A 68,127-nucleotide genomic window follows, 5' to 3' on the forward strand; every position below is an offset into this window, starting at 1 on the left:
AAAAACAACAATGTTAAATAAAGAAGGACTGTAAAACATCACAATATGAGAAATATGTGTAACATCTGTAAAGATCATGTTTGCTGAATTCATTCTGTCATAAATGTTCTAATGAGAGTGTAGGAGCCATTTATGTTGATTGTTGGCATGTCATTTGTTTAGTTATAACTTGCAGTATTATTTTGGACACTGGGTGGCGGTCATGAGATGCACAGGGTTGTATATCTAGGGGCATAGGTGACAGGAAACGGCAGGCACAGGCAGGTGGGGCACATACAGTTCTTAACAGATCGGGAACAGACGCACACTACAGCTGGCAGGATAGAAACCCGGTATGTTCATGACATGTACAAAGACTTCAATAAAACAACAAACTAAACGGCAGCCAACGGACTGGAAAATCTGTTCTTGAATCTGCGTAAGATCACTCCTAACTTAACCTACCTGTGTAGTAATGGTAAACTGGAAAAACAGGAAAAGAAAGGACATCAAAAAATGAAAATTGCCATTACACCTAAGTAAGAACTCGCTCTTCGAGTGAAATTGGAGCTCGTGATTCATTCAGACGGACTGAGCATTGTCTCGCGGAACAACAAAGAGGACGCCGCCATTACCAAACCAGGTGGACATCTTCGTCACCTGCGCTTACCTGACGGTGATTGAAAACCGCAAACTGAGTGAGTACATGCAAGCATTAAGCTTTATTGGAGAAGCTATATGCAAAGCTGTATTGGAAGACGGCTATTATAATGGAGTTGGTTGACTGAAGACTGAAAGCTACGATCGCACATCGATCAGCTGTTTGAAACATTGTGCCGGCAGCATACGGCTTTCGTCAACAAGTCTTAAAGAGACAGTGAACAAATATGTCTGATGCTCAGTCACAAGATGACGATGTTGAAAAGGAAAAAAGAGTTATCAAACACACTGCCAAAGGCTTGGAATTGTTCATTGCAAATTGTCAGAAGACAAGAAACAGGAAATGTAAACAAGCTAACAAGTTGATGGAAATGCTGAAAGAGCTCATGAAATCAAAGGAAAATGCAAGAGAAGTACAATCTAATTTGTTTCAATTAATCAAGCTCTGTGATGAAGCCAAGGAAAACCATGAATCACTGGTGAATTCACCACTGCCTGAAGATGAACTTGAAAAGCAAAATCAGTGGTTTCAACGAAAAATGGAAATCTTTAAAGGGTTTATACAAGATGTAAAGGTGTGGTTACCTGAGGCTGGACAGCAAATTGCACACTCCATTGCTGAAAGTGTCATACTACGAAGTGTAAATTCAGATGACATTGGACCTGGTGACAGCGTTTCAAATGCCTCAAAACCTAAATCAAAGCACAAATCCAGTTCTTCATCACGTGCATCTTCAACATCCTCTGCTCGCATTAAAGCTCAGGCAGAAAAGGGTGCTCTCATGGAACGTGTTGCTGCCCTGAAGAAAAAACATGAGCTTGAGGCACAAGAAGAACAATTAAAAAGAAAGAAAAAGCAACTGGAACTAGAAACTGAACTGGCAGCAACCAATGCAAAAATCAACATACTTGAGGCTCTGGGATCAAGAAGCAGCTCTAGAGTTTCTGATGGGATGAACTCTTATTTGAGAAAAGGAACTGCTCAAAATGAAACATCAGCTATTTAAATCCACACACAAATGAATATTTACCAGAGCAAGTGCAGCAAAGACAGAATGTGTTGATTGAAACTAACTCTTCTTCCCAGCAACAGGTTGTTAGACCAAAAGAAACAGCTCATGGACCATCTGTTCGACCTCATGATACAACCCATCTAATACAATATTCTCCTCAAAGGCAAAATGTACAGAGTCGCATGCAGGGGCATGTTCGCACTACACCCCCTGTATTGAATGATGGCAATCAAGGTGATATGTGTAACCTAATACAGAGGCAAAATGACATCACTGCTCTCCTGGCTCAACAAAGTCTCTCTTCTACTTTACCACCAAGAGTCATTCCTGTTTATGATGGTGATCCTTTACAGTACGAAGTTTTCCGCAGGGCATTTGAGAGAGGAGTGGAAAAAAAGTGTGATGACTACAGTGACTGCTTGCATTTCCTAGAGCAATATACAAGAGGGCATCCAAAGACTTAGTCCGCAGCTGTCAACATCTGCCCCCAGCCCAGGGCTATCAAAGAGCAAAAGATCTGCTCAAAGAACATTTTGGTAATGAACAAAGGATTTCCACTGCATATATGGACAAAGCATTTGCCTGGTCAGTGATCAAATCAGAGGATGTGGAAGCATTGCAAGCATTCTCACTGTTCCTTAGAGGTTGTTGCACTGCAATGGAACATCTCACCTATATGGAGGAAATGAATGTTGCTTCCAGTATGAAGACCATCCTTCTGAAACTGCCTTACAGGCTCAGAGACAAGTGGAGAAGTAGAGCATGTCAGTTACAGGAGCAGCGTGGACATCGAGCTAGATTTTCCGACCTGGTAGACTTCATAGAGAGACAAGTGAAGATACTATCAGATCCACTTTTTGGAAACATTCAGGATGCTAAGCCAGCTGCAACTGTCAAAAGCTCTACTAAAACAAGAGAAAAGTCAAGACCTAGAGGAAGCAATTTTGCAACAGCTGTAACACCTGTAAAAACATCAGTACAAGAAAATTTGACAACAAATGGAATGAAAGGAAATGTACCTACTACCAATTCTCAAAGTTCTTGTTTGTTCTGCAACAAGAGTGGTCACACATTGGGGTGGTGTCCACAGATCAGGAAGAAGATGCACAGAGAAAAAATAGACTTCTTAAAGGAGAAGGGAGTCTGTTTTGGATGTTTAAAAATAGGACACATGAGCAAAGACTGCAAGAGTCGTTTGACTTGTGATGTGTGCAACCAAAATCATCCTGAAATACTTCACATTGAACAAAAGGACAAATGAAAAAAAACTGAACATACAGAACAGAGTGAAAAAGCAACTGGGAGTAATGCTGTTCTCTCACCTCATACATGTGGGCATATTGGGGCCGGTGATGAAAACTGTACCTTTTCCATTGTACCAGTACAAGTAAAGAGCCAAAAGGGGGACACAGTGTTGCAAACATATGCATTTTTGGATCATGGAAGTACATCTACCTTTTGCACAGAAAGCTTGATGAGAAGGCTGAACATAACAGGGCAAAGGACCAATTTTCTTTTACGTACCATGAACCAAGTGAAGCCTGTGACCAGTCATCATATCTCAGGTTTGGAAATATCTAGTCTGGACAAAGACTATTTCATTCAAATATCTGATGTGTTCACACATAAAACCATGCCTGTTTCCCAGCTCAACATTCCCAGACAAGAAGATCTGACACAATGGCCTTACTTGAAGGATATCAAGATTCATGAAATAGACTCTGGCATTGACCTACTCATCGGGACAAATGCTTCAAAGGTATTGGAACCTTGGGAGCTGGTCAACAGCCAAGGGGATGGACCATATGCTGTGAGGACCCTACTGGGGTGGGTCATCTATGGTCCCCTGAGAGGAGACAAAAGCATAAGGGATGAAAATGGCTGCCCTGCTGCTGTCAATCGAATATCCATTGTAAACTTGGAGGAGCTACTGGTCAAACAGTACAATCATGACTTCAGTGAAGGAACCAGCAAGGAAACAGAGGAAATGTCTAGGGAAGATGTAAAATTCTTGGACATTGTGAATCGCTCAGCAAAAGTGACAGATGGACACTACTGCCTAGACTTACCTTTCACACAAGAAAAGCCCAGCATGCCAAATAACCGTTGCATTGCAGTGCAGCGCATCCAGAGCCTGAAACGCAAGTTTGCCAAGAATAAGAAATTTCATGATGAATATACATCTTTCCTCACAGAAATGATTGTCAATGGTTATGCTGAGGTGGTACCAGTCGACCAGCTTAATCGAAGCGATGGAGAACTCTGGTACATCCCACATCACGGAGTGTATCACTCAAAGAAAGGAACCTTAAGGGTAGTGTTTGACCGTGGTGCAGTCTTTAAAGGAACATCACTTAACTGCCAATTGCTGCAGGGTCCAGACCTTACCAACTCACTCATTGGAGTTCTCATCAGATTCAGACAAGAGCCGGTTGCTTTGATGGCTGACATCAAAGCAATGTTTCATCAAGTCAGAGTATCAGAAAAGCATGTTGACTATCTGCGATTCCTGTGGTGGCCCGATGGTGATGTGCAGCAAGATCTTGTTGAATACCGGATGAAAGTACATCTCTTTGGAGCCGTGTCGTCACCAAGTTGTGCAAACTTTGCATTAAGGAAGACTGCTGATGACAACAAAGGTCACTTTCCATCAGAGGTAACAAACACAGTAAAGAACAACTTCTATGTAGATGATTGTTTGAAATCCCTGCCTTCGGAACAGGAAGCAGTTCAAATGGTAAGAGACCTGACTGCTCTCTGCAAAATGGGAGGATTCATGCTGTCAAAGTGGATCAGCAACAGCCGTGCTGTATTGGCATCCATTCCCCAAGAAAACCAAACCAAAGAGACTAAGGAGTTGGACTTGGACAAAGACAATCTGCCAATGGAAAGAGCCCTGGGATTGCACTGGTGCGTTGAAACAGATGTCTTCAAGTTCAAAATTGCTGCACAGGAACGACCATACACCAGACGTGGCATCTTGTCCGTAGTCGGCTCTATATACGACCCTTTAGGATTTGTAGCACCATTTACTCTGCCAGCCAAACTGATTATGCAGGAGCTCTGTAAGAAAAAACTTGGATGGGATGAAAACATACCCCAAACCTTCTTGCATCGGTGGACAGGATGGCTAGCAGACCTTAACAAGATGGCAGAGTTTAAAGTAGACCGGTGCATGAAGCCCACAAGCTTTGGTCAAATCAGATTTGCACAGCTACACCACTTTTCAGACGCCAGTGAAAGTGGCTATGGTACTGCCTCATATATAAGACTGGAAAACTATAACAGAGAAGCGCATGTTGCATTCATAATAGGAAAATCCAGAGTGGCACCATTGAAACAAATAACGAATCCCCGAATGGAGCTCACAGCTGCAGTCCTAGCTGTCAAAGTTGACACAATGCTGCGAAAGGAATTACAGCTTCAATTGGACAAATCCATCTTCTGGACCGATAGCACAACGGTGCTTAAATACATCAACAACGAAACCAAACGCTTCCAAACATTTGTAGCAAACAGGACCTCTTTTATAAGGGATGCTACTGATGTATCACAATGGAGATATGTTAACACAAAGGAAAATCCTGCAGATGAAGCCTCTAGAGGACTAACAGCAGACCGCTTCTTGAGCTGCAAAAGATGGATCCAGGGACCAGATTTTCTCTGTAAGCCAGACAGAGAATGGCCAAAACCTCACTTGGAATCTGCAATCTCTGCTAATGATCCAATGGATCTGGAAGCACTCACACCAAACCATCTTCTTCTGTTGAAGCCTAAGCCAATACTACCACCTGGACTCTTTGTAAAAGAAGACTTGTACATCAAACGCAGATGGAGACAAGTGCAATACATGGCAGATCTCTTTTGGAAACGGTGGACACAGGAATACTTACCTCTTATCCAAGAACGACAACGGTGGTCAAAGGTGAAAAGAAGCTTTGCTCCAGGTGACATTGTTGTGGTGGTTGATTCTACTGCACCACGAGGCTCATGGCTAATGGGCAGAATACTGGAAACTAAACCAGATGCACAAGGACTTGTGCGCACAGTTCGACTCCAGACGAAGAGCAGCATCTTGGAAAGACCAATAACAAAGATATGTCTGCTCCAAGAAGCCGAGACCTAAACGGCAAGAAAAAAAAGAAAAAAAAAAGGAAGATTGAAGAATAAGTAAAGAAGATTAATGCCAACACATAGTACATGCCTTTTTTGAAAATTGTATATGTAATGTATAATGGATATGGCACCTTTTTTATTTATTGGTAATTGTTTGTTATATACTTAAAACAATTAGGGGCCGGTATGTAGGAGCCATTTATGTTGATTGTTGGCATGTCATTTGTTTAGTTATAACTTGCAGTATTATTTTGGACACTGGGTGGCGGTCATGAGATGCACAGGGTTGTATATCTAGGGGCATAGGTGACAGGAAACGGCAGGCACAGGCAGGTGGGGCACATACAGTTCTTAACAGATCGGGAACAGACGCACACTACAGCTGGCAGGATAGAAACCCGGTATGTTCATGACATGTACAAAGACTTCAATAAAACAACAAACTAAACGGCAGCCAACGGACTGGAAAATCTGTTCTTGAATCTGCGTAAGATCACTCCTAACTTAACCTACCTGTGTAGTAATGGTAAACTGGAAAAACAGGAAAAGAAAGGACATCAAAAAATGAAAATTGCCATTACAGAGAGAAAAACACAAGTAGCGTAGTAGAAGTAGAAGTAGTATAACATTACACATCCATGTAAAAAACAAGTGATGTTCTCTGAATAAGTAGTGAATGAATATTTTTATTCAAGTGTAAAACACCCAAAGCTGCCCAGCAAACATGAGCTTACAAGACAATATTTACATCACCTGCAGAGGCAAGAAAAACTAAAGGAAAGCAACCCATACATGTTATTATATACATACATGTCAGACACATTACATCAGATAGAAACATACGTTGATGTTCATGATTTAACACAAACTGAGCTGATGTCAAACAGACTGGGATGTCTGCTGGACATTTTCAGGAAAAACTTCACTTTAAGATCCTGATAAAATGGAATAACTAACAGCCACTAACAGCTACTAGATGCTGCTCCAAGAAAACTTTACTGAAGTCAATCAGAGTCAACACAGTTTTTACACATCAATTCAGCCCAGAGGAGATCATTTCACTACTTCTAATAGAAACAATATTCTGACATTAAAGCACAGTCAGTGATCCAAATGAAACCAGAGTGAAACCTCGTCCACCATCAACATTTAAACACAGGAAGCTGCTGTCACTTCCAGTTTCTGTTGTTCACTGGTGAACAGAGTGAACAGTGATTTCAGCAGCTGTCTTCAGTCAGCAGTGTGACTGTTTGTCTACACAGGAGGAGACTCTTCCTCAGACAGACGACACAGAGACACTGAGGAACCAGGCCCAAACCCAAACCCAGGATACAGAAGCTGAGTGAATGTGGTGTTGAAGGTGTGGAGGTGGATCAGTGTGTCAGAGGAGACTCTGTAGAAGGACAGAGTGCCAGCAGGACAGTCCACATACACTGCTACTCTGTTAGAGACAGAGGAGGAGGAGGAAGAGGAGGAGGAGGAGGAGGAGGAGGAGGAGGAGAAAGAGGAGGGGATGGATGTCTCTCTGCTATTGTGCCAGACAGAGTAACCACCATCATCAGAGCAGCTCAGACTCCAGGACTGATCATTAAATCCAAACCAACAGTCATCACTGTTTCCTTTCCTGTTGATTCCTCTGTAAGTCACTGATATATCAACTCCTCCTCTCCACTCGACCTCCCAGTAACAGCGACCAGTCAGACCATTTCTACACAGCAGCTGACAGTAGTAGTCAAATCTGTCTGGATGATCAGGATATGACTGATACTCCTCCACACGTGTCACCTTCCTGTTGTTGTCAGACAGTTTGAGTTTTCTGTTTACTGTGTTTGTGTCCAGTGTGAGTTCACAGAAATCTGATGAAGAGAAGAAGAAACAACACAGCAGCAGTTTATCATCTGACACACCTGATGGATTTATTCTCTGTTTAAGTTCTGATCTGTTGTTCATTTCTATAAAGTTTAATGACACATTTTGTCAGTAATGTTTTAATGAATAAAAACCACAAAGACCAACTTTGTATTTAAAGAGAAACTGACTGTGTGCTGTTTAGTTGTCATGAATCAAATTAAATCCACACTTACACTTCTTCACACCAGGTTTTAACCACTGCTCTCCACCAGGGTCCAACCTGGAGGAAGAAACACAGTCAGAATGATTTTCTATCCAACATGAGTCCTAACTGCTGTTCAACATGAAGCAGTGTTCCTCAGTTTGTCAGAGTGACACAGAAACAGGCTGCAACTCATCTGTCTCAACTGTCTGCTGGATTCTTTCACTGAAGTCTGAGAGGAAAAGACGTGAAGAAGAAGATGTGATGTACAAATATGTCCTCAGACATGATGAATCAGAATATTAAATATTGACCTCTGCATGTTGTGCTGAGGATAGAGCCTGTCATGACTTCAATATTAAAGGAGACTTTACTTCAAGGTGAAAATTAAGTTATCAGAGAATAAATGCAGCTATAAGACAGCAAAACATTTTAATGCAATTATACAAAATATAATAATAATAATAACAATAATAATAATAATAATATCTAAATAAAACATCAATGACAAGTAATAATAACTACAGTAACCTCTTAACAGATCAGTCAAACTACAAAATTCAACTTGTAATGTGTCATTTAATCCAACTTGAGGCTCTGAGGGAGTCAAACAGGAAATCTGTGATTTAGGGCTGAATAAATAAAACTGACTTGACTTCAATAATTCAATATCAAGATTTCAGAGTCAGAGAATAAATGAACCTTTAAGGCTGTTCATTTATTTGGTTTGAATATATAATAATTATAATAATAATAATAGTTGAAAGACACAATAAGAAACAACAACAACAAGTTAGAAAGTTCTAAATGATACAAGTGAACTTCTTTAGAATGAACAATAAATACATGTTTAATAAAATAATAGATGGACTCTCCTCTGATGAGTTCAGGGACACTGTAGGAGGACAACCGCTTGTTCTTTAATTCTGGTAACCAATCTTTGATTCTTAAGGAAAATAAGAGACAGTGGCGCGGGGAAAACTTTTGAGGAAACCAAGTGAGACAAGAGAGACAGGAAAGACTACGTTGCTGCTTTAACAGCCAGTGTAATGTAACCAGATGAGCTATTAGCACGCCGCTGTCATTTTACACAAAACTGTATCAAATTGTATCACCGACACACACACACACACACACTCTCTCTCTCTCTCACACACACACACACACACACACACACACACACACGCACACTCTCTCTCTCTCTCTCTCACACACACACACACACTCTCTCTCTCTCTCACACACACACACACACACTCACACACACACTCTCTCTCTCTCTCTCTCTCTCTCTCACACACACACACACACACACACACACACACACTCTCTCTCTCTCTGTCTCTCTCTCAAACACACAGTCCTAAACATCTTATCAATTTATGCATGTTCTTATTAATTTATGCCCCCCCCCCCACACCCAAATGCATAACCGGCCGCTTAATGCACAGTACAGATCTGATAATGGATAAAAGAAGCATTCATTCACAAATTAAATCAGGAGACGTTTAAAGTTTTATTTTTCGGCTACATCATAAAGTATCAGTAGTCTACATGTATCAAACACATGACTTATAAGCCCCGTTGTATGTGCTTGAAATACACAAATACTCTCCATACTTCCTTATTGTTTAAAACTAGACCAAATGTTCATTATACAACATGACCTAAAACACATAACAACCCAGTAACAGACCTGCAGAGGCCATAAACAATCAAAACAAATAGCATCTATTCAGGTAACCTGGCCCTATGAGTGCTGTCCATGGTGCTGATTTTATATGCGTTAACAACCACAATAAAACTTCAGTCTGTTTCCACGGACTGACTAACACATTCAGCTAAACCCAGGCAAGCATGGCACATTAAGCAATATGACCACATCAAAAACTGCACACATAGCTACATGGGCAGTTCAGTCAACAGTAAAGCCATAGAGGGAGAAGGGGGTGTGCATTTCACTCACCCCATTTGAAGAGGAAGGCGATCCCAAGTGCTCTGAAAGTGTAGTGTCAAACTCTGCAAATGTATGTACCAGCTCCACAAAATTGCCCCCGTTTGAGCTGCCAGCGGCCTCATTGACCTGAATACTTGTTCTTGGCGCGCAAGGTACAAGGCTGCAACAATGAGTCTCCTCAGAATATCCCGGTTCTTCTTCACCTGTTCATTGTGCTTCTTTGTGCTAATGGTTCTCACCGAGTCCAGAGCCTCGTCAATCCTGACGCCCAAAAAGCTTCAATTTCACAGCACAATCTATGTGACTCTTTGATTTACCGTGCCTCTCAATTGCCCGTGACAGGTTGGCAAGGTCCATGAATCCTGTAGTGGCCCATGGATTATTCAGTGAGCACGAATCCTTGTCGAAAAGACACGGCCAGCAAAAGCTAGCCACTCCTTGCAAACATAATTTTCCTCATTGAATGTCTGAATCCCTCCTTTTTTCCTCTCCATACGCAGCTCTAGTTTGGGTGTTGGCCTGCCGTCAGATATAATTTTGAGTTGCTGCTGTAGTGGTAGTTTAGTAAAATTGTTTTTTACTAAAAACTCCAAATCTCCACCCTCCATAACTACACTTGCTAATGTTGCTAACGGTGATATCAAATGGCTAACAGTTATCAATGACGTTGATAACATGCTATGATTTGATTGGTGAGAGGCCAAAGGTTGGCTGGCTTCCCTTGGTATAGTCCTGACTAATCACAGATTGGCAGTGGCATGAGGGTAGCCTCATCTGATTGGCTAATCCTTCAATTTTTTTTCACCAAGGGATGCCAATTTAAGTCTGGCCTCCCCACGGACTGACATTAGTCTACAGTAGAAGTGCAATGTAGTGTTTCACCACACATTCACCACATAACATTTAGAGGGGCGCTGTTTCACTCATTGTAAAATACTCAATGAGAAATGGGGAAGAGATGACAACAACAGCACAGAATAACCGAAACTGTTAAACGAAGTGTTTTTATTGAAATGACAACTGCAGTCTAAAAAAGCAGGGGAAGCCTGGCTTCCTTTGGCTTCTTGAGAAAACACCACTGATAAGAGACAGACTCTCTGGATTCCTAAGTTTGTAAGAGCGGACCCTCGGCCTGCAGAACCGACCTTTGTAACCCTCCAAGTGGGGGTTTGATCAGTGAAGCTCAACAGGCTCAGGAAGACCTCCTTGAAACCATTTGGATATGTTGAATTACGACACGAACTAAAAGCATGAAATGAGGAAAACAACAACTCCCACCTTATAGATGGAAGACAGACTCTTATCAACAAAGCCATAAACTAATCCACATTCCTGAGGACTTTGTGAAACCCCCTTTGCAAATCTGAGGCAAACCTGAAATTCATGTAAATTAAATGTCTAATCATTATGCAACTTATATCATGTTATTTGTCGTGTAAATACAAGAAGAATGGTATAACTTTCATATATGTATGACTATCTACTAAAGAGATATAAGACTTGAGGTAAGACTACAGGTAACAATACTGCCCTCTATTGACAAGAGTTAAATTTCCTTATGTGAAGAGTTAATGAATGTTTAATAACCATGTATTTGTACTTTAAGTGTTTAACTTGTGATCTATTAACCTCATAGACAATCATATTTTAATAGTTAAATTAGACGAGTAGTTTGGCTCAAAGATTGAAGTTTCTAAAATAATAGGAATGTAAAGATAATATTTGAAGGATTTGAGTTTAAAGTTTTCTTTTATTGTTAAACAATAGTCACATTGAATGCTTTTATATTATGAAGTAAGTTATGTCAACTTATATTTAAATATGTTTCTGAAAGTAATCTAATCACATAAGTGTTGCAGAACTTTATTTCCTTTCACTTTAGTATTAAACTTTATTTCAGTAGATGGTTTAAGATGTGTAGATAGTTTGAGAAAGTTGAACTAATGAAGGTTGTATGCTTAGACATCGTGAAGTGTTAATATGAAGGTTAATGTTTGTTATTAGAGGAACTGACTTATCATGAATTGCGTAAACTGCTCAGCTGTTTCTTTAATGGTTTTACAAATATGATACAAGCTGACAGGGCCATTATTAATCAGAAATATCATGAATGCTTGGACATTATGACAGGAATGTGTTTACAGCTTAATGTGAAATAATAGGCAACAGTGACTTGAAGTGTAAGTTTTTGCGTGTAAAAACTCAGAATTAGATTTTCCCAAATTCCTTTACTTCAGGAGACGCAGGCTGCAGACCACCGGCCACACCTAAAGCCCCTAGTACAAAGAAATTGAATATTCATCAATAATTCGGCGCAAACCCCTTTAGAACATCCCTAAAACTCCTCCCATCTTATTCTAACTTATAAAAACAGCCTCAAAGAGATTCCTCTTTGAGCTGGCCTCCAAGAACTCAAGAAAATTCTTAAGACATCTCTTTTATTTGTTTTTCAATCAAATGTATCCGAATTTAATCTTTTATCGCAAGAAGTTAATTTGTTTTGATTTATTAGTGACATTAAGTCTCGTATTTCCAGGTACAGTAATTTAATTTGAAGTAAACACGTACAGTATTTTATTTTGAAGTAGACACCGCTGAAGACTTGAGCGTAGTCAGACTAAACTTTATTTGACACTTAACTCAAGTTACTACAAGCCAAATAAAGCCTGAACGTAAGCTCACAAAGAAGAAGAAGAAGAAGAAGAAGAAGAAGAGGAAGAAGAAGAAGAAGAACGCTTGAAACTGAACCTGCTCTCTGAGAGCAATATTGAAAACCAGAAGTGAAGCCGGCCTAAAGACTCTTTCAGAGCAGCCTGAAACAGCCTGATTCTTTACCGGCATTCAACACCTCTGCATCCACTGAGATGCGCCACAGCCCACAGCTGATCCGGGCTCTTCCACTGCAACACCGCTGGTGATGCTGCACCAACAACGCTGGACCTGCCAAGATGACGCCTCTACCACGACGACACACCTCAACAGTAAGGCATAACATGGCTTTGTGATCAAGGGTTGATGTTGAATAACGTTAAAATGAAAGAATTTATTTAGAGAAGTTGAATTAGCTTTTCCCCTCAGCATTCCCCGGTACAACACGTTAAGCCTCGAGTCACTCTAACTGAATAATTTTCTTTATTAATTTTTATCATTCTTAGGCCTTATTTATTTTACTTTCTTTTTATTTATAATGTTCTGTATATTATCTGTATATGTTATATTATCTATGCTTTATCATGTATCCTCAAGACGTTTAGCTATTAATAAATGTCTTCATTTATCCTAAAAGTGTTTGGTTGTTTCTTTGAGCTGCAGTAAACAGAGGTCACTGTTTGGGACAAGAACTTACGACTGTAAGACTGATTCACTGATTAAACTGAACAAGGGTTAGTGCTTCCTCCTGGCACTAATAAATCCTAACCAAAAAGGAGGTGGTGCCCTAATGATGAGGTAATTCATTAATAAAGTATTAACGCTCCTACAACACCATGAGAACATGAAAGTTTAACAAAAGAATAACTTTATGTCGACTTACTAGCTTTTTCCAGAGGTTTCACTCACATTACATGACCTTCAAACTATTACATCCATGATCAAGAATGAACTTTTATGTTCAGCATAAAAGTTCTTACCTGAGAGTGTCCACCTATCTGTCCATACCTGAGAGTGTCCACCCGTCTGTCCATACCTGAGAGTGTCCAGTCTCCAGTGTGGATTCTTCAGTCCAGCAGACAGAAGTTTCTCTCCTGACTTTCCTGGATGATTGTAGCTCACGTCAAGCTCTCTCAGATGGGAGGGGTTGGAGTTTAGAGCTGAGACCAGAGAAGCACAGCCTTCCTCTGTGACCAGACATCCTGACAGACTTGAAATATAAAAAGATTGATAACACAATGTTTTTTAATGATAAGTACCAGAGTCCTACAGATGTTGTGCAGAATAATTGACATTGATCTGAATATAAAGCAGCATGCAAATAATCAACTGTTAAAATCTCTCTCCGAGTCAGCTTTATTCTCATTGTTCAAGATAACAAAATCATAGATGCTGTATCCTGACCTGAGAGTTTCCAGTGTACAGTGTGGACTCTCCAGTCCAGCAGACAACAGCTGGACTCCTGAATTTTGCAAGTTGTTGTTACTCAGGTCAAGCTCTCTCAGATGGGAGGGGTTGGAGTTCAGAGCTGAGGCCAGAGAAGCACAGCCTTCCTCTGTGACCAGACATCCTGACAGACTTGAAATATAAAAAGATTGATAACACAATGTTTTTTAATCATAAGTACCAGAGTCCTACAGATGTTGTGCAGAATAATTGACATTGATCTGAATATAAAGCAGCATGCAAATAATCAACTGTTAAAATCTCTCTCCGAGTCAGCTTTATTCTCATTGTTCAAGATAACAAAATTATAGATGCTGTATCCTGACCTGAGAGTTTCCAGTCTGCAGTGTGGACTCTCCAGTCCAGCAGACAACAGCTGGACTCCTGAATTTTGCAAGTTGTTGTTACTCAAGTCCAGCTCTCTCAGACTAGAGGACTGGGAGCTGAGAACTGAGGACAGAGCTGCACAGCTTCTCTCTGAGAGGTTACAGCCACTCAGCCTGAAGAGGAATTAGTGATTAAAATAATAAAGAAATGTTATTTCCCTTCCATAAAATATTAAAGGTTTGTTGATATTTTTGGCTGGGCCTGCCATGGACCAGCCCTATAACCCAGAATGTCGATCACTGACTCACTGACTGACTGATGAAGTAGCAGTCACATGTCACTCTCAGCGCAGCCCCAAAATAAGTTTTAAAAACACACATTTACCAAGCACCTCACATGGAGGCTCTGACACTGACAGGAGCACAAACCCGTGGATACAAACAAATGCAGTAGATCCATTTTACCAGCCTGCACTGCAGCTAGCAGCTAATTAGCATGCCTAGCATTGTTAGCATAGCTGTGTCGTGCTGTGTGTGTGTGTGTAGCCTATAGACTGTATAAAAATAAGTTGTTGCAGTGGTGTTTATAGTTTGACAGCACTGTGCTTGGTAGGTAACAGGTGTGTTTACAGTGTTTTTGTGCTCTGAAAGACGTCACAGCTTAGCATGCTAATCCTACATTAACATATGAATAAGACCATATGTTTACAGACATCCGAAGATTGAAACAGATGAAAGAGAAAATAAAAATAATTAGAATACTTACAATTGATGTTAAAGTAAGTTATCTTTCAAATGAAACATCCCAAGATATGAGTGGAAAGTAATGTTCTTACAACTGCATTTATACCTTTTTTTTTACTCAAATGTAGCTTAACCATGTCATGTGATATGCTACTTCAGTACCCTTTAACAACAAATATTACTGGGACCACTACAGAAAATTGCAGATGGACATTTAATATCCAGGAATTCACATTATAGACACTACCACTGACTATGCCTGTAAAAAAAATTGGCCACAGTTTCACACATTGACCATACACAGTCCATCCATATACCAGTACTAGTCTTGTTTATAATCAAATAGTGTATAAGTACTTTTCTAGTCATCCATCCACTTACAGAGCTTTATTTGAAGCTTTGACCACTGGCAGCAGCCTCAGAAGAGCCTCCTCTGAAGCAGAGTATTTCTTCAGGTCAAACACATCCAGATCTTTTTCTGAGGACAGTAAGATGAAGACCAGAGCTGACCACTGAGCAGGAGACAGTTTATCTGTGGAGAGACTTCCTGATCTCAGGTACTGTTGGATCTCCTCCACTAGAGAACGATCATTCAGTTCATTCAGACAGTGGAACAGATTGATGCTTCTCTCTGCAGACAGATTTTCACTGATCTTCTTCTTGATGTACTCGACTGTTTTCTGATTGGTCTGTGAGCTACTTCCTGTCTGTGTCAGCAGACCTTGTAGGAGAGTCTGATTGGTCTGCAGTGAAAGACCCAGGAGGAAGCGAAGGAACAAGTCCAAGTGTCCGTTTGGACTCTTTAAGGCCTCATTCACAGCACTCTGGTAGAGATGTTTTAGTTTAGGTTTGTTTTTAAAGACTTTAGAAAACTGGGATGTTGTTTGTTCTTCTGCCAGCAGATTGACTCCAGAGTTGATGAATGTCAGATGGACATGAAGAGCAGCCAGAAACTCCTGAACACTCAGATGGATGAAGCAGAACACCTTGTTCTGGTACAGCCCTCTCTCCTCTTTAAAGACCTGTGTGAACACTCCTGAGCACACTGAGGCTGCTCTGATATGGATGCCACACTCTGTCAGGTCTGATTCATAGAAGATCAGGTTGCCTTTCTGCAGATGCTCAAAAGCCAGTTTTCCCAGAGACTCAATCATCTTCTTGCTCTCTGGATTCCAGTGTGGATCTGTCTCAGCTCCTCCATCATACTTGACGTTCTTCAGTTTCAACTGAACCACCAGGAAGTGGATGTACATCTCAGTCAGGGTCTTGGGCAGCTTTCCTCCCTCTCTGATTTTCAACAAATGTTCCAGAACTGTAGCAGTGATCCAGCAGAAGACTGGGATGTGGCACATGATGTGGAGGCTTCGTGATGTCTTGATGTGGGAGATGATGGTACTGGCCTGCTTCTTATCACTGAATCTCTTCCTGAAGTACTCCTCCTTCTGTGGGTCAGTGAACCCTCTGACCTCTGTCACCATGCCGACACACTCAGGAGGGATCTGATTGGCTGCTGCAGGTCGTGTGGTTATCCAGAGGCGAGCAGAGGGAAGCAGCTTCCCCCTGATGAGGTTTGTCAACAGCACATCCACTGAGGTGGACTCTGTAACATCAGTCAGGATCTCATTGTTGTGGAAGTCCAGAGGAAGTCGACACTCATCCAGACCGTCAAAGATGAACACAACCTGGAACTCTTCAAACCTGCAGATTCCTGCTTCTTTGGTTTCAGTAAAGAAGTGATGAACAAGTTCCACCAAGCTGTACTTTTTCTCTTTCAGCACATTCAGCTCTCTGAAAGTGAATGGAAATGTGAACTGTATGTCCTGGTTGGCTTTGTCTTCAGCCCAGTCCAGAGTGAACTTCTGTGTTAAGACTGTTTTCCCAATGCCAGCCACTCCCTTTGTCATCACTGTTCTGATTGGTTCATCTCTTCCAGGTGAGGCTTTAAAGATGTCTTCTTGTCTGATTGTTGTTTCTGGTCTGTCTGGTTTCCTGGATGCTGTTTCAATCTGTCTGACCTCATGTTCATCATTGACCTCTGCAGTCCCTCCCTCTGTGATGTAGAGCTCTGTGTAGATCTGATTCAGGAGGGTTGGGTTTCCTGCTTTAGCAATCCCCTCAAACACACACTGGAACTTCTCCTTCAGGTTAGACTTGAGTTTATATCGACACTCTGCAGCACGAGTTCCTGAATGAACAAACAAATGAAATCAATCAGATGATTCTACAGTAAATTGGTAGAATGTAAACATTAAACTGCAGATGTTTATATTTTCCTCCACTATGAAATCTATTCAGCTCATCAGTTTTGGACAAACAGTTTCTGACTGTTTTCAGCTCAGAAGAATTCATTGATCTGATGAAGATGTGTGCATCATATTAACAGCAGAGTTTGAAATATAAACCTCTCCCATGTTGCCTCCATTTCCTCTCCATCATGTTAAATCTGTTAAAATCCTCTTACTGCTCTGCAGACAGTCAGCCAGCTCCTCCTGCTTCATTCTCCTCAGGAAGTGCAGTATGATCTTCAGAAATGCCTCTCTGCTGCTCCTCCTCTGCTCTTCATCCTCACCGTCCAACACCTCTTCATCCTCACTCTGACTCTCTAAGCATTCTGGGTAATCTGGACTCAGAACCTTCTGCATCTTCTTCACCTCGTTCTTCACAAATTTGATGATGTTCTCTTCCAGCAGCTGGAACAGAATAAAATGTAAATTTAACTGGTAGAAGTCAACATCAGATTATCTGTGACAGACTGAAAAGCTGCTGGTCTACAGAGTGCAGCATGGAGACTGTTAGGACCAGAATGGTAGTTTAGTATTTAGTCTGTGGCTGTTGTAGTTAGCAGTAGTAGCTGTGCTTTACATTTACACACCATAAATATGGAGTCCAGGTGTGTTTGATGCTGCTGGACAGACTGACCACTGAGAACCTCTGAGCTCTGCTGATGAACTCTGTGAAGAAAAGATGAAGTCTTAGAATAAATAATGACATCAGTGTTAAAGGTGTTGTGTTCTATCACAGTGGATCCAGTTAAAACACTCAGCTGCTCTGTCTTACCTCTGATCATTTGTCTCTGTAAAGACTTTGTTCCTCTGTTTTAAAAAGTGTTATACAGATAAAGTTTGTGTTTTTTAGGAAAGTGTCTGTAGGAGGAGTGTGTGTGTTTGTAGTTATGAGAACCTTGTGTGTAAAAACAGTATTAGTCACTGAGGTCAAGAATTAATTTTTACATCCATGATATGTCTTCTTATGAGAGTTGGATAATAACAGACACAAACATTTTACAGTCTGACCTCTGATCAGCAGACTGATGTCCATGTTTGAAGGTATCAGGTCGATCGATAGACCAGTCACTCTTCATGGACACACAGCTGGGTTCAGGAGAATCTGGTCTCTGCTGATGGATCCTGATGGAAACAGAGAAATGATAAAAACAAGTGTAACTTACAGTGGTGATCCTGAAGATTGTTGTGTTGGTGTGTAGTTTTGTGTCTGTGAACTTGAGCTTCCTGCTCAGATTCACATACAGCTGCTAGTTTAGTTGCTTCCTGCTGCTGCAGACTCACCATCCTGGTGGTGTGAGGCTCATTGATGCCTGTCTGCAGCTTCTCCTGGACTATTTGGCATCTGTCCTGATCTGAGCCTTGTCATAGTAAATGGTGTCTGATCCTGCTTCAACTATCACTACTGTCCCCATAAACCTCAATCAAGATTCAGAGTCTTCCACAGCTACCTTCCTAACTGAAGAGTTAAACAATTCAAATTGTCAGATTATTTACAAGAAGCTGTACTTTTGATCGTCTTTTACTGTTTTATTTATCTTAATAACATACTGTTGCACGTCAGTATTGACTCAGTGTGTTTCTGTAAAAAGATCACATGTCTTGTATTAACTCAGATACTTAATGTGTTTGCTGTGTGTTTGCTTATATATCATTTATAATCAAGATTATCTTGAAAGTGACATGTTTTTAAAACGTATAACAGACGTCCGGGTCAGACAGGACGTCAGCTGGACCATTTTAGAAAGTAGATCATATTAAGTTGTTAATCTCAGCATATAGCAGAATGTACACTGTATACAGAAACATTAGCAGAATAGTTAAATAGTCCCGTTGATGATGGTAAAGACATATTTTGACGTTGCTGGAACATCCAGGTAACATCACGGATAGCAGCACAACTTTCATTGTGGAACTATTTTTGAGTCATTACTTCTTGATTAAGTTTTACTGGGATAATATAATCAAACTGCAATAGAATTTCATTCTCTACAACAGAAACATGCAAATATGTTGCACATATGCAGATGAGAACAACTTTATCGTGAGTTCAGCTTCGTTTAAACACAGTTGAGGTGATCACAGAGAGCAGGACGGTCAGAACAGGTTTAACATCAAACAGGAACAGTTTGCCAGTCTGTTCCCTCGGTTCAGTCTGTTAGTGCAGATTTCCACATCAATATTCTTTTTCTACCAACTGACCCCTGGGGGCCTCTGTAGTTTGTGCATTGAGGATAACTCTAGTTTATTACAAGTTTGGTCTGTGGTGCTGGATCCTTGTGGTATTTTGACCAAAGCATACAGCATACATTTTATTATTATTTGTGTTAACTTGTGGAAAAGGGTATAATATGGCCCCTTTAAAATCAAAAAAAAAAAAAGACCCTTAGATAAAATAACGCTGAAAAGAATTTTACATTTTAATGCTGATAACAGCTGCGTTAGGAAGAGAAAATCAATGACTGCTCTATTCTTACCATCGATCAGCTGAGGGGTGTCAACACAACACACACAGAGCTTTGAGTGTGAATAATGATGGTGCAGTGATGTGAGTGGAGAACAGTGATGGACAGTTAGAGATCCTCATCTCACCTCTGAGCTTTGGTCTGGCTGTCATGTTCCCCACACAGAGAGCTTTTAGAGGGAGGGACTCCCTCCTCTCTGTCCTCACACTGATCCATAGCAGAGAAACACCTTCACACAAACACAACAACAAGCTCATTCATTACAACAAGCTGCACATCACAGAGCCACACTGCTGTCTATCACACTGTCATTCTTTATTCTACCACCAGATGGAGCCAAAGTCAGTCATTACTTTAAGATTTCCACTGTGGATACATGTTGAAGAAACTGCATTAACTATATTCCTTTTTATACAATTGTATTTTTGTCCACTAGAGACTCATATGCAGCAAGTTATAGTTCACTTCTGTTTAAAAACTGATGACATGATATATTTTTATTCAGCTGTGTGGCAGAAAGAAGAAAATACTCACCAGGTGAATTCAGATCCACATCTGGTCACAGAGTCGTTCTACCTTCACCTGTAGAGGAAACACAGAGAGAAGCTGCAGCTGATTCTCCTTCATCAGTCCTTCATCATCAATCTGAGGACGCTGTCACTCTCTCATAACTTCACAGTCAAAGTCCAAAACCATAAAGATGATATTAAACCAGTGAACCTTGCAGCAGAGTTCAGCTCCAAACACACAGGAGGAACCTGCCAAGACTCTCTGTGAGGACATTAAACAATCTCACAGTGCCGCAGTATTCTGATTTACCTGGAAACTGATGTTCATCTGTCCACAAACTAATGTCATTGTTGTCTGTCTGATGTGGACAAAAAGGAGCAAAACATGTGGAATATTTAAACAACTGAAAGCTTTAACCCTTCCTTTACCAAAATACATTATCTCCACTTTGTCATGAAACTGCTGCCCAGCAATACTGTTGCTGATGTATTTGCAGCAGATTTTACTGTTTTATGATCAATTAATTAACTGACTACAACGCATTTATTTAAACAACATGATTTACTTTAAATGATATTTTAAAGGTAAATATTTATTAAGATAACATGTAAAAATCAGTATCATTGTACATTAACCCTTTAACACCCAGTGTCAGTTGTGTTCTGTACTTTATATTTGGGGAAGGTGTTCTGTTTGAGAATGACTGTAATGACCAAACACATGAATCTGATCTATTGATGAACATATTACATGTTAATATTCATTAATATTCATTAATATTTTCATTAAACCAGAAGTCTGAGCTGGATATTATTCTTCTCCATATTCTTATGTAAAATAGACCAATTATCTCGTTAATTAAGCATAACTAACAGACCACCACAAAGTCGAGACTCAACATGAACCACAGAATTAAACAAACAAACATTTGAAGAGGTTGAATTTCAGTTTCAGCAAAACGAAGCTTTTCTTGTTTTTTCTGTAGTTTTGTTCATTCCACCAAAGCACAGAGTTTCAACAAGTTCAGACCTTTTTTGGACCAATAAGATGCAATTTAAGACCTATTTCACATCCAAACTGACAAAAAGTACAAAGGATATGAAGGAAAATCAAAGTCCCAGTATTTCTTGTAAGGTTAATCAGTTAATTAACCTAATTTAAGTGTTTTCTACTGCGGTCAAACCAGCCGCCACGTTACTTCCTCCTGCGCAAACACGTGTTTTATTACGGTAATGAGGTTTTTCCACTTTGAGGAACTGAAAAATGCGTTGATAAAACACAGTTTGCCGTCGCTTTAAAAACAAACTCTATTTATCGTTCTAAACACCAAACCAGTTTCACTGGCTCTGAATTTCCAGAATGTTTCACTGATGAATAAAACAGAATAAAATCCCTTCAAACATATTAAACACTAAAACAAGATGTTCAACTCAGAAGTTTATTGAAAGGAAACTGAATGTTTCTAATCACTGACTCAACTTCAGACACTCTACAGCAGTAAACTGATGCACATCAGCCTGCAGACCCGTATTTGATAAGATGTGGTCTCAGGGATCCCCATCAGGTTTCGATCAGGTTTTCATAATAAACTGAATGTGAAACCTTGTTAAGAGACGTCAAACAGTTTCTATAAATTAAACAGTTTTACAAAACATCACAATATGATTTAGATCATTAAAGCTGGTTAAACAATGTTAAACCTGAGTTCTGCTGTTCTAAAACTCACAAAACCACCTTCAAAGTCTATCCAGATAGCAAAAATGATATGGCCCAGATCCGGCCCAGAGCCTCCATAAGTTGTGGGCCAGATCTGTAAAATGGACCCGGGCCGGTGTCCTTTGGCACAACGGGCCAATAACGGTGCGGATGCGTTTTTTCGCTTTTGGGCCGGCACTGGGCCAGCTCCAGAACGGATGAGATTATTTTGTAGTCATTTGTCCGAAGGTGGGCCAGATCCGGTTCAGTTCTGTACTGGATCCGGCCCAGAGCTTCCATAAGTTCTGGGCCAGATCTGTAAAACGGACCCGGGCCGGCGTCCTTTCTTATCTGGGCCGGTGCTCGGCCAGCTCCAGATCGGATCACTTTCTAGCCATTTTGTTCAAATATTTGCTGTATCTGAATTAGTTCTGGGCTAACCTTTATCTTTTCCATAACTAAATTCAAACTAAAAAAAAGTATCTCTGGATATAAATTTCTAGAACTATGGTTGCGTCATCATAACTGGTTGTTTTTTAAAAAAAAAAAAACAGAAATCATAAGTTACGACAGGAGATGCTGCTTTGTTGATCGTTCACTGTACACTCAGTCAAAATCTGTAATGAAGTGTACTCTACTCACGGTGGATTAACTCCAGAAAAAAGTGAATGAAGCGCGACATGACATCACTTGGGTTTACCTGTGCATGTTGAGTGTAAACTGAGTAAATATAAAATAGTGTAATCATGTCATATGACAATAGCATACGGCATATGAAGAAGAGACGAAGTCCTTTTAAACCCATAATTTAGAGTGTAACAGAAGTATAAAAACTGACCTTTGACACACCAAAGCACACTGGGAAGAACTAATGTAATTGTCAGGGACCAAGCAGTAAGGCTCAAGAACACCAGGTGTGTAGCATAAAACATTGTTATTTATTTACAATTTAATTTAATCTTAAAATTCAAATTCAAAATACAAAGATCACTAGAGAAAAGTAAAACAGCATAATGAACTCAACCGGGTTGGCAGGAATAAACAATTAACTAACAACCTTAACCTTAATAGCAACAACAATACCAACATTATTCACAACCAAACTAACTGTGACCCCTACCCCCCCCAAAAAACAAACAAAAAAAACCCAACAAAACTTAAAATTTAACTGAATCCCAAACATATCCCCACCCATATGACCTCTCCCACTGCCTGCTGTCACTTCCACTTCCTCATGCCACTTCTTTTGCTGGATCCATGAAAAACAAAAAGTTACAACATAATTTAAAGCAAGCAAGAAATGACAGAATGTTAACCAAAATGTGTGCATACAAATGAAATGAAAGCAGAGATCATTACACAGTGATGCGTCCTCGTATTTAAAATTAATTCCATCTAAAGTCTGACTGGAACTGAAACTAAAGTAAAATATTCTGTAGAGTCTGAACGACATTTAACTGTTAGTTAATCAGACTCTTGGTTCTGTGAGGAGAAGCTTCGCTCTGATCCATCAACCAAATCCCTGATCTTTATTACTTGTTTTGCCCTTCATGAATCATAACGATGCATTTGCTACATTGATAAGGCTCCTATGTTGGTTTCGTGTTGTAGTTTTGTTACGGCGTGGATCGATACATTTTTTTCTCAGAAACAGATTTCACAGCGAGACTGAAGTTAATGCAACTTTGTAAAACGACCAATCTTCAAGACCTTTAAGACATTTTAAGGCCTAAAATTCAGATTATTGGACTTCAGACTTTTTAATGAACCCGGACACCCTGAATGCAGCCAACAAATCAACATAACTCATCACTATAACAACCATCTCTACTGTTATCACATCATTTTAACACAAACATGATGAAAACTGTTGGTTACGTTACCTTTAGATGCTGAAAATCATCTGAATCAAGCTGATGAGTGAAGATGACGTTAATCCGCAGCTTCAACGGGAAACCAACCAGAAGAGGAACAAACATGTAACTGACAGGAAGTTTTTTTTTTTTTTTTAACTCTTATTGTAATGAGGAATTTATGATTCATTATTACAACATCTGTGTCCTCAGACACACTGGGGACAAACATTAAACTCTGTTTAACCAGTAAAACCATTGAAATGAAAAACCTCTTTTTAAGAGTCCTGGCTGAGAGCGGCAGCAACAACGATGATTAGAGACAAACAACATAAAACACATAACACATAAATATATCATGTCTCATGAATACATCACAATAATAGAGTGAAAACACTGCAGTACAGTCATATAACATCCTGAAGAAAATAACCCAGCAGCTGTCTGGATAAAACTAAGAGAAATAAAATGAATGAGAATGTTGACACATAAATACTGTTTATAATAAATACTGTTTATTATAAAGACTGTATAATAAATACTGTGATATAGTCTTTATAATAAATACAGTGTAATAGAAATAATATCAGGGTGCAGTACAGCCTCCGGCCTGCAGCGGCGCTGTGAGGACATGAGCGTTGGAGCGGAAGTGACGTCAATATTGTTGTCTTCTAATCGTCCAATCAGAGCCGCCGCAGGAAGTTTAAAAGCAGCTCTGACAGCGGGTCGATTTGAATGTTGTTTTGATTTCTGAACATCTGAAAACTGTAAAAGGTGAGAAATAAAAACAGTTTATTGGTTAAATATTGTTGTTGTGACGCGGTTTATGTGTATTTACATGTTTATATGAACATGTAGCTTTAAAGCTAAACGAAGCTAACTGACTCAACACACGTTAGAAACGTTTAACAGCTTCGACAAACTTGATTCAAAACTTTGTGACTTTAAGTAAAACTCGCTTATCGGCAGAAGTGTGTCAGAAACACAACACGGGTTCAGACTTTATGTGAAACAGGAAGATCCGGCTTTAATCCGGCTCCGAGACAAACAACCAAGAAGCTGCTGGTTGGATAAAAACAGACTTTATGTGATTTATTCCTCAGTGTGTTGATCAGTTCTCTGCTGATCGAACATTGTGATCAGCAGCTTTATGTTCAGCTCTGAGACGTTTATCACAGATTAACTTCTGACTAACAGCTAATAAATGTTCTAGTTTAGCTGTTAACTTCCTGTTTTCAGAAATCTGGTTTATCTGGTAACTTTTCTAATCAAACTATGGGACAGTTTATAAACAGACGAAATGATGATCAATACTGAATCACATGTCTAAGATTTACACACATTCATGTCTTAATAATTACAAATGAACATGTTTAATCTGATTATTGATTATTGCTGCTGTATAACTGTTTCGGACTGACTAGTGTGTTCTGATTGGTCCGTCAGAACAAATTCTCTGATTCCAGCTTCTTAAGTGTGAATATTTTCTGGTTTCTTTAGTCTCTATGACAGTAAACTGAAGATCTTTGTGGACAAAACAAGACATTTGAGGATGTCATCTTGGTGTGACGACCCTCTCTGGACAGACTCTTTGTCCTCTACCTGCAGGAGCCTGGTGGGCGGAGTTTGGTCGTCAGGGTGATTCAGCTCACCTGGACAGACCAGCTTCTATATAAACTGGAGGCTGTCCTCTCCCCTCTGGCTTCCACCATGTTGATTTTGGTTGTGTTTAGTTTCATTTATCTTTAAGTTATGTACAATAAATCTATTTTTAGTTACAACTCATGTGTGGTCTCCCCTCCTTTGTCCAGCCTTGAGCCGGGTTGTGACATTGAACTTTGGGAAACACTGATCCACATCGACACAATCAGTCCTGTAAGTGATGAATGTTTTGTCGTCTCCTAGCGACACCGGCTCTCAGTCAGCCGTTGCCATAGAAACGCACACTGAGAGGCTTGAGGCTTAGAGAAGAAGACAATTTTTATCTTATTTTAAAAGATGTAAAACTCTTTAGTTTATATTATCTAACAGAGAATTATAATTTAATGTTTTATTTTTAATAACTTCAGTTGATTTTATGATAAAATAAACTGACGTGTTTCAGTTTGGACTAGTTGGTGAATAAAGTCAGTAGAATCAGACCTGCAGCCCTCAGAGGTCAGAGGTCACTCTCACCTCGACCCTGTCAACAACAGAGTCACTACATTACCCACAATGCTCCCATTGCTCTGGTCTGTATTGAAGTAAGTCTGATCTGAATTCTTTTCTCTCCTGTGTTTATGACTCAAGAACAGGTGAAAATTAAAGCTGCAAGCAGCGTTGAACGGGCCTTCGCGCCCATGCGCACATCGGCCGCGGCGCAGTCAGCTGAGCTTCTGGGAACCAAGAAAACGTTTGGAGATGATCAGTGTGAGAGTCTTTTGACACACAATACTAACCACTTTCTCTCTGTGAGCGCACCCCTCTGTTTATCACAGGTAGATTATTATAGATTATGAAATCAAAATATTGTTAACCTTAATCAATAATTCAGGCACCAACTGTAGGATCTGTGAGGAACACAGTTGAGTATTTGCTATAATTATCAATTATCAATAATGATTAATTATAACAATTAATAGAATTATTAATATGAACTAGCAAATACGGAGCACCACCCGGAAACCGGGACTAATAACCGAACAAGGTAATCTCATAAATGGGAGTTCACCTAGAATGTTAATATCTGAGAGATAATCATTCAAGGGTGAACAAAGAAGGGTTGAATTCGAGCTCTGACTCCTTCAATCAGCCACTTTTCACAATATGTTACCAATAATGACAAAAGAACTTCTCTTTAAGATATAACAGTGTTAATTAAACTCAGCAAAATTAACAAAGTTCACAAATGCTTCATTCAATAAATAGCTATTCTAAAATCTAATTCTACCAAACAAAACACAAACAGCTTTGCACAGGGTTGGACACTTGCAGGTTGGACACTTTTGTCCGACGTTATCTGACCATCAGATGTGCAAAACGATGTCGGTGCGTGTATCTGTGCGCGCGTGAGTGTATTGTTAGTCACAAGAGAGGGAGGAGGGAAAGCGATCGTGAGAGAGAGAGAAGCGGTTCTTTTTCCACAGAGAGCGCACGTACGGACAGCAGTCTGTAACGCACGTTGTGTGGTTTCAGATCGACAAATCAGTTTACTTTCTCACTCACGGCAGCACAAACAGTAGTCCCGAGCGGGACAAACACAAAATAGTCTAACGTGGTGAACACAATCAACAGGCAGCAAACAGGCAGCAAACAGCGCAGCAGCATGACCGAAAGAAGCACAACCAGTTCGCCTCTGCTAGCCTCTCAGCTAACCCCGGCTCTCTGTTTAGATCCAAACGGAGCACCGAGTCCCGATTTGTTATTTAGGTTAAAGCGGAGAACAGGCAGCAGCGGAGCGTTAACTGCAGCATGACCGAAAGAAGCACAACCAGTTAGCCTCTGCTAGCCTCTCAGCTAACCCTGGCTCTCTGTTTAGATCCAAACGGAGCACCGAGTCCCGATTTGTTATTTAGGTTAAAGCGGAGAACAGGCAGCAAACAGGCAGCAGCGGAGCATTAACTGCAGCATGACCGAAAGAAGCACAACCAGTTAGCCTCTGCTAACCTCTCAGCTAACCCTGGCTCTCTGTTTAGATCCAAACGGAGCACCGAGTCCCGATTTGTTATTTAGGTTAAAGCGGAGAGAATCAGCGGGTGTGTCGGCCAGCTGAGTGAAGTGAAACCTGCGGAAAAAACACCATGACCATCACGGTAAAACAGTCCGTAGAGAACTACTGTGTTCAGCTGCACAGATAGGAAATCCCTCGGCTGACAGGATGTGCCACTGTGTGAGGAAAAATATTTTACCCTCCCCTTTTTGGTTTATAACAACGGTTGGCAACCAGCATATTAGGTGCATTACTGCCACCCTCTTCCTGAGTTTTTCACTCATATCAGCTATAGTCTTTCTTGATCATTAGTACAATATATGATCACATGTGTAATAGTCTCCTCAGCCAAGTTAGAAAAAATATGTGCATGTATGAACAACAGCAATTGGAGAAGATGACAGTCAAAAAGTAATCATGTTAAATAATCATGATCTCAATATTGAACAAAAATGATCGTGATTGTAATTTTTGCCATAATCAAGCACCCCTAAAAACAGCAAATTGTGATTTACATACACACACACACACACACACACACACACACACACACACACACACAGTTTAAATATGTATGTGATCAATTGTAAATATGTTATAATGAATTGTTTTCTTTAAGAAACTCTTACTTGAACATGTTTCAGTGTGCTCCTACAGTTATATGTATGCTCCTAATTTCTTTCATTTAGGAGCACATGTGCTCCTTGAAAAGAAGTAAGGATTGAACACTGCTGTCACATGTGTAAAAGCATTAAGTAACTGGAGTGTGGTGCAGTCCAAGGGCTTCTGTCACAGGCAGTAGATGTTTACTTTACCCATCCCCCCCCCTCCCATTCTCTCTCTCTCTCCCTCACAGTTGGAAGGAAAGATTTCAAAGTGATCTTCTTGTGAAATATCCTCATAAATCCCATAACTTTGGCCAAATCCTACATAAAAATCACATTTTTTTGTAGGAATTTTCGTCGCGAATCCATTGATACAGGTTTGAAAGTGGTCGGACTTATAGTTTAGACGCCAGATGCCCCAGTTTGGCACAAAGTCCATGCCCAGAATTTGCCTCCCCATTGGTTTACATTATAAGGTGTAATGTCGCACTCCAACTTTCAGGGCTTACTAAATCTAAACCGTTCGAGTTATTACAAAGTTTTTAATAACTTTTGCTCAACACAGTGTGATAAGTCATGTATTAAAGTTTGAAGCCGATACCATTAACGCCCTAGGAGGAGATAGCGTTTATTCAAGGTCCAAAATTGGCAAAAATTCGTATTTTGAAATTGACATTGCGGACTTCCTGTTGGATTTAGGTCAGGGGTGTCAGCGTATGATTTGTAGGTCTTCATGAGACGAATAATTGAGTTTTGGTTCGATCTCTCTACGACATTCCTACGGGCCGTGGCAGCCGTTTTAGATACGTAGGTGGCGCTAGAGAGCACATTTTGGCACTTTGCGATTTAATTTTTACATTTTATCAAATTTTTCACCATTCCTGATGTGCGTGCCAAATTTGGTGAGTTTTTGAGCATGTTTAGGGGGTCAAATTTAGAGTTAAAGTGGCGTATTAATAAAGAAAGAATAAGAAAGAAAGAAACACACGAAAAACAATAGGGTCTTCGCCCTTTGGGCTCAGGCCCTAAAAAGATCAGATTTCGTCATTGTTGTTTAAAACCCTTAAAACTTATTGTGTGTTTTTTCTGTCCAAAAGAAAGACATGACAGTAATGTTACATAACGTACATATATGTATCTTGTGTTTAGAGCTTGTGGAGAAGTTAAAACTCACCTGGAAGAAAACATGAGCGCTTTCAGTCCTAGTAGAACATGGTAGATTATTATGAAGATGATGAAGAAGAGCTGCTCACATGACCTGAAACCTGCCGTCCATGTTATTAGTCTGACAGAAAACTGTTATTGATCAAGCAGAAATGTTAAATCTTGTCTGGTTTCAGCTTCTCAGATGTAAATTGAAACTCTTCAATAATCTGCAGAAGAATCAAAGCTTGAAAATAAAAGTGGAAATCAGGAATCACTTTGTTCACTTCAAAGATTGATGATCACTGAATGTTGTTTGTCACTGTTTTTTCCTGAGCTAAGTGAACGCATCACCGTTCAAATGTCCCGACGTCCAGCTGATTCTGTCTTCACTTCAAACTGTCACCTTCAGTTTAGAGCTGCAATCATTAATCAATTAGTCCATCGACACAAAATTAACTTTATGTCATTTTTTAAAGCAACAATCTGCTGGTTTCAGCTTCTCACGTGATGATTTACTGCTTTTCTTCATCATACATGACAGTAATCTGAACATTTTGGGGTTTTGGACATTTTCACTATTTTCTGACATTTTGAAAAGAGAATTATTGATCTATTAATTGATAAAATGATGCTTATTTGCAGCTCTGGTTCAGTTCAGAACAGAACAAAACTAAGCTCAGCTGACTTATTTATCACATCATGATGTTTCTGAGAGTTTCTGCTGAGGAAGACGTTAAAAGTGACCTTGACCTTTAACGAGGAAACAAACACAGATCAATATCTACTGATTCAGTCAGTGATGATGACGATGATTCACTGTCAGTTCACTTTAAAGAGTCACTGATTTGTTCGTACATGTGCAGATTTCAGTCAAATGAACGGTCGTCATTAGTATTAATACACATATAATCACCTGAGACATGATCATTAACAACAGCTCCGCCCACCTCATTAACATATTGAGATAAACGATCAGATGTTCGTCCAGATGACGTTCAGATCACATGACTGAAAGAACATGTTGTAGACACACACACACTCATTAATCCAGGTGAGGTGGATCATGACTTCAGGTGTTTCACCTCCTGATGTTTACAGAGGAAACTGACTGAAATCAAGAGTTTTATTTCTGTCACACTTTTACTGTTCTGCACTGATCTGTAGACACTTTTCAGATTCACACTTTAGATTTGATTCATATTTTTATTTGTTTACACAAATGCAAAAGATACAAAGTGATAAAGACAGAAACAAGAGCATAATGTGATGAAGAGGAGAAACCATCATCGGGGCTGAAACAGGGTCTCTGAGGCAGACGTTACTCCGTTAGAAAAGGAGAAAGAACATTCAAAGGATGAAAGAGAGAAAACTAAAGATAAGATTGTGCACAGTAGCAGACATCTACATATACAAGAACACAAAGTCATTAAAGTTAAAATGATGAGATTATAATTACTAGAGGGCAGTTTATAAAGGATAATATGAGATAATATGGAGAAACAAACCTTTTACAGATAAAATATGAGACGGCAGAGCGTCTACAGGACTGAACCTCTGTCAATGAAACCAAACTGTAGCTGAGATGTTTGACAGACAGCAGGTCTGAGTTTACACTTATTTAGACTGAATAATTGTGCAATTGATGATTGTAGGAACACAGTTGATGATAATATGGAGGAAGAGTCCTGAAACTCTTCATATCAGATCTCATGTAAGAACATTTTCTTCTCCTCAACCTCTCTGACGTTTTTCTCTGTGAGGTTTGTTCCAACAAACTCTGTTAAACTCTTTGTGAATCTCTGGTTTCATGAACGTCACCTGTTCATGAGCAGCTGAACCTTCCTGAGATTTCATCCTAAATGTCCATATAAGACGACCTGTTCTGCTCCGTTTCATTCACAGAAATGTTCCCAAAGAGTGAAAAGAAGAATCAGAAAGCAGCAGACACGTTTATCAGTGTCAGTAGTTCTATTAGAGGAACTGAAACTATTAGAAAACATGAATCCATCAGAGCAGCTGCACTGTGACACAAACAAAGAGGAAACACTTTGACATGAAGTTAAATAAAGCAAAGAGCTGCATGATTAATATGAGAGGAGTCATGTGACCATCAGAGATATTAGAGGAGAGAATATTACAGTTTATAGTAGGTGAGTCAGGTAAGTTGAGAGAGAGACAGTGAGGAGAGAGAACGAGGGAAAGATTTCTCTGGAACAGGAAGCTTGTGAATGAGATAAATGACCAATCAGTGGTCTGCAGTGTAAAACATGAAAACTAGACAGTGAGAACAGCTTTTAATCAACAACAGTCAGACTCTCAGGCTGCTTCCCACAGCAGCTCAAAACCAGTTTGTCTCATATAAAAACAAATCTTTGGAGCAAATATATCAAATGATCCCAACTGAAGCCACAGAAAATAAACCATCTCAGAGCCTGATATGATCAATACACTTTATTTTAGGATGCACATTTGATCAAAAGTTATGTATTTTATTTTAAATGCAGCTTCATTCTACTTGAAATGAGAAAAGATTCACTGTTACAGTTGTGAACATCTGTGTTTAATAGACTGTTAGTTTCTTTCATGTTGTTGCTGTTTAAACTCATTCACACCTCAATCAACTGGATTCATGTTTCTATGTGTTGAAGCATCAATCAGCCTGAACAGCTGCTGCACTAATATTATTAACTTTATTAAAGCACATGAACTTTGTTTAGAAAAGGGATATAAAGATTATTATTATTATTATTAATGATATGAATATACAGGATATAACATGTTGGATTAATAAACTTTAATTTATGATGGGCAGCTGAGTTCTTGTGACCAAAGTACAATTAAAAATGAATAAAAAGGATTTAGGTTCATATTGTTTTATTGGACTTTACAGCAGCCTACTTTCCTTTTCCATTGTATTTATATAACATATCTGTAATCATTCTACAATATTACTCTATAATATAATATTCTATGGTGTTTCTATAATATTAATATTTCTCTGCACTACAGTAACATCACACTGTAAATATCACATATGGTCACATATAGCAACATGATTTCCAGCTGTGATTGTTGGTAAACTCATTAATGTGAGACCTGACGTGTCTGTGATTACTGGATATCTGATATCTGATCAATGATCAATGATTCTGACCCTGCTGATGTCCTCCTGGATCAATCTCCAGATCTGATTAATCACCTGCACCACATCTTCATCATCATCATCTGCATCATCAGCCTGGAGCCACACACACTTATCTGATCAATAAATCTGTAACAATATGTCTCCATGTAAAACAGTAAAAATACATTATTATTTGTCTGTGTGGACATTTATACACTATTAATACATATATCACTATTCTATTAATATACTAAAACTGAACTATTTTAACTTCATGTTCAAACTATAACAGAATGAATAATAAAGAAAATGTGGAAAATACATTTTTGTAAATAATTTCTTTATACATGTTGTACTTATTGTAAATAAACATGTAAATAAAGTTATTATTATCACGTGCATGATGTTAGTGACATATTTGAATATTTTAACTGTAAAATCTAAACTTCCTGTTATAATTCTATTGAAAATGAAACATGTTTAAATAAATATGAATATTGATGAATTGGGGCCCTGGTGGCCGTGGATATGTCTCCATCACTGGTTCCTAAAATAGAGGAAAGTGGAACTTTAATTATTAGAAACTAAATTGAAGACTTTTAACGTGTTTAATTGTAATTACATTATAATGAGTTAATTACTTTGCTTTTAAATTATAAATTGTAAAACTCAAAGTAAAAAATATTGTTATATTTCTAATTAATAATTGTATTTCTTTGATCTTTAAATGTTTAATGATTCGGCCACATTTAAAAAGGATGTATAGCATCAAGAGCTCTGATTATTTTTATAGGTTATATTTTGCTCACATGGTGCGACTTCCCAAACACAGCTGTGTTTCATCAAATCACCACAAACTAACCAACATACAGGAACTTGGACCAGATGTTTCAGTACAGGTGAACTCAGTCCTGTTTCCTGAGAAAACGTATTGGACGTCTGACAGACTCTTTTTATTTTTCTCTTTGTTCATTTTATCTTAAACATTAATTAATGATTAAAAACAACAATGTCAAATAAAGAAGGACTGTAAAACATCACAATGTGAGAAATATATGTAACATCTGTAAAGATCATGTTTGCTGAATTCATTCTGTCATAAATGTTCTAATGAGAGAAAAACACAAGTAGTGTAGTAGAAGTAGAAGTAGTATAACATTACACATCGATGTATAAAACAAGTGATGTTCTCTGAATAAGTAGTGAATGAATATTTTTATTCAAGTGGAAAACAGCCAAAGCTGCCCAGCAAACATGAGCTTACAAGACAATATTTACATCACCTGCAGAGGCAAGAAAAACTAAAGGAAAGCAACCCATACGTGTTATTATATACATACATGTCAGACACATTACATCAGATAGAAACATACGTTGATGTTCATGATTTAACACAAACTGAGCTGATGTCAAACAGACTGGGATGTCTGCTGGACATTTTCAGGAAAAACTTCACTTTAAGATCCTGATAAAATGGAATAACTAACAGCCACTAACAGCTACTAGATGCTGCTCCAAGAAAACTTTACTGAAGTCAATCAGAGTCAACACAGTTTTTACACATAAATTCAGCCCAGAGGAGATCATTTCACTACTTCTAATAGAAACAATATTCTGACATTAAAGCACAGTCAGTGATCCAAATGAAACCAGAGTGAAACCTCGTCCACCATCAACATTTAAACACAGGAACAGTGATTTCAGCAGCTGTCTTCAGTCAGCAGTGTGACTGTTTGTCTACACAGGAGGAGACTCTTCCTCAGACAGACGACACAAGGACATTGAGGAACCATATGACCCAAACCTAAACCCAGGATAGAGAGGCTCAGTGAATGAGATGCTGAAGGTGTGGAGGTGGATCAGTGTGTCAGAGGAGACTCTGTAGAAGGACAGAGTGCCAGCAGGACAGTCCACATACACTGCTACTCTGTTAGAGATAGAGGAGGTTACTTCCTGCATGGAGTGCTCTGAGAATGTGGAGTGAGTGGTGGAGTGGTTGATAGAGGAGAAGGAGAAGGAGAAGGACAAGAAAGAGGGGATGATGGAAGAGAAGAAGGAGGGGGCGGAAGAGGCGGTGACGGAGAAGGAGAGGGGGCTGTTTGTTACTCCACTATTGTGACGGACAGAGTAACCATGAATATCAGAGCATTTCAGACTCCAGGACTGATCATTCCTTCCAAACAAACAGTCATCACTGTTTCCTTTCCTGCTGATTTCTCTGTAAGTCACTGATATATCAACATCTCCTCTCCACTCAGCCTCCCAGTAACAGCGACCAGTCAGACCATTTCTACACAGCAGCTGAGGCCAGTTGTCAAATCTGTCTGGATGATCAGGATATGACTGATTCTCTCTCACATATGTCACCTTCCTGTTGTTGTCAGACAGTTTGAGGTTTCTGTGTGCTGTGTTTGTGTCCAGTGTGAGTTCACAGAAATCTGATGAAGAGAAGAAGAAACAACACAACAGCAGTTTATCATCTGACACACCTGATGGATTTATTCTCTGTTTAAGTTCTGATCTGTTGTTCATTTCTATAAAGTTTAATGACACATTTTGTCAGTAATGTTTTAATGAATAAATACCACAAAGACCAACTTTGTATTTAAAGAGAAACTGAATGTGTGCTGTTTAGTTGTCATGAATCAAATTAAATCCACACTTACACTTCTTCAGACCAGGTTTTAACAACTGCTCTCCACCATGGTCCATCCTGGAGGAAGAAACACAGTCAGAATGATTTTCTATCCAACATGAGTCCTAACTGCTGTTCAACATGAAGCAGTGTTCCTCGATTTGTCAGAGTGACACAGAGACAGGCTGCAACTCATCTCTTCATACCTGAGAGTGTCCAGTCTCCAGTGTGGATCCTCCAGTCCAGCAGACAGCATCTTCTTTCCTGAGTGTCCTGGATGATTGTAGCTCAGGTCCAGTTCTCTCAGATGAGAGGGGTTGGAGCTCAGCGCTGAGGCCAGAGAAGCACAGCCTTCCTCTGTGATCAGACAGCCTGACAGACTGGAATTCAGAAAATAATGTTAACTCAGTGACTTAGAAAACATGTTAGCGGGAAGATCCTACAGATGTCGGTCATCTTCACTACTATGAACCTAAAGCAGGATGAACTGTTTAACAGACATCTGAATCCTGACCTGAGAGTTTCCAGTCTGCAGTGTGGACTCTCCAGTCCAGCAGACAGCAGCTTCACTCCTGAATCCTTAAGGCCATTGTTACACAACTCCAGCTCTCTCAGACTAGAGGACTGGGAGCTGAGAACTGCGGACAGAGCTGCACAGCTTCTCTCTGAGAGGTTACAGAGACTCAGCCTGAAGAAGAATTAGTGACAAATACAAAATGTTTTGTCATGTATAAAATTAAATATATTTGAAATTGTTCATATATCCAGCAGTCCATCCACTTACAGAGCTTTATTTGAAGCTTTGACCACTAGCAGCAGCCTCAGAAGAGCCTCCTCTGAAGCACAGTATTTCTTCAGGTCAAACACATCCAGATCTTTTTCTGATGACAGTAAGATGAAGACCAGAGCTGACCACTGAGCAGGAGACAGTTTATCTGTGGAGAGACTTCCTGATCTCAGGTACTGTTGGATCTCCTTCACCAGAGAATCATCATTCAGTTCATTCAGACAGTGGAACAGATTGATGCTTCTATCTGCAGATAGATTCTCACTGATCTTCTTCTTGATGTACTCGACTGTTTTCTGATTGGTCTGTGAGCTACTTCCTGTCTGTTTCAGCAGACCTCGAAGGAGTGTCTGATTGGTCTGTAGTGAAAGACCCAGGAGGAAGCGGAGGAACAAGTCCAGGTGTCCATTTGGGCTCTTTAAGGCCTCGTCCACAGCACTCTGGTAGAAATGTGTTGATTTTCCTCCTAAGACTTTAGCCCACCAAGATGTTGTTTGTTTTTCTGCCAGTAGATTGACTCCAGAGTTGATGAATGTCAGATGGACATGAAGAGCAGCCAGAAACTCCTGAACACTCAGATGGACAAAGCAGAACACCTTGTCCTGGTACAGCCCTCTCTCCTCTTTAAAGATCTGTGTGAACACTCCTGAGCACACTGAGGCTGCTTTGATATCAATGCCACACTCTGTCAGGTCTGATTCATAGAAGATCAGGTTGCCTTTCTGCAGCTGCTCAAAAGCCAGTTTTCCCAGAGACTCAATCATCTTCCTGCTCTCTGGAGTCCAGTGTGGATCTGTCTCAGCTCCTCCATCATACTTGACAATCTTCAGTTTGGACTGAACCACCAGGAAGTGGATGTACATCTCAGTCAGGGTCTTGGGCAGCTTTCCTCCGTCTCTGCTTTTCAACACATCCTCCAGAACTGTAGCAGTGATCCAGCAGAAGACTGGGATGTGGCACATGATGTGGAGGCTTCGTGATGTCTTGATGTGGGAGATGATTGTGCTGGCCTGCTTATTATGTCTGAACCTCTTACTGAAGTACTCCTTCTTCTGTGGGTCAGTGAACCCTCTGACCTCTGTCACCATGCCGACACACTCAGGAGGGATCTGACTGGCTGCTGCAGGTCGTGTGGTTATCCAGAGGCGAGCAGAGGGAAGCAGTTTCCCCCTGATGAGGTTTGTCAGCAGTACATCCACTGAGGTGGACTCTGTAACATCAGTCAGGATCTCATTGTTGTGGAAGTCCAGAGGAAGTCGACACTCATCCAGACCATCAAAGATGAACACAACCTGGAACTCTTCAAACCTGCAGATTCCTGCTTCTTTGGTTTCAGCAAAGAAGTGATGAACAAGTTCCACTAAGCTGTACTTTTTCTCTTTCAGCACATTCAGCTCTCTGAAAGTGAATGGAAATGTGAACTCTATGTCCTGGTTGGCTTTGTCTTCAGCCCAGTCCAGAGTGAACTTCTGTGTTAAGACTGTTTTCCCAATGCCAGCCACTCCCTTTGTCATCACTGTTCTGATTGGTTCATCTCTTCCAGGTGAGGCTTTAAAGATATCTTCTTGTCTGATTGTTGTTTCTGGTCTGACTGGTTTCCTGGATGCAGTTTCAATCTGCCTGATTTCATGTTCGATGTTGACCTCTCGAGTTTCTTCCATTACGATGTAGATCTCAGTGTAGATCTCTTCTAGAAGTTTTGAATTTCCTGCCTTTGTGATTTTCTCGAAAAAATGTTGAAATCTCCTTTTCAGCTTCGTTTTGAGTTTATGCTGACACTGGGCAAGAATCTCTGAATGAATACAAAAGAGACAACATAAATGAGAGACTAATGTTAAAGTTCTAGTAGTTTGCTGAAAATTTTGCACATTTCTAAGTCAACAACAAAATATTTCCCAAGATCAAAATATATTTTGTATTGTGATGAATCACATAACAATTATACAACCATTTACACCAAAACATCCTCCTGAATGTGAGGTTTGGTTTAAGCCTCCTCTCCAGTACTCTCACGTTGGTTTCAGACATAGCCTGAGCAACGTGCCTCCCAAATAGTTGACCTCTGGTATTTAAAAAAAAAAAAAACTGGGAATCACCACTGAGTCAACGGTCATGGTCCCCAACCTCCAAGTGACATTGAAAAGGTGTGTCATCCAAGACAGCATAACAATGTCTAGAGCCTTCAACATATCAGGACAAATCTCATCCACTTCTGGCACCTTATCACTGTGGACCTCTTTGACTACCTCTACCATGGGGCTGGACGAAACTTCCCCCAAGCCTTTCAGCTCAGCCTCCGCTGTAGAGGGTGTGTCAATCATTGTGTGGAGATTGTGAAAGTCTGGTAATATCCTCCATCTGCTTGCAAGAACCACTTTTGGGTCAACTTCTCCATGGCCTCCTAGAACTACCCCACCAGAGCTTTGCTTCCTTGACTACAGAAGCTCTGTCCTTCTGGCCTCCCAATACCCCTCTGCCTCTTTGGGAATCCCCTGGGAAACACAACATTGCTCATGGTGGGCTCATGATTATTCCCACACCCATGCCTGTCACCCTTTGAAACTTCAGAAAAGGACCTATCCAGGAAACACGGTTCCATACATTATACATTTGGGTATCTGTAAAAACAGACGTGTTTCACATTTACACACTAGAAAACAAGTTCACAGCTGTGCAGTGTTTTTTTGATGAGCCTTTAAATACAATAATCTGTTACTCCGCCCAGACTTACTGGATCTTATTTCATTGTCTCACCAGTACTTTAAACAACATGCCCACACCAACACAGTCCCTTGTATTGTTTTACACAGGGCTGATTTCAGTCTGAATGTAGCTGAGGGGTTCCTGTATGTTGCCGAAAAAAAACAACAAAAAGTTGAAAAAAGAAAATGGTGTGTGCAACAGCTTAATGAGAAGGGGAATACAGTTCATACTGTACATACAGTACATGAGACAAGCATCCTGTTTGCATGTGCAGTTGGCACACTTGGACTTGCACAGGGACTCACATGGCCATGCAGATGTGGAAAGTATGAATTGACCTTCACTGGGCACATTGTTCATCTAAGCTTCTCATTTTATTTGTGCTCCCTCAGTAGAAGATAGTGACCGCAGCTCATACCAGGTCAGGTGGATTTGTAGGGGAAAAGGACTACACCTGACCCATCTGCCACCAAGCTGCAGCGGTCACTGTGAACTGACAGTGCTGAGAGCTCACCTGTCCTTCTGGTGGAGGTTATGGCTTACAGCAGTGCCACTGTAGATCAGCAACCCCAAGGGGCTTGTAGGGGATGCCGAACTACACTAAAGACTACTACCGGGTCCCATGGAGGGACTGATGACGTAGTCCTTTGAACTGAGATAATCTTTTAGGAACTGGGAAACCAAGGAAAAGCTTTCTTCATTCACTGACACAAATTTCTGTGATTGTCACAGCCATTCCTGACTAGTGGTTTATCACCAACTGGTCTTCTTTTTAAGAAGAATCCACAAACCTTGTAAACCTGTTTATATACATAGGGTATGTAAAAGAGAAGGGAGATATGACGGACAACCAGTATGTGATCAAGTTTTATTGATTCATTGCTGAGTCACACTCCTGACCTGGAGGTACCGAAGAATTGAAACTCCATAGTCACTCTGGTGGTGGGCAGATTTTTACTTGTTATGGGCTCATTGTGTGTTATCACAGGCTGACTCATATCAACATGTCAGGATACACCACTGTCCTTTTTCCCAGCATTGATGTGCATCAAGCTTGCTACTGTAGCCTGACAACTTCTTCTGTGTGGCTCATCAGTTATGTGTGACAGGCGTACATCACATGATGCCTGGGTGTGTTGCATTTTAATGACTAAATTTAGCTATAACATGTCATATTTGTGCAAAAACACTTTCTTGATATTATAAAATTTAATTCCATGCCCAGATCTCATTGTCATGTGAGATTTGTTACTGATAATAACAGTTTGAGCATGACTTACGTTCTGAGATGGTGTGTGAATATTGCTTATTCATCTTCCTCAGAACCTTTCTGGTCACCTGCAAAATGTTTTCGCTGTAGGTCTGCACCATCAGATCCACTGTGTCCAACCGGTCCGCCTTCTCCAGTTTGCAGTATGGGATTGCAGGGAGGCCTTCCAGGACCTTAGGCTGCTCCAGGTACCATTTGAATTTTTTAAAGTCATCTTCTCCAAAACTCTCTAAAGTTTTCAAGAGGTCCTCTTCAGGGTTAGATTCCACCATTTCTCCCCCCTGTTAGAAACAAAGAACATCTTTACCCACATCCCATCTCATCACTCTGCTGCTCACTGTTTCCATCAAATGTTTCCAAAATAATGTGGAACATCTGTGCAGGAATTGCCGGGTTTTGTTGAAAGCAGCTTTACAGAGACTGGAATTAATCAGTGAATTTTCAGAGTGGGGAGTAGAACATGACTCTCTTGTTGGAAATTAACATGACACTGAGTTTATAAGACAACAGGTCAACATGGCAGATATGTTGAGTTCAGCAGAAGCAGATCAGAAAGCAGAGGCTTCTTACTAACAAATTAAAAGCAGGACACTTTACAGTAATCCCAACTGTTGATTTTTCATCTGTGAATCACCACAGCTGTGTGTATTTTGTACCAGGAAACTGTCATGGACTTATGGGTTTTGGACTGTTCGGTTTCTTGTGTTATACTTCTGTTGTCCAGTCCTTTTGGTCATGGTTTTGCTCATTCATATGATTTTGGTTGTATCTTTAAAGGACTGTCTTGCATTATTTGTTAGCTTATAGTGTTGTATATTTAAGATTATATTCATGTATATTCTTGGATGGGTTAATGTACTGAGAAGATTGTGTTCTGAGCTTTTGTTTTCTGTTTGCTCTGTGTTTCCCTTCTGTGTTCCTGCCCTCCTCCCCAGCCTGTTTTTCCCTCCGCACCTACCCTGCATCAAGCTTGTTAGCCCTGCCCTGCTCTGTGTTCTCTACACACCTGTCCCTTATCGGCCTCATCAGCCCTTCCCTGATTCCAGTGTTTCCGTCAGCCTATCAGCTGCTTGCCTGTTCTCAGTTTGGTCACCCGTTCCTCATTCCCTCATTAGCTCAGTTTGTATTTTAGTCCTGGTTTTCAGTTTAGTTTCTCTTCAGTTTAGTCTTGTCCTGTGTTCTGTTTGCATAGTTCAGTCAGCTTTTGTTTTTGCCTGCCCAGTCTCAGAATAAAAAAGGTTTTCCTTCAGCCCTACTTTGCCTGCAGTCTGTATTTGGGTCAACCTGCTCCGATACTCCACTTCTAGGGGAAATACTTCAAAAGCTAGGGTTGGGCTTTGACAGCAGTTTGTCAAATCTTAAACGACTTAATGAATCTGTTTAGGTTTAACTGTTGTTGAGATCTGTAATCACTGTTTGTTAACTGAGAAAGCAGAGCCAGTAAGATTTTTAGTGACAGCATAATTAATGTTCACAACCTTTACCCACAACAAGAAAATGCGATCAGAGACATAAACATTGATGAGTTTTCTGTCTGACCTCTCCGCTCATCTGCACATTGAACATCTTCTAGGGTGCTGCCTCCTCACTGCACCTGTGCTCAACATGAGACTTTAAAGTGATCAGTGTGATACAGGTGAACCTACTGAAGCTGTTTAAAGTGATATGATCTGCTAATTTCTTTGCTTATCAAATCATCTCTGTTGAACTACAAACACAAAGTCTCAGTTTTCTCTGAGTTACGTATGAAACGTACAAGTCATGAACAGATGTCTGACTTTCTTCACAAGGAGAGAAACACTTGTTTGATGTAGAAACATAAAGTCTTCATCTGAATGAATTTACAGTTTAAATATGTTCAAAAAATGTATAAAACTATAGAACAAACTTCTGTTCATAATAATCATTATGCTCCCAAATGTTTCTGTCAGTACTAAACAGCTGTCTGGCATCATGTTTTGTTGCAGCTGTCAGTGTAATGTAATCTTTCTATATGATTGAGGTGGAATCCCTTCTTGGGGTGAGATCTACTACATCTATCCTAATCTGCCCGTTGGAGACAGGACTCCTTTAGTGAGAAAAAAGCAAGCCAAGTTTTTGTCCAAGATGAAGGAGCATCGTGGCATGCTTGATGACCCTTTGTGGTATGTTCTTGAAATAAAAGAAAAGAGAACCAAGTTATGAACTCACATTTATCTGAGATCATGGAGAAACAAGATCATATTGAGAGTGACCGTAGCGAGATCACATCACATCAACTACTGTAGGCTGTATTATTCTCTCTAATATCTCTGATGGTCACATGACAACTCTCATATGAGTCATGGAGCTCTTTGCTTTAGAAAGACGTTTTTTAGCATCTAACTTCATGTCTTCAGGCTCGGTGTGCTGTCATGCTTATTTGAGCATGTTCTAAATGTCTTGTTGACCAATTAGATTGCTCGGTCGGAACTACGTGTTGTATGATGGTCAACAGACCATAATACCTTTCAGCTTTAATGTCAGACTGAACAACCAGCCTTCAGCACGCCAAGGTATCCTGTCAGTGGTCGACTCTTTGTACGATCCACTCATGATCATTGCACAATTTGCCCTAACTGGAAAGTCTATACTACAAGAGGAATGCTGCAGAGGCGTTGGATGGGATGATCTGTTGCCAGAGGATTTAAGATCACAGTGGCAGGAGTGGAAAAGAGGTCTTCAGGAGTTGAAGGATGTCATAATCCCAAGATGCTACCACCCACAAGACTTCGGTAATGTGATCAGGACAGAACTGCATCACTTTTCCGATGCCAGCAGCAAGGGGTATGGTGCATGTTCGTACCTTATGTACAAAAAAGGTACGAAGTCTGTTTCACATTATTCTCATCCAAACAAGTTCTAATATTTTGTAATTCATCCAACAGTGTTTTTTCTGTTATACATTTGTTTATGTTTCCAAGAAGAATATTTTATAGCATGACCTCGAATTGCATCCCACACAGTGTGTGGATTTGTGGAACCAGCATTAATAGAAAAAAAATCCAAAATAAATTGTCTTGTTAGTAAAATAAAAGTCTTGTCTTCCAGTAATGAATGATTTAAATTTTCAATAACCTTTTCCCCTGTTAATTTCAGCAAGATAACATTTTGATGTAATAATAATCTTTCAGCCATCACTACTTGACTAACTTAGTGATTAAGGAGAAAGAAACCAGGAAAAAGTCTATTCTACCAGCCATTGAGTTTCTTCTCCAAGTGTATGTGATTAGATCTGGATTCTTTATCCTCCATATATCAACTAAGTCCATAGCTGACATCATAGATGCAATGGCATAGTATTTTGATCTTGATAATCTCTTTGATCTTCTGCTCTATCTTCAGCTGGTCTAGGTCTGTGTTGAATGACTGACAATAATTATCAGATTATCATAACACTGGATCATATTATACACACTTAAAAAAAAAAAAATTAATCAACCATCCATATCATGTTCCATCTTATGTAAACAATAATTCAGATGCTCTCTTAACTCTGATTTCTTGACCCATGATTTAAAAAAAACAAAAAAACAGGCCCCTTCCATTCTCATATCCACCTCTCTTCCTCTTCTTGAGTAGAATGTGTCTCTTACAGACATATTATATCAGACTCCTTTTTCTTATTCAACCAAGTAAATATTTCAAGTCTTTTCACAGTATGATATGAGTGTTTGATATTTCTATTTAACATTTTTGTGACTTATCGATTGAAAATTTGCACACAATTAGCATCAAGACCTTCTAATATATATTTGTATTTGTTTCAACAAATGTGAACGTGATTAGATGATTGTGATGTCACTGGTCATCTGACTGTACACAGTATGTTGAAGAAACTGCATTAATTTTATACAGCTGTGTTTTTGTCCACTAGAGACTCATATGCAGCAAGTTATAGTTAACTTCTGTTTAAAAACTGATGACATTATATATTTTTATTCAGCTGTGTGGCAGAAAGAACTGCATTTGGACAGTCAGCTTTCTCTGTGAAAGCCACCATTTAGTGGAAGGTCCTACCTGATTATATGAAGAACTGTAGTTCTATCAATACATTCAAGGCCAAATTAAAAAATCAACTAAAGACAAATCAGCTGTGTGACCACTGAGCCTAGTTTACATTATTAATTTTTAATTGACATTGTGGGTGTATGTGATGCGCTGTTGTGTGCAGCTTTGTATTTTGTATGGTGTGTTCTGTATGTTTTTTTTTTGTTTGTTTGTTTTTTTGCTTTGTACTGTTTGTTGTTGTGCTGTTGTATGTTTTGATTGTGAGGGACTACGGATTCAAATTAGCTTCAAGCTAACTCTGGTGCAGTGCATCATTTATGCTTAATACTGCACACTGTCCCATTCAATAAATCAAATCAATCAATCAAAGAAGGAAATACTCACCAGGTGAATTCAGATCCACATCTGGTCACAGAGTCGTTCTACCTTCACCTGTAGAGGAAACACAGAGAGAAGCTGCAGCTGATTCTCCTTCATCAGTCCTTCATCATCAATCTGAGGACGCTGTCACTCTCTCATAACTTCACAGTCAAAGTCCAAAACCATAAAGATGATATTAAACCAGTGAACCTTGCAGCAGAGTTCAGCTCCAAACACACAGGAGGAACCTGCCAAGACTCTCGGTGAGGACATTAAACAATCTCACAGTGCCGCAGTATTCTGATTTACCTGGAAACTGATGTTCATCTGTCCACAAACTAATGTCATTGTTGTCTGTCTGATGTGGACAAAAAGGAGCAAAACATGTGGAATATTTAAACAACTGAAAGCTTTAACCCTTCCTTTACCAAAATACATTATCTCCACTTTGTCATGAAACTGCTGCCCAGCAATACTGTTGCTGATGTATTTGCAGCAGATTTTACTGTTTTATGATCAATTAATTAACTGACTACAAAGCATTTATTTAAACAACATGATTTACTTTAAATGATATTTTTAAAGGTAAATATTTATTAAGATAACATGTAAAAATCAGTATCATTGTACATTAACCCTTTAACACCCAGTGTCAGTTGTGTTCTGTACTTTATATTTGGGGAAAGTTTTCTGTTTGAGAATGACTGTAATGACCAAACACATGAATCTGATCTATTGATGAACATATTACATGTTTTATTCATTAATATTTTCATTAAACCAGAAGTCTGAGCTGGATATTATTCTCTATATTCTCATGTAAAATAGACAAATTAATCTAGTTAATTAAGCATAATTAACAGACCACCACAAAGTGGAGCCTCAACATGAACCACAGAATTAAACAAACAAACATTTGAAGAGGTTGAATTTCAGTTTCAGCAAAACGAAGCTTTTCTTGTTTCTTCTGTAGTTTTGTTCATTCCACCAAAGCACAGAGTTTCAACAAGTTCAGACCTTTTTTGGACCAATAAGATGCAATTTAAGATGTATTTCACATCCAACCTGGCAAAAAGTAAAAAGGATATGAAGGAAAATCAAAGTCCCAGAATTACTTGTAAAGTTAATCAGTTAATTAACCTAATTTAAGTGTTTTCTACTGCGGTCAAACCAGCCGCCACGTTATTTCCTCCTGCGCAAACACGTATTTTATTACGGTAATGAGGTTTTTCCACTTGGAGGAACTGAAAAATGCGTTGATAAAACACAGTTTGCCGTCGTTTTAAATACAAACAAACAAACAAACTCTATTTATCGTTCTAAACACCAAAGCAGTTTCACTGGCTCTGAATTTCCAGAATGTTTCACTGATGAATAAAACAGAATAAAATCCCTTCAAACATATTAAACACTAAAACAAGATGTTCAACTCAGAAGTTTATTGAAAGGAAACTGAATGTTTCTAATCACTGACTCAACTTCAGACACTCTACAGCAGTAAACTGATGCACATCAGCCTGCAGACCCGTATTTGATGAGATGTCGTCTCAGGGATCCCCATCAGGTTTTCATCAGGTTTTCATAATAAGCTGAGTGTGAAACCTTGTTAAGAGACGTCAAACAGTTTCTATAAATTAAACAGTTTTACAAAACATCACAATATGATTTAGATCATTAAAGCTGGTTAAACAATGTTAAACCTGAGTTCTGCTGTTCTAAAACTCACAAAACCACCCGTTTATGTTACACACTGGTTCTAGTGGGAGTTATTCTCAATAGCACCACTAGCTGATAGTTGTAATGTTATACAGGAATAAATAATTATAACTTCAAAAGCAGATTATTTAACCAACATTATCTCAAATCAAGAACTATTTTAATGCAGAAGTTGATTTTTGTTCCTCAAGACTTAAAAGGACCGTTTTAGTGGAGACCAGATCTGACTGTGACCCCCCTCAGAGTAAACCTGCACCTCTCTGGATGAGACAATAATCATAATAATGAAAGCAGAGATCATTACACAGTGATGCGTCCTCGTATTTAAAATTAATTCCATCTAAAGTCTGACTGGAACTGAAACTAAAGTAAAGTATTCTGTAGAGTCTGAACGACATTTAACTGTTAGTTAATCAGACTCTTTGGTTCTGTGAGGAGAAGCTTCGCTCTGATCCATCAACCAAATCTCTGATCTTTATTACTTGTTTTGCCCTTCATGAATCATAACGATGCATTTGCTACATTGATAAGACTCCTATGTTGGTTTCGTGTTGTAGTTTTGTTACGGCGTGGATCGATACATTATTTTTCTCAGAAACAGATTTCACAGCGAGACTGAAGTTAATGCAACTTTGTAAAACGACCAATCTTCAAGACCTTTAAGACATTTTAAGGCCTAAAATTCAGATTATTGGACTTCAGACTTTTCAAGGAACCCGGAAACCGTGAATGCAGCCAACAAATCAACATAACTCATCACTATAACAACCATCTCTACTGTTATCAAATCATTTTAACACAAACATGATGAAAACTGTTGGTTACGTTACCTTTAGATGCTGAAAATCATCTGAATCAAGCTGATGAGTGAAGATGAAGTTAATCCGCAGCTTCAACGGGAAACCAACCAGAAGAGGAACAAACATGTAACCGAGAGCAGGAAGATTTTTAAAAACATTTATTTAACCAGGAAGTCTCTTGACATTAAAATCAGGGAGACCTGGTCATGATAACACAACGTTACAAGATTACAAACATTATAAAATACAGCATGTCAAAAACAGATGAGATTTTTAAGTATTTAAGGTTTTTTGATTCTCAAACAGTTTCAACTCTCTGTATTCATCTTTAACTTGAATCGTTCTTTAAGGAAATCTGATCACAGAACAGCAGCTCTGAACTTTGGAACGAAGAATCTGGAACAAAAGTCAAATATTAACAGACAGTTTGAATCTTTATCAGTTGGATCATAAAGTCTGATGTTTGACTTTTATTCCAACAATTAACATACAAACAACATAAAACACATAACACATAAATATATCATGTCTCATAAATACATCACAGTAATAGAGTGAAAACACTGCAGTACAGTCATATAAAATATTACATCCTGAAGAAAACAACCCAGCAGCTGTCTGGAAAAAAACTAACTGAAATAAAATGAATGAGACAGAATGTTGACACAGCGCCGCCTGTATAATAAACACTGTTTATTATAAATACTGTTTATTATAAACACTGTATAATAAATTCTGTTATATAGTCTTTATAATAAATACAGTGTAATAGAAATACTATCAGGGTGCAGTACAGCCTCCAGCCTGCAGCGGCGCTGTGGCAACATGAGCGTCAAAGCGGAAGTGACGTTGATATTATTGTCTTCTAATCGTCCAATCAGAGCCGCCGCAGGAAGTTTAAAAGCAGCTCTGACAACGGGTCGATTTGAATGTTGTTTTGATTTCTGAACATCTGAAAACTGTAAAAGGTGAGAAATAAAAACAGTTTATTGGTTAAATATTGTTGTTGTGACGCGGTTTATGTGTATTAACATGTTTATATGAACATGTAGCTTTAAAGCTAAACGAAGCTAACTGACTCAACACACGTTAGAAACGTTTTACAGCTTCGAGAAACTTGATTCAAAACTTTGTGACTTTAAGTGAAACTCGCTTATCGGCAGAAGTGTGTCAGAAACACAACACGGGTTCAGACTTTATGTGAAACAGGAAGATCCGGCTTTAATCCGGCTCCGAGACAAACAACCAAGAAGCTGCTGGTTGGATAAAAACAGACTTTATGTGATTTATTCCTCAGTGTGTTGATCAGTTCTCTGCTGATCGAACATTGTGATCAGCAGCTTTATGTTCAGCTCTGAGACGTTTATCACAGATTAATTTCTGACTAACAGCTAATAAATGTTCTAGTTTAGCTGTTAACTTCCTGTTTTCAGAAATCTGGTTTATCTGGTAACTTTTCTAATCAAACTATGGGACAGTTTATAAACAGACGAAATGATGATCAATACTGAATCACATGTCTAACATTTACACACATTCATGTCTTAATAATTACAAATGAACATATTTAATCTGAGCAACAATGTAAAAGGATTCAGTGTTAAAGAGGAAACAGAAACAACTGAACTGAAGCTTAAAAAGTTCATTTAATGAACAAACAGACTTCTGTTTTTAGTAGATGTCAAAGTATTTTCAGACGTGTTATTAATATCACAGAGAGACATATTTAGGCCTGTTGTTATGTTTTGGAGTGATTATTGATTATTGCTGCTGTATAACTGTTTCGGACTGACTAGTGTGTTCTGATTGGTCCGTCAGAACAAATTCTCTGATTCCAGCTTCTTAAGTGTGAATATTTTCTGGTTTCTTTAGTCTCTATGACAGTAAACTGAAGATCTTTGTGGACAAAACAAGACATTTGAGGATGTCATCTTGGTGTGACGACCCTCTCTGGACAGACTCTTTGTCCTCTACCTGCAGGAGCCTGGTGGGCGGAGTTTGGTCATCAGGGTGATTCAGCTCACCTGGACAGACCAGCTTCTATATAAACTGGAGGCTGTCCTCTCCCCTCTGGCTTCCACCATGTTGATTTTGGTTGTGTTTAGTTTCATTTATCTTTAAGTTATGTACAATAAATCTATTTTTAGTTACAACTCATGTGTGGTCTCCCCTCCTTTGTCCAGCCTTGAGCCGGGTTGTGACATTGAACTTTGGGAAACACTGATCCACATCGACACAATCAGTCCTGTAAGTGATGAATGTTTTGTCGTCTCCTAGCGACACCGGCTCTCAGTCAGCCGTTGCCATAGAAACGCACACTGAGAGGCTTGAGGCTTAGAGAAGAAGACAATTTTTATCTTATTTTAAAAGATGTGAAACTCTTTAGTTTATATTATCTAACAGAGAATTATAATTAAATGTTTTAATTTTAATAACTTCAGTTGATTTGATGATGAAATAAACTGACGTGTTTCAGTTTGGACTAGTTGGTGAATAAAGTCAGTAGAATCAGACCTGCAGCCCTCAGAGGTCAGAGGTCACTATCACCTCCACCCTGTCAACAACAGAGTCACTACATTACCCACAATGCTCCCATTGCTCTGGTCTGTATTGAAGTAAGTCTGATCTGAATTCTTTTCTCTCCTGTGTTTATGACTCAAGAACAGGTGAAAAAAAGATCAGATTTCGTCATTGTTGTTTAAAACCCTTAAAACTTATTGTGTGTTTTTTCTGTCCAAAAGAAAGACATGACAGTAATGTTACATAACGTACATATATGTATCTTGTGTTTAGAGCTTGTGGAGAAGTTAAAACTCACCTGGAAGAAAACATGAGCGCTTTCAGTCCTAGTAGAACATGGTAGTAGTGAACTTGTGCCCTCTTGTGGCTGAAATGAGTACGACAATAACAAACACTTAAAAAATCCTGAAAAAAAAAAATTTCACCAGATCAGAGACGTGCAGACAAACTGAAACAGAGCAGCTGAGTGACGTTTATATTTCTGTTTTTATTGATCAGAGACACGTTCAACATCTGCAGCTCAGATTATTATGAAGATGATGAAGAAGAGCTGCTCACATGACCTGAAACCTGCCGTCCATGTTATTAGTCTGACAGAAAACTGTTATTGATCAAGCAGAAATGTTAAATCTTGTCTGGTTTCAGCTTCTCAGATGTAAATTGAAACTCTTCAATAATCTGCAGAAGAATCAAAGCCTGAAAATAAAAGTGGAAATCAGGAATCACTTTGTTCACTTCAAAGATTGATGATCACTGAATGTTGTTTGTCACTGTTTTTTCCTGAGCTAAGTGAACGCATCACCGTTCAAATGTCCCGACGTCCAGCTGATTCTGTCTTCACTTCAAACTGTCACCTTCAGTTTAGAGCTGCAATCATTAATCAATTAGTCCATCGACACAAAATTAACTTTATGTCATTTTTAAAGCAACAATCTGCTGGTTTCAGCTTCTCACGTGATGATTTACTGCTTTTCTTCATCATACATGACAGTAATCTGAACATTTTGGGGTTTTGGACATTTTCACTATTTTCTGACATTTTGAAAAGAGAATTATTGATCTATTAATTGATAAAATGATGCTTATTTGCAGCTCTGGTTCAGTTCAGAACAGAACAAAACTAAGCTCAGCTGACTTATTTATCACATCATGATGTTTCTGAGAGTTTCTGCTGAGGAAGACGTTAAAAGTGACCTTGACCTTTAACGAGGAAACGAACACAGATCAATATCTACTGATTCAGTCAGTGATGATGACGATGATTCACTGTCAGTTCACTTTAAAGAGTCACTGATGAAGATTTGTTCGTACATGTGCAGATTTCAGTCAAATGAACGGTCGTCATTAGTATTAATACACATATAATCACCTGAGACATGATCATTAACAACAGCTCCGCCCACCTCATTAGCATATTGAGATAAACGATCAGCTGTTCGTCCAGATGACGTTCAGGTCACATGACTGAAAGAACATGTTGTAGACACACACACACTCATTAATCCAGGTGAGGTGGATCATGACTTCAGGTGTTTCACCTCCTGATGTTTACAGAGGAAACTGACTGAAATCAAGAGTTTTATTTCTGTCACACTTTTACTGTTCTGCACTGATCTGTAGACACTTTCAAATTCACACTTTAGATTTGATTCAGAGTTTTATTTGTTTACACAAATGCAAAAGATACAAAGTGATAAAGACAGAAACAAGAGCATAATGTGATGAAGAGGAGAAACCATCATCGGGGCTGAAACAGGGTCTCTGAGGCAGACGTTACTCCGTTAGAAAAGGAGAAAGAACATTCAAAGGATGAAAGAGAGAAAACTAAAGATAAGATTGTGCACAGTAGCAGACATCTACATATACAAGAACACAAAGTCATTAAAGTTAAAATGATGAGATTATAATTACTAGAGGGCAGTTTATAAAGGATAATATGAGATAATATGGAGAAACAAACCTTTTACAGATAAAATATGAGACGGCAGAGCGTCTACAGGACTGAACCTCTGTCAATGAAACCAAACTGTAGCTGAGATGTTTGACAGACAGCAGGTCTGAGTTTACACTTATTTAGACTGAATAATTGTGGAATTGATGATTGTAGGAACACAGTTGATGATAATATGGAGGAAGAGTCATGAAACTCTTCATATCAGATCTCATGTAAGAACATTTTCTTCTCCTCAACCTCTCTGACGTTTTTCTCTGTGAGGTTTGTTCCAACAAACTCTGTTAAACTCTTTGTGAATCTCTGGTTTCATGAACGTCACCTGTTCATGAGCAGCTGAACCTTCCTGAGATTTCATCCTAAATGTTCGTATAAGATGACCTGTTCTGCTCCGTTTCATTCACAGAAATGTTCCCAAAGAGTGAAAAGAAGAATCAGAAAGCAGCAGACACGTTTATCAGTGTCAGTAGTTCTATTAGAGGAACTGAAACTATTAGAAAACATGAATCCATCAGAGCAGCTGCACTGTGACACAAATAAAGAGGAAACACTTTGACATGAAGTTAAATAAAGCAAAGAGCTGCATGATTAATATGAGAGGAGTCATGTGACCATCAGAGATATTAGAGGAGAGAATATTACAGTTTATAGTAGGTGAGTCAGGTAAGTTGAGAGAGAGACAGTGAGGAGAGAGAACGAGGGAAAGATTTCTCTGGAACAGGAAGCTTGTGAATGAGATAAATGACCAATCAGTGGTCTGCAGTGTAAAACATGAAAACTAGACAGTGAGAACAGCTTTTAATCAACAACAGTCAGACTCTCAGGCTGCTTCCCACAGCAGCTCAAAACCAGTTTGTCTCATATAAAAACAAATCTTTGGAGCAAATATATCAAATGATCCCAACTGAAGCCACAGAAAATAAACCATCTCAGAGCCTGATATGATCAATACACTTTATTTTAGGATGCACATTTGATCAAAAGTTATGTATTTTATTTTAAATGCAGCTTCATTCTGCTTGAAATGAGAAAAGATTCACTGTTACAGTTGTGAACATCTGTGTCTAATAGACTGTTAGTTTCTTTCATGTTGTTGCTGTTTAAACTCATTCACACCTCAATCAACTGGATTCATGTTTCTATGTGTTGAAGCATCAATCAGCCTGAACAGCTGCTGCACTAATATTATTAACTTTATTACAGCACATGAACTTTGTTTAGAAAAGAGATATAAAGATTATTATAATTATTATTAATGATATGAATATACAGGATATAACATGTTGGATTAATAAACTTTAATTTATGATGGGCAGCTGAGTTCTTATGACCAAAGTACAATTAACAATGAATAAATAGGATTTAGGTTTTTATTGTTTTATTGGATTTTACAGCAGCCTACTTTCCTTTTCCATTGTATTTATATAACATATCTGTAATCATTCTACAATATTACTCTATAATATAATATTCTATGGTGTTTCTATAATATTAATATTTCTCTGCACTACAGTAACATCACATTGTAAATATCACATATGGTCACATATAGCAACATGATTTCCAGCTGTGATTGTTGGTAAACTCATTAATGTGAGACCTGACGTGTCTGTGATTACTGGATATCTGATAACTGATCAATGATCAATGATTCTGACCCTGCTGATGTCCTCCTGGATCAATCTCCAGCTCTGATTGATCACCTGCACCACATCTTCATCATCATCATCTTCATCATCAGCCTGGAGCCACACACACACTTATCTGATCAATAAATCTGTAACAATATGTCTTCATGTAAAACAGTAAAAATACATTATTATTTGTCTGTGTGGACATTTATACACTATTAATACATATATCACTATTCTATTAATATACAAAAACTGAACTATTTTAACTTCATGTTCAAACTATAACAGAATGAATAATAAAGAAAATGTGGAAAATACATTTTTGTAAATCATTTCTTTATACATGTTGTACTTATTGTAAATAAACATGTTGTAAATAAAGTTATTATTATCACTTGCATGATGTTAGTGACATATTTGAATATTTTAACTGTAAAATCTAAACTTCCTGTTATAATTCTATTGAAAATGAAACATGTTTAAATAAATATGAATATTGATGAATTGGGGCCCTGGTGGCCATGGATATGTCTCCATCACTGGTTTCTAAAATAGAGGAAAGTGGAACTTTAATTATTAGAAACTAAATTAAAGACTTTGAACATGTTTAATTGTAATTTCATTATAATGAGTTAATTACTTTGCTTTTAAATTATAAATTGTAAAACTCAAAGTAAAAAAATATTGTTATATTTCTAATTAATAATTGTATTTCTTTGATCTTTAAATGTTTGATGATTCGGTCACATTTAAAAAGGATATAAAGCATCAAGAGCTCTGATTATTTTTATAGGTTATATTTTGCTCACATGGTGCGACTTCCCAAACACAGCTGTGTTTCATCAAATCACCACAAACTAACCAACATACAGGAAACTTGGGCCAGATGTTTCAGTACAGGTGAACTCAGTCCTGTTTCCTGAGAAAACGTATTGGATGTCTGACAGACTCTTTTTATTTTCCTCTTTGTTCATTTTATCTTAAACATTAATTAATGATTAAAAACAACAATGTCAAATAAAGAAGGACTGTAAAACATCACAATGTGAGAAATATATGTAACATCTGTAAAGATCATGTTTGCTGAATTCATTTTGTCATAAATGTTCTAATGAGAGAAAAACACAAGTAGTGTAGTAGAAGTAGAAGTAGTATAACATTACACATCCATGTAAAAAACAAGTGATGTTCTCTGAATAAGTAGTGAATGAATATTTTTATTCAAGTGTAAAACAGCCAAAGCTGCCCAGCAAACATGAGCTTACAAGACAATATTTACATCACCTGCAGAGGCAAGAAAAACTAAAGGAAAGCAACCCATACATGTTATTATATACATACATGTCAGACACATTACATCAGATAGAAACATACGTTGATGTTCATGATTTAACACAAACTGAACTGATGTCAAACAGACTGGGATGTCTGCTGGACATTTTCAGGAAAAACTTCACTTTAAGATCCTGATAAAATGGAATAACTAACAGCCACTAACAGCTACTAGATGCTGCTCCAAGAAAACTTGACTGAAGTCAATCAGAGTCAACACAGTTTTTACACATAAATTCAGCCCAGAGGAGATCATTTCACTACTTCTAATAGAAACAATATTCTGACATTAAAGCACAGTCAGTGATCCAAATGAAACCAGAGTGAAACCTCGTCCACCATCAACATTTAAACACAGGAAGCTGCTGTCACTTCCAGTTTCTGTTGTTCACTGGTGAACAGAGTGAACAGTGATTTCAGCAGCTGTCTTCAGTCAGCAGTGTGACTGTTTGTCTACACAGGAGGAGACTCTTCCTCAGACAGAGGACACAGAGACACTGAAGAACGAGATAACCGAAACCCAAACCCAGCACACAGAGGCTGAGTGAATGTGGTGTTGAAGGTGTGGAGGTGGATCAGTGTGTCAGAGGAGACTCTGTAGAAGGACAGAGTGCCAGCAGGACAGTCCACATACACTGCTACTCTGTTAGAGACAGAGGAGGAGGAAGAGGAGGAAGAGGAGGGGATAGATGTTTCTGTCTTATTGTGAATGACATAGTAACCATCATCAGAGCAGAACAGACTCCAGGACTGATCATTAAATCCAAACACACAGTCATAACTGTTTCCTTTCCTGCTGATTCCTCTGTAAGTCACTGATATATAAACACTTCCTCTCCACTCGACCTCCCAGTAACAGCGACCAGTCAGACCATTTCTACACAGCAGCTGAGCCCAGCAGTCAAATCTGTCTGGATGATCAGGATATGACTGATTCTCTCTCACACGTGTCACCTTCCTGTTGTTGTCAGACAGTTTGAGTTTTCTGTGTACTGTGTTTGTGTCCAGTGTGAGTTCACAGAAATCTGATGAAGAGAAGAAGAAACAACACAGTAGCAGTTTATCATCTGACACACCTGATGGATTTATTCTCTGTTTAAGTTCTGATCTGTTGTTCATTTCTATAAAGTTTAATGACACATTTTGTCAGTAATGTTTTAATGAATAAATACCACAAAGACCAACTTTGTATTTAAAGAGAAACTGAATGTGTGCTGTTTAGTTGTCATGAATCAAATTAAATCCACACTTACACTTCTTCAGATAAAGTCTTGACCTGAGCTCTCTACCATGGTCCAACCTGGAGGAAGAAACACAGTCAGAATGATTTTCTATCCAACATGAGTCCTAACTGCTGTTCAACATGAAGCAGTGTTCCTCAGTTTGTCAGAGTGACACAGAAACAGGCTGCAACTCGTCTGTCTCAACTGTCTGCTGGATTCTTTCACTGAAGTCTGAGAGGAAAAGATGTGAAGAAGAAGATGTGATGTACAAATATGTCCTCAGATATGATGAATCAGCATATTAAATACTGACCTCTGCATGTTGTGCTGAGGATAGAGCCTGTCATGACTTCAATATTAAAGGAGACTTTACTTCAAGGTGAAAATTAAGTTATCAGAGAATAAATGCAGCTATAAGACAGCAAAACATTTTAATGTAATTATATGCATCTGCTCATTTGTTAGCTTTAAATATTATGAAGATTATAATTATAATATATCTAAATAAAACAACAACAAGTCATGAAGTTATTCTAAACATCACTGCTTAACTACAGTAACCTCTTAACAGGTTAGTCAAACTGTCACAGGTTTACCGTCTTAGTGACTATTTTTCCTGATCACTAACTCTCCTGTCACTGCAGATCCCATCTGCACTGCAGTCACCTCATTTCCCTCACCTGAGTTTCACCGCCCATCTCCTCACCTGGATTCCCATTATGCTCATCAGTCACTCCTCATGTACTGGCCCAGATTCTCATGCTCCTTGCCAGATTGTCTAGTGTGTTTGCCTAGCTGTCCAGCATTTCTTATCTATCTGTCGCCTCGCCTGTCACCTGTTTTCTGGTCTGGAGATTTCTGCCTGATCTGTCTGCCTGCCTGGTTTGTGACCCCTGCTTGTTTTTTGGACTGATTAAAGAATATTGGACTCTGCTCCTGTCTCTGAGTTCGTGCTTTTGGGTTCCTTGGTTCTGAGTCATTACACAAACTACAAAATTTAATTTGTAATGTGTAATTTACAAACTCCAACTTAAGGCTCTGAGGGTGTCATACAGGAAATCTGTGATTTGGGGCTGAATAAACTGGCTTGACTTCAATACAATAATTCAATATCTAAAGGAGATTTCAAGGTGAAGATTAAGGAGTAATTTTGAAGTTAGAGAATAAATTCACCTTTAAGGCAGCAAGACACATTTTCCTGTAATGATATGCATTTGTTTATTCATTTTGTTTGAATATATAATAATAATAATAATAATAATAATAATAATAATAATAATAATAATAATAGTTGAAAGACACAATAAGAAGCAACAATGACAAGTTAGAACGCCATAAATAAAGTTCATTATACAAATGATCTTCTTTATAATAAACAGTAAATACATCAGTATAATAAAATAATAAATGGACTCTCCTCTGATGAGTTCAGGGACACCAGGAGAACATGAAAGTTTAACAAAAGAATAACTTTAGGTCAACTTACTACCTTTTCCAGAGGTTTCACTCATATCACTTGATCTTCAAACAATTACATCCATGATCAAAAATGAACTTTGATGTCCAGCATCAAAGTTCTTTACCTAAGAGTGTCCAGTCTCCAGTGTGGATCCTCCAGTCTAGCAGACAGCAGCTTCTCTCCTGAGTCTCCTGGATGATTGTAGCTCACCTCCAGCTCTCTCAGATGGGAGGGGTTGGAGCTCAGAGCTGAGGCCAGAGAAGCACAGCCCTCCTCTGTGATCAGACATCCGGACAAGCTGGAATTCAGAAAATAAAGTTAACCCAGTGTTTTAGGAAATCAAGTTAGAAGGAAAATCCTACAGATGTTGACCATCTTCACTAACATGAACCATGGTGAACTGTTTAACAAATATCTGAATCCTGACCTCAGAGTTTCCAGTTTGCAGTGTGGACTCTCCAGACCAGCAGACAGGAGCTTGACCCCTGAATCCTGCAGGTTGTTGTTACTCATTACCAGCTCTCTCAGACTAGAGGACTGTGAGCTGAGAACTGAGGACAGAATGGCACAGCTTCTCTCTGACAGGTTACAGCTGCTCAGTCTGGAGAATAAATAGCGATGAACAAAAATGTTATTTATCATATTCCAAATTAAACATATTTAAAATTGTTCATATATCCAGTAGTTCATCCACTTACAGAGCTTTATTTGAAGCTTTGACCACTGGCAGCAACCTCAGAAGAGCCTCCTCTGAAGCAGAGTATTTCTTCAGTTCAAACATGTCCAGATCTTTATCTGATGACAGTAAGATGAAGACCAGAGCTGACCACTGAGCAGGAGACAGTTTATCTGTGGAGAGACGTCCTGATCTCAGGTACTGTTGGATCTCCTCCACTAGAGAATGATCATTCAGTTCATTCAGACAGTGGAACAGATTTATGCTTCTCTCTGCAGACAAATTCTCACTGATCTTCTTCCTGATGTACTTGACTGTTTCCTGATTGGTCTGTGAGCTACTTCCTGTCTGCGTCAGCAGACCTCGTAGGAGAGTCTGATTGGTCTGCAGTGAAAGACCCAGGAGGAAGCGGAGGAACAAGTCCAGGTGTCCATTTGGACTCTTTAAGGCCTCATCCACAACACTCTGGTAGAAATATGTCTCTGCAGATTCTTCTTCTATTGTTTCAGACTTCTGGGATGTTGTTTGTTCTTCTGCCAGCAGATTGACTCCAGACTTTATGAACGTCAGATGGAAATGAAGAGCAGCCAGAAACTCCTGGACGCTCAGATGGACGAAGCAGAATACCTTATCCTGGTACAGCCCTCTCTCCTCTTTAAAGACCTGTGTGAACACTCCTGAGCACACTGAGGCTACTCTGATATCGATGCCACACTCTGTCAGGTCTGATTCATAGAAGATCAGGTTGCCTTTCTGCAGCTGCTCAAAAGCCAGTTTTCCCAGAGACTCAATCATCTTCCTGCTCTCTGGACTCCAGTGTGGATCTGTCTCAGCTCCTCCATCATATTTGATGTTCTTCAGTTTCAACTGAACCACCAAGAAGTGGATGTACATCTCAGTCAGGGTCTTGGGCAGCTCTCCTCCCTCTCTGATTTTCAACAAATGCTCCAGAACTGTAGCAGTGATCCAGCAGAAGACTGGGATGTGGCACATGATGTGGAGGCTTCGTGATGTCTTGATGTGGGAGATGATTGTGCTGGCCTGCTTCTTATCACTGAATCTCTTCCTGAAGTACTCCTTCTTCTGTGGGTCAGTGAACCCTCTGACTTCTGTCACCATGCCGACACACTCAGGAGGGATCTGATTGGCTGCTGCAGGTCGTGTGGTTATCCAGAGGTGAGCAGAGGGAAGCAGTTTCCCCCTGATGAGATTTGTCAGCAGCACATCCACTGAGGTGGACTCTGTAACATCAGTCAGGATCTCATTGTTGTGGAAGTCCAGAGGAAGTCGACACTCATCCAGACCGTCAAAGATGAACACAACCTGGAACTCTTCAAACCTGCGGATTCCTGCTTCTTTGGTTTCAGTAAAGAAGTGATGAACAAGTTCCACCAAGCTGTACTTTTTCTCTTTCAGCACATTCAGCTCTCTGAAAGTGAATGGAAATGTGAACTGTATGTCCTGGTTGGCTTTGTCTTCAGCCCAGTCCAGAGTGAACTTCTGTGTTAAGACTGTTTTCCCAATGCCAGCCACTCCCTTTGTCATCACTGTTCTGATTGGTTCATCTCTTCCAGGTAAGGCTTTAAAGATGTCTTCTTGTCTGATTGTTGTTTCTGGTCTGTCTGGTTTCCTGGATGCTGTTTCAATCTGTCTGACCTCATGTTCATCATTGACCTCTGCAGTCCCTCCCTCTGTGATGTAGAGCTCTGTGTAGATCTGATTAAGAAGGGTTGGGTTTCCTGCTTTAGCAATCCCCTCAAACACACACTGGAACTTCTCCTTCAGGTTAGACTTGAGTTTATATCGACACTCTGCAGCACGAGTTCCTGAATGAACAAACAAATGAAATCAATCAGATGATTCTACAGTAAATTGGTAGAATGTAAACATTAAACTGCAGATGTTTATATTTTCCTCCACTATGAAATATATATTCAGCTCATCAGTTGAGGACAAACAGTTTCTGACTGTTTTCAGCTCAGAATAATTCATAGATGTGATGCAGATGTGTGCATCATATTAACAGCAGAGATTGAAATATAAACCTCTCCCATGTTGCCTCCATTTCCTCTCCATCATGTTAAATCTGTTAAAATCCTCTTACTGCTCTGCAGACGGTCAGCCAGCTCCTCCTGCTTCATTCTCCTCAGGAAGTGCAGTGTGATCTTCAGAAATGCCTCTCTGCTGCTCCTCCTCTGCTCTTCATCCTCACCGTCCAACACCTCCTCATCTTCACTCTCTAAGCATTCTGGGTGATCTGGACTCACAACCTTCTGGATCTTCTTCATCTCGTTCTTCACAAAACTGATGATGTTCTCCTCCAGCAGCTGGAACAGAATAAAATGTAAATTTAACTGGTAGAAGTCAACATCAGATCATCTGTGACAGACTGAAAACCTGCTGGTCTACAGAGTACAGCATGGAGACTGTTAGGACCAGAATGGTAGTTTAGTATTTAGTCTGTGGTTGTTGTAGTTAGCGGTAGTAGCTGTGCTTTACATTTACACACCATAAATATGGAGTCCAGGTGTGTTTGATGCTGTTGGACAGACTGACCACTGAGAACCTCTGAGCTCTGCTGATGAACTCTGTGAAGAAAAGATGAAGTCTTAGAATAAATAATGACACTCAGTGTTAAAGGTGTTGTGTTCTATCACAGTGGATCCAAGTAAAACACTCGGCTGTTCTGTCTTACCTCTCATCATTTATCTCTGTAAAGACTTTGTACCTCTGTTTTAAAAACTTTTATACAGATTAAGTTTGTGTTTTTTAGGAAAGCGTATGTATGAGGAGTGTGTGTGTTTGTAGTTATGAGAACCTTGTGTGTAAAAACAGTATTAGTCACTAAGGTCAAGAATTAATTTTTACATCCATGATATGTCTTCTTATGAGAGCTGGATAATAACAGACACAAACATTTTACAGTCTGACCTCTGATCAGCAGACTGATGTCCATGTTTGAAGGCAATAGGTTGGCCCATAGACCGATCACTCTTCATGGACACACCGCTGGGTTCAGGGAAATCTGGTCTCTGCGGATGGATCCTGATGGAAACAGAGAAATAATAAAAACAAGTTTAACTTAAAGTGTTGATGCTTAAGATTGTGTGTTTTGTGTTTTTGTGTTTTGACACATCAGGTGTGTTTACATAAACCTGCAGTAAAAACTGATCCACACAGCTACAACAAACTGGTATTGTTAGCATGGCTAACTAGCTTAGAGACTGCAGAGCCATCTCGATCTGATCTTCCCTGGACACAGTCTGCTCAAACATGATCTCCTGCTATGAAGCCCTTGACAGCAGGACAACAGGTCTCAGTGATGTTTGTGGAGACCAAGAAAAACAACATGACAGAGGCCTGTACTACAAAGCAAGTTCAACATACCCAGGATATCTTTTCGTTACCTGGCTTCACTGAACCTAACAGTGGCCGTCCAGATAACCAGAACTGTTTGTTTTTTATATATTTATTTATTGAATGGGACAGTGTGCAGTTTGAAACATTAAAGATGCACTGCACCAGAGTTAGCTTGAAACTAATTTGCATCTGTAGTCCCCAACAAAAAACATACAACAGCACAACAACAAACAGTAAAAAGCAAACCCCCCTCAATGGTCACACAGCTGATTAGTGTTTAGTATATGTTTCAGTCTGGTCTTGAATGCATTGATAGAACTTCAGTTCTTCATGTCATCAGGTAGAACGTTCCACTGAGTTGTGGCTTTCACAGAGAAAGTTGACTGCTTAAATGCAGTGCGATGAAATGGTCTGGTGCAATATTTTATAGAGGATATTCTGTAGGATCTAATAGAACTTACTGAGCAAGTGAACACAAAGTCACATAGTGGAGGAGGCCAAACCATTTAAAATTTTATAAACTAGGCATAAATTTGAGAATAATCTAAAATGATCAAAGAAGAAGCTAAAGAGTTTTTAGAGTTTGTTTGTTTAAGGACTCAAGAGGTTTTATGGCTGTTTCTCCAGCCTGCCCCCAACATATGATGCAATAAGACAAATGGGAAACAATCATAGCTGCATAAATATCTTGGCTGCATCCAAAAAGAGACAGTCTCTATTATGTCTGAAATTTGCTAAGTTGTACTTTATGGTTTTAACCGTTTTTTTTAACGTGTTTCTTAAAGTTCAAATTTGGATCCAGTGTCACACCAAGATATTTAAAATCAGTAACTATGTCAGTTTTTTCACCTTTGATGAGAATATCAGCGTTAGGAGGTTGTACCATAGTCTTAGAGAAAAACATACCCTTTGTCTTGTTTACATTTAGACTCAGACATGATTGATCAAGCCAATGTTTGATCCTTTCCAGTGTGATTGTTAGCTTAGCAGCAGCTAACTCAGCTGTTTTTGCAAAGATACAACGGTGTCATACATTTGTAGTTCCGGATCATGACACTGTTGAGGGGGATCATTAATATATAGGCTTAATAATAGGGGATCTAACACTGACCCTTGTGGAACACTCATTGTGCACTTCATGTTACTGGACAGTGTGTCACCAACTTTAACACATTGTCTCCTATTAGATAAATATGAAGACATCCATGCCAGTGCTCTAGATGAGAAGTTACATTTAGAGAGTTTCGATATTAAAACATCATGATTGACTGTGTTGAATGCTTTACGCAAATCTAAAAATACAGCAACAATTACTCCTCCTTTGTCAAGTCTTGATTTAATTTGTTCTATTAAGTGCAAGGTAGCAGTTTTGGTGGAACGATTTGCTCTAAAGCCAAATTGCATACAATGTAGACCAAAATTGCTTGTATTAAGAAATGTTGTCAGTTGTTTAATGACAACTTTCTCAGCAACCTTTGAGAGTACTGGCAGTATACTTATTGGTCTGTAGTTACTGGCTTCAAAGCGGTCTCCAGATTTAAAAACAGGCGTGACAATGGCACATTTCCAGTCATCAGGAAAGGAGCTGTGTTTAAAAGACAAGTTAATTAAATGAGCAATAGGGGGAGTTGTTAATTAAATGAGCAATAGGGGGAGTTAAAATATCTTTGTGTGATTTGACAAACATGGTGTCAATTTGGAAAGCATCTCTACTTTTAGAGCTTTTTAAGGAGCTGATGATTTTGTTTTCTTGTAACTCATTAGTTTCTAAAAGCTGACCTGTAGCATCTATAGGAACAATATACAGTTTCCTTTTCGTAATTTTTTTCCTAACTCATATACAGACTCAAGAAAAAAAATATTAAAGACAGAAGCAACAGTAAGAATTAACTTTCCCTGTACTTTGAATTTAAAATCTCCTAAAAATTTTGGGTCCCTCCTTGTGAAAGTATCGATGTTTTTCCAGATCAATTTACTGTTGCCTTTTGCCTCATTCAAAATATTGAGATAAAAACAAGACTTAGCTTCTCTCAGCTCTTGGATGACTTTGTTCTTTAAACCTTTATAAATCAGCATGTCAGTGTTCTACTAGTTTTAATTGCCTTCCTTAGTGCAACATCTCTAGATTTCATTAGTTTCCACAAGTTTTCATTAAACCACAGTAAATTGTTTTTATTTTTAGATTTTTATCTGTATCCTCACATTAAATCTTTCCCTCACAGAGTTTATTCTGTGAGTAAAAGTATCACAGCCATAGTCCAGGTCATCAGAGGAAAGAACATCATCCCAGTTCAAGCTGTTCATTTCATTGGTAAATTCTTCTTGCTTAGCTCTGGGTATGCATTGACGGATCATTGTCTTAGTTGCCGTGGTCTTAAATCTACTTTTAGTCAGTTTTCTCGCAGATAGGGTTAGGTTATGATCTGATAAGCCAGTGATTAAATTATAACTTTTAGTTATTCTCTCTGGTTTGTTAGTAAATATCAGATCAATTTGTGTACTGGAGCATTTTGCAATCCTAGTTGGGCCTTTCACTAGTTGTTCTAGTTGGAATTTCTCTGTGATCATTTTTATTTTTTTCCTCTTAGTTTTATCCTCCCAGTTCACATTAAAATCAGCCATAAGTAATAATTCTTTGTTGAGACTGCACTCTTTCAAGACTTCTGTGTCATCTGCAGAACCCTATAGACATCTATGATGTTAAAAGGCATTTGTTGGGATAACGTTATTTTTATCCCAACATATTCTAACGTGTTACCCGTATTGTAAACCACACATTCACATTTGATGTTGTCTCTCACATAAAAAAGCACCCCTCCTCCTCTTCCATCAGGTCTGTCTCTTCTGAAACATTGGTATCCGGCACCGTGAACACATGAAACCACGTTTCAGTCAGACAGACAAAGTCCAGATTTGAGTCAGACACAAGATGAGTTAGCTGATTGCTCTTTGCAGTAATGCTTCTGATGTTAAAATGTACACCGCAGAGCCCCTTTGATTTCAGCTTTGGGTCCCAAAAGACTTTTGCATGATTGACAGTTTGGAAGGTTTTGAATAACCTCTGCCTCCTCACTGCAGGGTTTCGACACACAGTGGTGTCAGCAGCAGGTTTTGTGAGAGAGACACTGGACCTATCAAGGTTTCCACAGCCCAGTAGTGAAAAGTTATTCATGGAGACATCATGCCAGGTGTTAACAAAGTTTAGTCTGTTAAAGGAGAAGCACGGCACAGAAAGTTACTGCTCATTCATCACTGGCACCAGAGGAGTCCCAGACACACTAGGGCACAAATCAGCATCGAAGTTCTGCAGCACTCCGGGTGTCACTGGTCCAGGATTCAGCTGAACATCTCTGGAGAGCAGGATCAGCATGAAGAGGAGACCTGCTATTCTCTGAAATGGGGTGGCAGATGACCGGTCCACTAGATCGGTGATTTACTCTGGTAGGTCTGGTCTAAGTTTGAGATGTAATCAGGAGCTCACTTCTAATGCAGCCACTTCTCTGAAATCTTCAAGAATCTTCTACTACAAAGCCGGTTATCAACCTGCTCAGTCAACTCTGGGTTTTCCAGCTACGAGTACGTTCATGTGACAGAGGTGGAGTTTTGAATTATGAGTGACATCATCAGAACCATATTGAAGTTCTTCATGATATGAGATGAAACGATGAAACCAAGAACCTACAGAAAACTTCTGTTTTACCAACAGCCAAAGGTCATATTCAACCAAGTGAAATGTAAACGATCCTGTAATCATACAACAGAATAAGAAGATGTAGAAACACTGGCAATAATTTCTACATATTAAAAGTAGGCTACAGCTTAAAATACATGTAGGAATTATTATATATCACTGAAGTATAGAGAGAGTATTTTTTGCTATTTAGTTGGATGATGAAGAAACCATCTGAATATGTCACATAAAAAAACTTAAAAAGTAACATCAGACTGTTTCTGCTACTGAAGCAAAGAGCGTAAAAGTAGTTAATAACTGATGAGTCTATCTGACTGAAATGTTGCTTTATAATCATGGAGCCAATTAACAGTGTTGATTATTTCTTTTAATAAAAGACAAGCTTTGGTTTTTATTTCCAACTATCATCACACAGGTGTCTCATGTTATTCTGAGCTGCAGTGATGGAATCAGAGTGTAAAAGCATCCACATTGTCAACTGTCACTCCAGGGATAAAGTCAACTTTGGTCAGTGGTCGGAGTGTTGACAGGTTGTGATCCGATCCTATGAAGTGAACCTGCTCCGCAGCAGGTTAGCTGTTCAGCATCAGTTACCATGGTGATGAACCCGTAGGATGTAGGACTGAAAACCCAGAGTTAAACCTAAAGTTACCTCGCTAACCCCAAATCCTGCTTCGTAGTACAGGCCTCTGGTCACAATGTCAGTCACCAACAACAATCTGTAGTTAGTTTGAGTGACAGCTGCCATCTAGTGGTCGTAGTAACTGTGAGGTGGAGCAGTGGTGCAGTTCAGGTGATGTTTATATATGTGGACAGATTTCCTCATTCAGAGGAGGAGGCTGGATCGAGGCTTTAACCCAACAGGAGACCATAACTACTATGGTTATGATTGTTGCCATGACGGCAAAGGTGGTCTAACTTTAAGGAAGTAGTAACTTTAACCCACCACATGTTTCTCTATTCTTAACAAAGTGATTATTTTAACCCAAACCATCATCTTTCCCTAAACCGAACCAGACCTGAACCTGACGGTTTTATAAAACACAGACAGATGATGTCGTCCTGCTGATTACTGCTGATAGAGACGCCAGATTAGAAAACGCTGCTATGTGACGTTCTGGAGTCACATGATCAAACCACTGGTTGTTTAATTCGGAGGAGTTGTAAAAATAGTATTAGTCACTAAGGTCAAGAATTAATTTTTACATCCATGATATGTCTTCTTATGAGAGCTGGATAATAACAGACACAAACATTTTACAGTCTGACCTCTGATCAGCAAACTGATGTCCATGTTTGAAGGCAATAGGTCGACCCATAGACCAGTCACTCTTTATGGACACACCGCTGGGTTCAGGAGAATCTGGTCTCTGCTGATGGATCCTGATGGAAACAGAGAAATGATAAAAACAAGTGTAACTTACAGTGTTGATCCTGAAGATTGTTGTGTTGGTGTGTAGTTTGGTGTTGGTGAACTTGAGCTTCCTGCTCAGATTCACATACAGCTGCTAGTTTAGTTGCTTCCTGCTGCTGCAGACTCACCATCCTGGTGGTGTGAGGCTTATTGATGCCTGTCTGCAGCTTCTCCTGGACTATTTGGCATCTGTCCTGATATGAGCCTTGTCATAGTAAATGGTGTCTGATCCTGCTTCAACTATCACTACTGTCCCCATAAACCTCAATCAAGATTCAGAGTCTTCCACAGCTACCTTCCTAACTGAAGACTTAAAGAATTCAAATTGTTAGATTATTTACAAGAAGCTGTACTTTTGATCATCTTTTACTGTTTTATTTATCTTAATAACATACTGTTGCACATCAGTATTGACTCAGTGTGTTTCTGTAAAAAGATCACATGTCTTGTATTAACTCAGATATTTAATGTGTTTGCTGTGTGTTTGGTTATATATCATTTATAATCAAGATTATTTTGAAAGTGACATGTTTTTAAAACGTATAACAGACGTCCGGGTCAGACAGGACGTCAGCTGGACCATTTTAGAAAGTAGATCATATTAAGTTGTTAATCTCAGCATATAGCAGAATGTACACTGTATACAGAAACATTAACAGAATAGTTAAATAGTCCCGTTGATGATGGTAAAGACATATTTTGATGTTGCTGGAAAATCCAGGTAACGTCCCGGATAGCAGCAAAACTTTTATTGTGGAACTATTTTTGAGTCATTACTTCTTGATTAAGTTTTGCTGGGATAGTATAATCAAGCTGCAATAGAATTTCATTCTCTACAACAGAAACATGCAAATATGTTGCACATATACAGATGAGAACAACTTTATTGTGAGTTCAGCTTCATTAAAACACAGTTGAGGTGATCACAGAGAGCAGGACGGTCAGAACAGGTTTAACATCAAACAGGAACAGTTTGCCAGTCTGTTCCCTTGGTTCAGTCTGTTAGTGCAGATTTCCACATCAATATTCTTTTTCTACCAATTGACCCCTGGGGGCCTCTGTAGTTTGTGCATTGAGGATAATTCTAGTTTATTACAAGTTTGGTCTTATTTTCTGAGTTTTGTCCCTCATTTCTATCAGAACTAACAACACTGGGATCATTAAATTAATTCCTGAAATGTGGGACCACAGTGACATCACTAAAAATAAATCTGAAGAGTCAAGAAACATGAACAGTCAGACAATCAGTCATAACTATCATATCAATCTTAAAACATACTGAGATCTGATAATGTGGTGATGTAGTTAATGTTTTTAAGACTACAGAGAAAAGAATGAGACATGATTAATGAGTTCATGACAAAGACTTAAACATTTTCTAAGGTGTGATGGAGAGAAACAGAAACAAAGATTTTATATTCTGACCTCTGATCAGCAGATTTATGTCCATGTTTGAATTCAATATGTTGATCTGTAGACTGGTCACTCTTCATGGACACACAGCTGGGTTCAGGTTTAGGTCCAGGTCCAGGTCCAGGTTTAGCTTCAGGTTTAGGTTTAAGTCTAAGTTTGGGTCCAGGACCACGTTCAGGTCCAGCAGAGTCTGGTCTGTGCTGCTGCTCTGGGCTTCAACACAACACACACAGAGCTTTGAGTGTGAATAATGATGGTGCAGTGATGTGAGTGGAGAACAGTGATGGACAGTTAGAGATCCTCATCTCACCTCTGAGCTTTGGTCTGGCTGTCATGTTCCCCACACAGAGAGCTTTTAGAGGGAGGGACTCCCTCCTCTCTGTCCTCACACTGATCCATAGCAGAGAAACACCTTCACACAAACACAACAACAAGCTCATTCATTACAACAAGCTGCACATCACAGAGCCACACTGCTGTCTATCACACTGTCATTCTTTATTCTACCACTAGATGGAGCCAAAGTAATTGTTTACTTTAACATTGAGATGCTAAAATAATGAGTTTGTTACACAGCCTCATAGTACCAAATGACAAAAAGAGCACATTTATGATTTATGATTTCAATACTTGTCATAGTACACTCAAAATGTCAGTTACATTTCTTGAGACTGGAATTATACATCTAAAATGTATTTCTCACAATCCCCAAATCTGGTCTAACAACTGAAAATACATTTTTATAATATCACTATTTGGCAAATTCATATCATAATTTTTTTTTAAATGTAAAAGTTATTATATATCCTAACATTTTAGCAACCCCACATATCTTTAGTCACA

General features: G+C 39.1%; 2 protein-coding genes and 2 long non-coding RNA genes across 6 annotated transcripts; 1 reads left to right on the forward strand and 3 right to left on the reverse strand.

The window, feature by feature from the left end:
* Nucleotides 1–6,478: 6,478 nt before the first annotated feature.
* Nucleotides 6,479–60,405, reverse strand: LOC121881892 (NLR family CARD domain-containing protein 3-like). 2 transcript variants are annotated; one of them, XM_042389698.1, is made up of 9 exons: nucleotides 60,338–60,405; nucleotides 59,916–59,994; nucleotides 17,405–17,633; nucleotides 15,325–17,128; nucleotides 14,200–14,373; nucleotides 13,832–14,005; nucleotides 13,464–13,637; nucleotides 7,853–7,899; nucleotides 6,479–7,624 (listed from the first exon to the last, which is right to left on the reverse strand). In XM_042389698.1, exons 1-9 carry the CDS (start codon nucleotides 60,403–60,405, stop codon nucleotides 7,023–7,025), a joined length of 3,351 nt encoding a protein of 1,116 aa, XP_042245632.1. In that variant the 3' UTR covers nucleotides 6,479–7,022. The 2 variants fall into 2 exon arrangements, with proteins under 2 accessions (XP_042245632.1, XP_042245633.1); XM_042389699.1 differs by lacking the exons at nucleotides 13,832–14,005; nucleotides 59,916–59,994; nucleotides 60,338–60,405 and adding an exon at nucleotides 17,816–17,981 and having other exon boundaries at nucleotides 15,325–17,113.
* Nucleotides 19,899–23,866, reverse strand: LOC121881968. Its single transcript, XR_006091973.1, has 3 exons — nucleotides 23,779–23,866; nucleotides 20,225–20,272; nucleotides 19,899–19,919 (listed from the first exon to the last, which is right to left on the reverse strand). It is a non-coding gene; the product is annotated as an uncharacterized LOC121881968 (long non-coding RNA).
* On the forward strand, nucleotides 24,408–29,215 carry LOC121881955. 2 transcript variants are annotated; one of them, XR_006091955.1, is made up of 3 exons: nucleotides 24,409–24,522; nucleotides 25,249–25,623; nucleotides 29,191–29,215. It is a non-coding gene; the product is annotated as an uncharacterized LOC121881955 (long non-coding RNA). The 2 variants fall into 2 exon arrangements; XR_006091956.1 differs by lacking the exon at nucleotides 29,191–29,215 and having other exon boundaries at nucleotides 24,408–24,522; nucleotides 25,249–25,529.
* LOC121882294 (NACHT, LRR and PYD domains-containing protein 3-like) lies at nucleotides 34,049–39,978 on the reverse strand. The gene is made up of 8 exons (XM_042390436.1): nucleotides 39,717–39,978; nucleotides 37,820–38,032; nucleotides 35,731–37,525; nucleotides 35,461–35,634; nucleotides 35,153–35,326; nucleotides 34,978–35,024; nucleotides 34,432–34,749; nucleotides 34,049–34,278 (listed from the first exon to the last, which is right to left on the reverse strand). Exons 1-8 carry the CDS (start codon nucleotides 39,976–39,978, stop codon nucleotides 34,049–34,051), a joined length of 3,213 nt encoding a protein of 1,070 aa, XP_042246370.1.
* Nucleotides 60,406–68,127: the final 7,722 nt, after the last annotated feature.

The sequence above is a fragment of the Thunnus maccoyii genome, chromosome 17, assembly GCF_910596095.1.
Source record: "Thunnus maccoyii chromosome 17, fThuMac1.1, whole genome shotgun sequence".
Classification (NCBI taxonomy): domain Eukaryota; kingdom Metazoa; phylum Chordata; class Actinopteri; order Scombriformes; family Scombridae; genus Thunnus; species Thunnus maccoyii.

Coding starts and splice junctions, on each gene's coding strand:
- LOC121882294 (XM_042390436.1), bottom strand. CDS start 39,978: ATGGTGGAATCTAACCCTGAAGAGGACCTCTTGAAAACTTTAGAGAGT. Junction 35,327..35,460: donor TGCAGACTGGAAACTCTCAG/GTCAGGATTCAG, acceptor TCTGAATTCCAG/TCTGTCAGGCTGTCTGATCA. Junction 35,025..35,152: donor TGGAGACTGGACACTCTCAG/GTATGAAGAGAT, acceptor TTCTTCCTCCAG/GATGGACCATGGTGGAGAGC.
- LOC121881892 (XM_042389698.1), bottom strand. CDS start 60,405: ATGAAGAGTGATCGGTCTATGGGCCAACCTATTGCCTTCAAACATGGA. Junction 59,995..60,337: donor CATCAGTCTGCTGATCAGAG/GTCAGACTGTAA, acceptor TTTTCTTCACAG/AGTTCATCAGCAGAGCTCAG. Junction 13,638..13,831: donor TGTACACTGGAAACTCTCAG/GTCAGGATACAG, acceptor TTATATTTCAAG/TCTGTCAGGATGTCTGGTCA.